Here is a 60,977-nt window from a genome sequence, read left to right as displayed (position 1 = left end):
TCGTGCTTGCTGCAAGCCCACTGAATTCACGTACCAGCTTGTGTGAGTCAACCTGCCCGAAGACACCGGTTCGGCGATCCGTGCAGAAGCGCTGCAGACGCTCAGGGAGCTGTGGAGACTTTTCTGTGAATTTTCATGCCACTCGGTTTAAACAAACATGATTGCAAACAGAGCCTTGTTAATGTTTCCCAGGTGACTAGCTTGGGATAATAAGTATACGCAAAAGCACTTATTTTTTATGTTGATTCTCAGGACAATCCTATCTCTTAGTGAAAATGAAACCATCCTGCTCTCTCTCTAGGGGGATTTCAACAAAATTCGACTCAGGCCTGAGGCACTGATAGGGATACAGCCCAGCTGCTCCAAACAGAGTAAATTGGCATTTTCAGTCACATAATGGGGGTCCATCAGCAGCAAGCACAAGGAAAGAGAGACACTTACATGAAATTTAAAGTAGGGCTTAAAAGCTTTTCTCTTCATGCTTCATGAAGGCAGATGCTGTCATTGCTGGGCCTCACTAATGAATCTGAGGAAACTCAGTTGACAGTCTGCAGCCAAATGTTGGTAATTGCAGATTAAAGATGTCTCTTTCACAAACTCACAAATATATTTTGTTGGATCTAAGGACAGTCTGCCCAGACTCCAAGATGGACTGTATCCTGAGATACACAAGACAAATGATGAGTGCTAGGTCTCCAAGTGCTTTCTGTAAGCACTGTGCCAAGTGATAAACTCAGAACTAAATAAACTAAGGAATGTGGGAGAAAAGCTGTGGGAAAGCTACCAGGGACTAACAGCTCAAAGTGTCCATGTGCTGACCCTCAATTCGACAGCACTTTGAGTAGTCTGGTGCCTCCTATCAAAAAGTAGTGACTTACTTCAACCACTGAGCAAAGGGGAGAAGAATAATTCCTATCCTCTTTATTTCGCTTTAGAGTTATTTTAGCCAACACCATTTATTTCCATTTGTGTAAAGTATGTCTTGCTAATACTGTGCTAATAGCTGTAACAGTAAACGTCTGAAAATGCAGCCAGATGTATACTACCCAGACTCTGGTATCACTGGCAGGTACGGCCAGCTCCAGTTCACACAAATTAGATGGGGCAAAACTAAAATGCTGAAGAAAAGAAGAAAAGCTTTTTGAGAGCAAATGTGACTGGTTGAGGCAAGTGGGAATTTTATTATGCTATCAAGACGACCACAGACAACAAAGGCAAAGACACTGGAAATCTTTGCCAATGAGACCACACTGTATGCAAGCTGCATAAACAAAGCAGCCATCTGAGAGCTGGGTCCATGATTAATGTCCTCCCTCGCTGATTTACCTCAACCAAGCATGTTACTGCCTCTCACTGTTCTCTTGGTGGGAGAGACGGGTTCTTGTTAGATGGTTCTTCTGTCTCTCTTTGGAGGAGATACCTTCTTTTGTAGTGTGAGCACTTGGCTACCTGTGCCCTAGCTCCTTTTAACTTACAGACACATGGTTAAGGCACGATAACTTATCACGGACTGGTATAGCCTGTCACAGCTCAGCAGGATGCATACATTCATCAAGACAGTGAAATCATCCTAGTTTTGGGGCAGCTTATCCTAGTTCCATACCAACAGGAGTTTTATTTCAGCAAACTAATAACATACTTAAAAATCCTATACAATGGCCAAAGACCATCTATAGCTGTCAGCAAAACCTAAGTTTGAAAGTTGATGCGGCCCATGCGTAAGGAATGAAGAGAACTATGCATCACCCTGTGCCTTGGCCTATGGAGTAGGCCTATGGAATTGCCTTGGGAGTGTTACAGCTATTCCAGTGGGACTCAAGGCAGAGGTTTGAATATATCTTTGCTAATATCACTGCAGGACCTATTCTGTTTATTGTCTACTTACCATCATATTCAGACGGCACTGTAATACGGCGCCCTGGATTAGCAGCCTGCAGAGAGATTGCAACTAATCTTCTGATGCCTCCTGGAAAGCCAAGTGAGAAATGGTAGCACCGCTGCCGCTGGGAAATGGGATTTTTCAGGGTGGTGCCTCCTTTTTCAGCATAGAGGAAACTCAGGGAAAACTTTGGGTGGTCAGCAAACCTGAGGGCTAGAGACAGACCCAAAAAGGTTTTGGAAATAGCTTCAGAGGCTGGCAGTAAGACAGATGAACTCATGAGATTAATCCTGCTAAAATCCTGTGTAGCTGATAAGAATTAACCATGCTTGCACCTGTCTGTGCACAGAACAACAAATACTGGCTGATTTGAGGCTAGTCATGGTGAGAGGGAAAGGAATGTTTTGGCAGATTATATTCCTAAAGGTTAGCTCCCCATTCATTGCCTTACATACAGAGAATAGCACTGAAAGACAAGTTTCGTGCCCCTAGAAAATTATATTCCTAAATTTAGGTTCTCCTTAAACCCTTTTCTTGCTAATGGAGATGGGGATTGCTAGAAAGCATGATGTGCCAGATATTCTTATGTAAATATAAGGAGACTGACACCAAGTTTCAAACACTTGTATCATGCTACTGAGAGCTACTGAGAGACTGGGGAGGAGAGCTCAGCAGTTTCTCCTGCCTCTTCCATTGCCATGTAGCTGTCTTTTAAAGAGAAGAACCTAAAAGTCCTTTCGGTTTTAGCACCCGTCTTCCAGTGACAAATAATATTCCATTCCAGAGATATTTCATTTGCCTTGACCTTATCCTTAAAGCATGGGCTGATCAGTCTGACTGCACTATTGCATGAACAGCTCGTGAATGGTGCGTGCCTGTAATTTAGAGGCAGGCAAGCCCAGATGTCTGTGGTAATTTAGAGTCTGATAACTCATTCACATAGATTCTTTAAACACAGGAAAGCAGCATCTTCTCCAAAATCAAAATTTCTGAAATATAAGCAATCACCATTCACGATGAAACTCCATTCAGCTTTCACAACTACATTGAATAAAAATATAGCATAAAAACTGAGAAAATCAACTTCACACACTTCTGATTGCTAAACTAAGGCCCTAACATTCAATAGTATCAAAGTGTGATCAGGCCACTCTTCACACTGCAGGAATCACAGGTATTTTCGAAAGTAAATTCCAAAGTTGTATATTACATCAAAACTATTGAAAAGTGACATTGCTACATGTTATTTTTTCTGAAAGACATATAAACAGATCTGACTAAATCAGATGACTAAATCACTGCTGTGCTGGTTTCAAAAAAATTAAAAAATTATAATTAGGACAGTACTCTAGAAATCACTGTATCACTCAGAAGTTAGTAGTTACTTTAGCCGTGGCTACATTTTGTTTATGCATAATATATAGGAATGAACAGTAGAGGGTGTTAGCTTAAAAGAAAAATGGAGTTCACTGTAAGGAATATGTCCCATTTGCTACAATTCACAACAGAAAAATCAGGTGCTGAGAAGCACAGCTGTGGCTCAGTGTAAATGGCACTGGGGAACCTGTCTGTCATCTTCTTCAAGACCAAAGTAAAGAAATAAAGTAATTGCAAACAAATCCCTCTTCCCACCTCAAATCTTACTCCACAAATTCTTTGTGTCCAAAGAGAGTCCAGCTGGGGTGGTTGGATTTTTCTCATAGAATCATAGAATGGTTTGAGTTGGAAGGGACCTTAAAGATCCCACCTCCCACTAAGCCATGTTGCTTAAAGCCCTGTCCAACCTGGCCTTGATCACTTCCAGGGAGCGGGCATCCACAGCTTCCCTGGGCAACCTGTGCCAGTGTCTCACCACCCTCACAGTAAAGAATTTCTTCCTAATATCCAGTCTAAATCTACCCTCTTCCAGTTTAAAACCATTCCCCTCATCCTATCACTACCTGAGCTTGTAAAAAGTTCCTCCCCACTTTTCCTGTAGGCCCCCTACAGGTACAGGTTTTGTTCCCTCACTTCACAGTCATTCAGCAAGGCAACTCCAGATGTCAGCTGGGCTTGGGCAGACAGTGTGATCCTTGTGGACTCATTGCTGGAAAGGGCTTTGCCCAATGCGGCCTGACCAGCACTCAGGGCTGGATCCTGCCAAGTGCTGGACGCTCCGCACAAGGAGTCAGCACCCTTAAGTCACATACCCTTGTAAGGAGCCCTGGTCCAGGGTTTTAGGGTTACTTGCACCTCTTGTGGGGTTTTCAGGAGTAGCAGCCACTTAAATCAGCAAGAAATAAATATATTTTTAATGTCTCCTTAAGTGCCTGTCTCTTTGGGCATTCAGTGCACCCCAGGGCATGCAATTGCACTGCTCCTGAGCCACATTTTAGGAGTGTTTGGCCCCTGGCAGAGCTGAGCTGGCAAGAAGAGCCACGGGGGCTTCTTTCTACTGCTAGTGAAGTACTGTTTCAATAAACACAAAGTGCAAATATGCCAAGCACAAAAGCAGGCTCACAAGGGAGAATGGCATTTACAGGGCCTGAAACTCCAGGCACAGCTGAACCCTCCTGGAGGTTGCAGCAGTTTAAAAAAGGTGTTGTTTCCTCAGCAAGGAGACCTTTGCATTGTCCAGCTGAAAGACTTGGCTTTGCCATCAGCAAGTTTCCGGATGGTAATTACGTTAATCTGCCTGAGGGCAGACAGGCTTTACATAGGGACCTGGACAGGCTGGAGAGATGGGCTGAGGTCAATTGTATGACGCTCAACAAGGCCAAGTGCGGGGTCTTGCACTTGGGTCACAACAACCCCATGCAACACTATAGGCTTGGGGATGAGTAGCTGGAAAGCTGCCAGGCAGAAAAGGACCTCAGGGTGTGGATTGACAGTGACTGAACATGAGCCAGCAGTGTGCCCAGGTGGCCAAGAAGGCCAATGACATCCTGGCTTGTATCAAAAATAGAGTGGCCAGCAGGACCAAGGAAGTGATTGTGCCTCTGTACTCAGCACTGGTGAGGCTGCACCTCGAATACTGCGTTCAGTTTCGGGCCCCTCAACTACAGGATGCTGGAGCATGTCTAGAAAAGGGCAATGAAGCTGGTGGAGGGTTTAGAGCACAAGTCTTATGAGGAGAGGCTGAGGGAGCTTGGGTTGTTTAGTCTGGAAAAAAGGAGGCTGAGGGGAGACCTTATCACCTCTCCAGCTACCTGAAAGGAGGGTGTAGTGAGGTGGCAGTCGGTCTTTTCTCCCAAGTAGCAAGTGATAGGACAAGGGGAAATGGCTTCAAGATGCACCAGGGGAGGTTTAGGTTGGATATTAGGAGGAATTCTTTTACTGAAAGTTTTGTCAAGCACTGAACAGGCTGCCCAGGGAGGTGATTGAGTCACCATTCCTGGAGGTGTTTAAAAAACAAGTAAATGTCATGCTTAGGGACATGGTCTAATGGGGGACTTAGTAAGGCTGGATAGATGGTTGGGCTCAATGATCTTGAAGGTCTTTTCCAACCAAAATAATTCTATTATTCTAATGGTTTTTTGCCATTTATGACTACTTTTTAGACTTGAAGGGTCTGCCAGTGTATGATGCAGAATGAATAAATGTTCTCTTGATGGCTTTCCAGGCAGCAGCTCAGAAAATGTTTTTAGTGAGATTTTTTTGTGATGTGCCTTGGTATCAGTATGTGTGCCTTTGTTTTCTAAGGCTTTCTAAGAGCAAAATTATTTCTTCCACTCTTCACATAATCGAGCAGATATAAATGCCAATGGATATAAACAGACATACCTAAGCCTCTTCTGCAGTTTTCACCAGAGGGAATGACTTCACTGACAGGGGTCAATGCTATTTTAGGTGCTGTGGATTATCTCACCCAGCATCTAGCGGCCAGACCAAATGAGCCTTCCGTAAGTCTTATATCAGATATGGCAGCCTGAACCAGATGTCTTGAACACCTTCAGGTGTCTTAGGCAGCACTGGACGGACATGTCTAGGCAATGGGACTTCATCTTGTTTGTTTCAATTCTGTGTGTCTGAAGAGAATAAAAATAGAGAGATTTTTAAAATTCCTTGATTTCTTTAGACTGCCTCAGGAAGCATATTTGTAGCTACAGTATTTATGAGCATCACATCTGCAACCTGAATCACTGGATTTTCCTGCAGCTCAGCTCAGTTAGATGCTAAATCTGTATCCTGGACACACACGTACTCCTCACCAAGTGTTTGCATTTACATTTCAGCACTCAGATGAAAATTCTCAAGCGTGGGTCTTACCACTGACTTGGCTAACTTTCTTTTGTACATTTTAGTTCATAAAAACCCATTTAGGTCATGAATGAGACACATTTTTTAAGTATTCTATATTATATATTATAAGAATATTACATACATTACTATATATTATATACTTGAATTATATATTGTAAGTACCAGGTGAATATTATGGGAATTAACTGAAGTCATGCAGATTGGTGTCTAGAGTGCCTGTAACAGCAACTCCTTAAAGTTATCTGAGTCCACTGCTGGAAAGATCAAAACTGCAGCGCTATTGAGCTCAGTGTTATATAGATTGTAAGAAGACCCAAGCCCTTGCAGAAGTACTCGTAGTCTAATTCAAGAAAAAAGGGCAAAACAGGAATATATGTGCAATGTAGATACAACATATAATAAAGGAAAAATTTCTTTTTTATTATCTACCCCACCCAAGCTACTACATAACTATTCTCACATTTGTCTTTGCCAGTTTCTGTGAAGGAGTGGACCTGACCTCTCAGCTTCTGGCTTCTTTGAAGTTAAAAAGTGCTTGTCAAAGCACATATAAACTACATATGCACAAGGTCACATACATACAGGAAGAGAAGTTTCAGTGGGAGATGCAGTTGATGGTCAGAGGTAAGGAATATTGTGGTCGGTGCTTTGGCATGCTACAAACTTTGCAGTCAAATTGTACAGGTTATAGGTAAAACTAGTCAGACCATTATTTGAATGTATTGATCTCTTTTTAACCTATACAGGGTGGGTAGATTTGGAAAATGGACCACAAATTACTAGTCAGCCACCAGCTTGTCACTAGAAAAGTTCTTCTCAGTGGACCAGATTCCACCTTGCACAGTGTCACACATTTATAGGAGGAAGGATGCCCAGAATGCTCACCGACTATGGAAAACTGGGGCTTTGCTCTTTTGTGCCACATTGAAAGCACACCCTCTTAAGCTTTCCCCTTGAGTGTAACCCATTTCTCTGTGGCAGTAAAATCTGCCATCTCCTGCTGCTCTTACAGCCAGAATTAAGCAGAAGATCTATGGTAGAAAAAGGAGAAAGAAGGCAAAGAATATTAATTTTGTCAAGGAAGACATGAAAGAAGTCTATGTGTAGCTTTTGTGCTTGGGATGAAAGCACACAGTGACAGCTCTCTGACCATGAGGGCTGGCAGAGCTGCATGGGAGTAGCAAGCACCGCACCGCTTGTCCCAGGCAATGCTAGCGCTGCTAATAGCCATATATTTAATGAAGAGAACAAACAGACCAACACTCAGCTGCCAGCACTGCAGGCATACTCACAATGTAATTGTCTGAAAACGTATTTTGAATTCATGTGCCAAAAAATATTTAAGCACTCAATACCAAGCTGTTAAGTTGAAGTGCTGCCTCTTGCTTGGCAAGAGAAGGTTTGAGTTTCCTTCATCTGTAAAGCAGCTGCATAAGAGAAGGGTTGATGGTAAACCTTCACAGGAATTTTCCTGTGAAAGATTTTTTTCTCTGGTGATAAACCTCTTATAATATATCTGCAGGCAAATTACATACTGACCCCTATGTCACCCATCTTGATGTGGGTTAAAAACTGGCCAGTATGTGCCAAAATATGTTTCTGCTCAGAGAAAAATTGATACCAAAATAAATACTGAAAGGTATAACACATCCTACCTTTGTGTCTGGTCTGCAACCCTTCTATGAGTTATCTATTCAATCAAATAGCATCTTGCCTCTTCATGGACAACTCAGATTCAGTATCCATGACCTCCTACGAGAGCAATCCCTGCAAAAACTTGCCTAGCACCTATATTTTGTATGCTTATTTTTATACTTATATTTTTTAATACTTTGCACGCCCAGCAAGGGCAAAGCTCTTTCAGTTCAAGGTGACTTTCATGTTAGATCAATGAAAACAACAGGAAGGAATAAACAGGCAGTATCTGTGGGTGGTGAATGAATGCAGTGTGTGTGAAGACTTTCAGAACAAAGCCAGGCTCTGCAGACAGGCAGAGAAGAGGAAAAGCATGAAGAGTAGTAGAAAGGAAACAAAACATTCTCAGCTATATTCCCTATCTGTATTCACTGTGTTGCCTGTGTTCACTCCCCACATGCATTTCCTGGTGCAAGGTTTGGTTTTCTGTTTTAGCCATGAGTAGATTCACAGTGTGTTGTATCAGAAAGAGCACAGGGAGGTGGTAATTCTAGAAATTGCTGGTATGTAAGGAGACTATACCCTGCCAGAAACCACTCCCTCCCTCATGTTCCTAGCAAACACAGTCCCACTTCATCTCAGCAAGCAGGGAAACAGATGCCCCAAAGCCCAAAGAGACCCACACTGCAGAGCCAGACCCTGCAAGTGCAGTACCTGGAGTACAGGTGTGGCAGTGGCAGTGTTGCACCAGCTGCAGCTTCAAGTAGATGCTAAGAGAACAATCCAAGGAGGACATAATATTAGGGATGTAATCTGAGGAGAACACTGAGCCTGAAAACTCAGAGTCTACAAGTATTTATTACTTAGTGCTGGCCTGGATTTTGTTTTCAAGTACAAGCGACCAAGCTCTGCTGTAACTTTGAGCCTATCAGCAGCTGTGTATCTCCAGCAGTGTAGGGTGGATCCCAAACCAATGCAGGCCACTTATCACCTGGGCTGATTATTGCAGGCTCAGTGCTGCAACAGCCACCTTCATGTGGCTTCTGGTTGACTCAGGGCACTGCCAAAGCTGTTTCTGGAAGAAATCTGCCTGGAAACATTATAAAGATAAGGGAGAGAGGCAAAAAAATGTTACCTATATGTGAAGCAGCTCCTGGGAACAAAGCTTGGAGCAGGTTTGAATAAGTCTGGTCTGTATCTTTACAGCAAAACCAGGGAAGATCTGCCAGACTGTCCACATCAGCCTTGAGTTTTAGAGCTCAGCTGGGAAATAAATGTATCAATGAGATCAAAGGTAAGATTTAGGAATTAAAAAAAAAAAAGACCACCTTGTCAATTGAGGCCCAGCAATGCATCGCCATATTTCTTTATATAGTGAGCCATACAATGGTTGCCTGGAAGACCTTTTATACCTGTCTGTAACCATTTCTCTCCAGATGAAAGGCTATTTCCTGAGGAAAAAGCTATGAGCAGTCTTAGGAAAAGTTGCAAAATATCCCCGTCTCAGAAGCTTTCCTGAAAACTGTGGCATCTCCTGTCCTAAATCTCCATCCCACTTTGACCTTCTTTCCTTTCTGCTGGAGACACAACATAAAACAAAGATGAGGTATGCTTTTGGATCTCCAGTCTCCTCGTCACTGTCCGACATAGAGAAAAGTCAGCTTACAACCACAAGACTGGGCTCAAGACCAGTGCATGTAGCTGTGTCCTGAATTTCGCTGCATCCTTTCCACGAAACACTCAAGCAGCTAAAGAGCATATGGAAAACGGAGAGGCAGCTGCACAGATGCTGCAATGCTCAGCTCCCATTTACCTGTGGAGGAAACTGTCTGGAGCCCTGAATGTCACTGAAGGTGGATGATTACCCCTTCTTAACCTGCTAAGGACCGAGATGTGGGGCCACTTTCACTGGCAGGGAACTTTCAGCTGTCAGTGCTGAGGCCCCAACCTCAAGAGCTGGTTGGAGTGGAAAAACTGGGGAAAAAGAGCTGGTATTCAGTTTAGGCCACAGGTGTGTTTGTATTTGTTTGCTGCTAACCTTTTCTTACAATCCTGTAATTAGAAGACTGAGCTTACAATGTGCTGAAATCAGCCCTCACACATTTTTGCCCTTCAGCATGTTTTCTATTAAACAGGAACCTGGGTACTCCTGAGCTGGTTTGAGGTGCATCTCTCCAGAAGCGGCATGGCTTCATCAGCAAACCTCATCTCATGACTTGGTTTGGGACAGCCCTTGCTGAGTGCTGTTGGCCTGGCTCCAGGTCCAGTGTGGGGAGGACCAGCATTGCTAAACATGCAGTTTTGAAAAGCAGTCAGCATAAGCCGGCACCCTTTTCTGCCAAGTGCCCCCTCGTCCCAGGAGAAGCATCTCACAGCTGGGGGAGGAAACCCAGGTTTGATGCTAATACTCTCTATTTATCAACAGGAGGTGGTTACAGGTGGCCCCAGATGCACTTGGAGCAGTGTGAATGTGTGGTTAAGAGCAGCTGTATGGTCTCTCACAGTGTTAATCGAAAGACTGTGCCTTTTGGAGCTCAGTTGTATTTATGCAGCAGTCAAGCTAGCAGTGCTCTCACCAGGTAAGAAAGGAATCACAGAATCATTTAGGTTGGAAAATACCTTTAAGACCATCAAGTCCACCCATAAGGAAATAGCCATGGTGGAAAAGGTCCTTTGCACACCTGTACAGGTTGAGTCAAAGTTTCCTGTACACATTTTTTCCATGAAGCTGCCCTTTTACATGGAAGATAGGACACTGATCTGATTTCATGGTTCCACAACTGAGTAGGATGTTACTCATGACTTTGTAAGGAAATTCAGTCTCAAAAGCTTTTCTACTCCTTCCAGTTCTATCAGCTGGTCTCATAAAAGCCTTTACATTCATTTTTCCCTTTTATCCTTGCTTTTCTTGGACCTCAGGAGTTTCATGGTCACACTACCAATATGACACCTAGCTGGCAGGTGTTCTCTTCCTACGTCTTTCTTTTGCTAAAAGGAATAAAGTATCTTTTTACCTTCTTGTGCAGCACCAATGAATGCAAGTAGTGCTGAATGCCAGGGACCAAGTCCCTAATCCTGGGGTCCAGAGTTTGATCCAGGATGACAAATACAGGTGGGGGTGAATATGATTTTTTTTGTTTTGTGTGTGTGTATGTGTGGGGTTTTTTTGTTTGTTTGGGTTTTTGGTTTGGTTTTGTAGGCCATCTGTCTTTATCAAAAAAACAACAGATATTTGGGGAGAAATGAATAGGGCAACTACCATCTCAGTGGTTGGATAAGAATAACAAAGAAGAAGTCTGAGCATAGCCTGGCCAGTCCCAAAGCCCACCACTGCCAACTTTGTATGAGATTGCAAGGAACCTGCAACCTGGATTTACAGGGACCTGGTTATGCTTTATTTACAGTGATCTACTTACGCTAGTAAGTAAATTCAGTGACCGAACCTGAAATTGGGCCGTTGTGGTCAAACTCACCCATCTGGCAAATCTAATTGGAAAATTCATCATGTTGACAGATCACCATAATAATAGTTGCCTCTTTAAAGCAGACCAGTGGAAAGAAGCAAGGATGTGAAAACATAACCTCCTGTACATCTGCGGCACAGGGTGGAACTCGGGACAGAGCTCATGTTGTACAAACGGACCAACAGGAACATTCGAATGAAAAGAATAAATCATCCTGACAATTCCCAGGCTTAATGCAAAGCAATGCAACAAAATGTTGAACACACTCAGGCAGGAGAAAAGTCTTGTGGGCCTCAGTAGGGAAAATTAATAAATGTTATCCCATGACAGATGTTTCTTGAGGTCAGACTGCACACCCAGAAAGGAACAGTGAAAGGGATCCTTAATAACATGTGAAAAGGGAACTCATTCATCACCATCCACATCTCTATAATAAATCATTCTTTAAATGTAGCTTGTCTAAAGGACCAACAGTGATTGATGATCACCCTGTATGGAGAAGAGGAATTTGCCACTCAGACGACCTGTGCTGCCAGTTTTGACCCTGCACTTGCTTACCATTCCTGTTTATATTTCTCACAAATCTGTATTGCACCCAGCGGAATACTAAGGTGAGTTTTCTTCAGCCATTTTTCAAGGGTATCCCAGTCTTCATTCACTGTGGGGCAGCATACAATCCCTCAGCACATACTTAATAGTATGTACATGCAAAGTTGGCCAACACTCCGTTTAGTTCACGTTATTGCACATGTTCAGCTTCAAATGCACAGCAATCAGAAGAGATGTAAGTGAGATTATTATGTCAATGCTGCATTGGTCTGACTGAGATGCATCTCCTTCTCCTAAAAATGTGAGCTGGTAAATTCCAAAGTCCAAGCGATTGAAAGCTGTTCTTAACGGGAAAGGAGATTTTCTGTTCAGCAAACTTTTCATTGAGATATCTTTTCTACCAAAATTTATAGGGCTTTTCTCTTCATTGGTTGTGCCATTTCCTCCAGAAAATGAGTGCTCATGACCACAGTAGAAATATTTCTTCCTTGCTATCCTGGACTAAAATTTCATGGATGCTGTGGTATAGTGATATCACTTCAATTTTTTTCCTCTGGGTAGAACAGATACCCAGTGACTCCCTATAACTAGGGACTCCGTGTGTGTGCCAGCTCCATTCTCCAAAAGAAAACTTCAGGACATCATGGAGTAAGTGAGGAGCCTGAGCTGCAGAACAAAAAGTAACATGAACTATCCAAACTGCAAATTCCAGGATAGACCACTTCAGAATTATAATTTTTCCCAGGTTGAGTCTTCCCTGAATCAGGGTAGGCATAAATTTCAATAATCTCACATCTTATGGCATGTATCTGGAACACAAAAAAAGGTCTGTGATTAAACTGGCTTCCATAAAAAGCTGGAATTCACCAAATATAAATGTACCACTGGCTTACAGTATCTACATGTGTATACATTAGTTGACGGCCTTCTGTTTCTACTTGGTTAAGCATATCTTTTCAACTCTACTTCAGATGTAAAGATGAATACATACATCTGCCTGGAAATTGTGTAGGTGTCTAAAGTCAAGCTTGTGAGAATATTTAACGTCCGTTCACCTTGATATGCCAAAAAATATTAAGAATCAGTCTTCACCTTCTTAACAGAAAGCCCTAGACAACCATACAATTGTGTCACTACATCCACAAGTCATACTTTTGTTGAGATGAGGATCTTCGGTGCCAAACATACTACATCCCCCCTACTGTGTGCCATTTCAAATGTCACATCTTGGACAATGGAGATGACATTGCATTTGTTAGATAGAGAAAATTAACCTTGATGTGGATTTTTTTTTTTACTGAGTTCAGTCACCTATCCATTATTTGAGAGCTAAAAGTAGAGACACTTCTAAACGTGCCTAGGTACAATTCCTGCTTTCATTTATAATGCTGTAACACCGAAGCAAGAGGACTGCCTTCAGAGTAGAACTGGCTTTATATCAAACATCACAGAGAAGAATTCAGCCCTTGGTCTAAGCCTGTGTTACCAAGAGGTTAGTCTTTGAGGGCAAAGCACCTCAACGGTGTTCTCATGGGACGGCCTCCATCAGTGGAAAAGCTCTAGGGCAGATACATGTAAAATCAGCACCAGTGGAAAACTGGGCAGGCTCCCTGCAGCAGGTCTTCCCAGATGCCTTACAGATTGTGTCTGTGAAAAAGGACTTCTGGAAAAGGCATTTGTAAGAAAGATTCGCAGCTAATAAATCAAACAGGCCTACTACAAACAAAGGATACTCAGACAAATATGATTTTCCATTCTCTCTTCTCATATTAATACTTTTCAGCAACACAGCTGAACCTCCGATGCTGTTTCTATTTCATACCTCCAAAGTAAGTCTGCAAAAACATCAATAATTTAGCATTTATTTCTGAGTCTTGGAATAAAATTTCACAGTTGCAGGTGCTGAAAATATTAATCTGCAGCCTCGTTCACTCCTCACAAGGTCCTCCATCATGCATCCTTAATGTGGCTTCCTTTGCTCTGCGCAGTGGTGCTGAGGCTGTATTGTCAATCCTAGCTTCTCTGTGTTGACTCTAGTAATTCTGGTGATGTGGCTTTTACCAGACTCAAGACTTTTCTCCAGCAGGACTGTGCAAGCGACAAAGATGCTTTGGTGAGCTTGGAGTTGAAGCACTCGGCAACTGAAGAGTTTGACATGTTGATGAGCGCCTGGATGGTGAAGTGGAGAATGAAGATGCTAGGAGAGAACAGGTACTCTGTAGTTAGAGAAAAATATTGAGCCATGAGCTTGGATAGAACAGCTCAACACCCCCCCAACACAACCCCAGGAATTTATCATTGAACAAATGACTCTGTGTAAAGAGCAATAGTCCTGTGTAAAGAAGCTTTTCACTGCTTTCCTTTTTGCTTTCATTTTCTAAGCTTGTAGTTACTGTTATTCACATGCCACCCTATGTTCTTGCTCTTCATCAGTAATAATCTTCTAGGCACAGCTGAGGACAGGATCTGGGCTGCATGAACATTTGTCTGACTCAGTACAATGACATCTATCTTCTCTGGTTTGCTATTAACAATACTGTGTCACTGAAAAGTCACTTTTTACAATGACAGCAAATGAGACCACCAACTACTAGGCACCCTCCTGGCACAAAAGGATGGCAATCATAATGAATGAATGGCAAAAGACCAGAAGCAGGAGTTAAAAATGAGATAATAACATAGGAAGAAACAAAGGAAACAAAATCACATGCTCTATTTCGCTTTGTGTATTTCTTTAGGGGGTGATTTTGGTGTTTTAATTGTTCATATAATAAAAAGTCACGTAGCAGAAAACAAAACTGTGGGAGGCATCTGAAGACTAAAGTTATGATACACAGGGTATATCAGCACATATTGAGTACACAGAGAGTATGAGACATGAGCATGATCAGTTTTAGGAATGCTGATCATCCATAGCTACCAATGAAAACCCTGAAGCCAAAGGTTTAAAAATCGAAAGCATGCCTTTGGAAATTGTCTTATATATGCACAACATCAGCACTGAGATACACAAAGGGAACATTTGGATTCTTCTTGGGCAATCTCAGAGACAGGAATCTGGAGTTGACCTGTGTGAAGTTCAGGAAATTTGTTGGCTATGCTATATCTGGACTGTATCCTGACGGTACCTGTCTGCAGTACAAAAACATTGCCGGACTGAAATAACTGAAAGGTGCACTGTTAAATGAGTGTTCCCCATCACACACAGTTCACAAACTGTTTATCTGCATTACCCAGTACACGTGCTCTCCGTGTACCTTGCCAACACGTTGAAAGAAACTACTCTGGTCTTGCTTCCAGAATCTGGAAGCCCTTCCTCTCCCCTCTCAGACAGCCCAACACATGCCTCCTATGCTAATGGAACTGTGCTTTCTTCCTTTGCACATCTCCATATTTCATTCTTTCTGGGGAAAGAGGTGGCAAATTTAACAAATTTTAAAACTTTCCTCTTTCAATGAGCAAAGAACCCTGACAGAAGAGCGAGGCATTTTGGGCAAGCTGTAACATGCTATCAACATTAAACCAAAAGCTAAATCTGGAGGCTGTTGGGGAGCCCTTCACAACACCCAGCTGCAGTAAGTAACAGATGCAAGCATTGCTGAATCGACAACCACTTACTAAACAAGTCATGACCAACAGATGGGAACACTGCTTTATTATGGTAGCCTTCTCCAAATGCTGAATGAAGTAGCTGGAAAATGAGATTGGAAAACAAGTGGGTGCTACAAATGTGAAATCCTACTGTGGGAAATCCAGCCAATCCACCAGACTGCCAGGTGCCACAGCTTTTATGCTCTTGAACGCAATTCAGAGGAACCAGATTTGCCACAGAAAAGGCTAGAAAATGATCATTTTCAAAGGTCTCCTACCTACCCCATATTGGCAGTTACAGTAATTATCAGTGTAATTGCTTCAAGTCATATCTCATTATAACTTAAATGGAGATTTGGGCTCTGTTAGCTATGATTTGCTAATGCATCAGGCAATGCAGTCTGTTACAGTGTATCATATATGTACTTCACTCTAAATAATTTTCTGATCTCCATTTTGGAATCAACAAGGAATGGGGTTTTGATTCCTCCTAACAATCAGGAATATTTTAGCTGAGCACAAACCAAACAACAAACATTCCAAAATGCTCCAATAATTCATACTGGGCACACAGCTCTCTGGAAATATAAAGCTTCATGAAAACACGAGGCTTCATCAACCACCTATAAAAGAGCCATGTAGCTGAATCCACATTATCTTGGAGAGCACAAATATTCATCTTTATATTGGGCAATGCTCATTCAAGTTCAGGAGAACTTACTTCCTCATGTAACAGATGAATGTACACATGAAATCAGCAGAACTGTAGGAAGAAGTGCCGATTAACACATGGAGCAGTTACAAAACACAGCCCAATCAGATTCTTAAAATACATATATGTATCTGAACAGTTCATAAGAAGTGACATGACAAACTTTTGGAAAGGAAATGTAGGAACTGCTAATGGCATTAAATGCTTTTAACACATTGCACACTTACACACATAGGGAAAACTATTGTCTCTAAACATGAAGAAAAGGCAAACAGATCAGGACTATTGAGCTTTTTTGAAAGTTAAAAGATATCCAGATTATTCAGGTATTTGATATTACAAGGAAAAGAGGGATATGTGGGAGGATTATGCATCTTTCAGATAAACCAGTTCCCAGTTTAACAGACAGCTTTTAGAAAACTTGAAAAAAATAAGTATAACTGAGTTACTGTAAAAGGTATTTAGCTACCAAAGCTATTAGCTTTAACTATTAATGGTATTCACAGGTATTCAAAACATTTCTCTGAGATGCTGACTCTATTTTTAAAAAATCTGCCTTTGTTATAAACAATCAAGAAATAAGAAAGTATTGAAAACACCTACTAGGAAAATCAAGTAAGGGATCACTCTGATGAACATTGGTGTGTCCAGCCTATGAAGGCCAACAACTGAGACTGCAGTGTTATGTAGGTGTCTGTAGAGGAAAACAGTGTTTTTTCAGCTCATAAGTACTTTAATTTAGGTTCCTGACATGAATATCCAGCCTTATTTGAGCTTTTGTAAACTCCATGAAGGAAAGTGCATTGCTAGATACCTGGTATTTTCAATATCCAGCCCACAGAGAGTAACTGAGGAATTCATTAGGACAGTAGAGCTTTCCAACACCTCATCCATGTTATTCAGTACTTACTTATATCAATATAATTAAATATGACTATTTCTGTGAGTAAATGCTAACCTGTGTAGGTGAATCTCACAGATCTGGTGCTCAGCACATATTGGACTGTCAAGCAGTAAGCATAAACTAATAGTTTGTACTAGACCTGAAGCTTGGGCAGAAGGAAACAACAATGCTGGTAAAATTTGTTTTCTTTATTCTCTTCATTCTTTAAAATGAAATCCAGTATTAACACAATTAAAATAGATGTTTATGTCAGGGGTCAAGTAACACAATTGATGCAATTTACAAAATCATATACACAAAATGCTATTAAATCATTAGAATAGTTTGAAAATGGGACAAATATCTACACCCAAAGAGCATAAATACACAATCAAGTACAGAGATGGGATAAAGAGACACCTGATGAAACCCTGTGAGGATGGCCATATAGTCTTATTTAACATCCTCATCAGCTCTCTGATAAAGATGATTTACAACATGATGACAAAAATCATCATTTTTGTTGTAAATCAATTCAACATGATTGACAACATGATGATTGAGTGAATCTATAATCCACTACTTCTGGAAGTAAATGAGGATGTTGAGAATATGTTTAAAATAGTACAAGGAGGTACAACTCGCAGATATGGATAAAAATCCTCTTATCTTTCCACTGACAGTAGGATGTTTAAAATGAAGAGCTGACAGTGGCATGTAACAGAATACCTACACTAGCCCAGGTCTCTGCTGCAGTGTGACAGGGACTATAGATACTGATGTTAGCTTTAACTGCACTAGCTCAGACACTAAAAGCAATTTATCCTCTGAAGCATGGAGTTCCATATGTAATCATTTAATGCCTGCAATATAGATACATCTTTAATATAACAGTAACAAACAGTAGAGGGACTGGAATATATACTCTGCTTACTAGCAGGTACTAAGGTTGGTGGTTTTTGCATCTTCACTGCTAGTACAAATGTTATGGAAATTAAGGTAGCATATGCCAGAATATGCTTCACTCAGTTCTTCACTTTGCTGTGGAAACTCATGCAGAAAATGATCAGTGTGATGAATGTGAAGAACAGTTTCCAAAGGAGCTGAAAGAACCTCAGCACATAGGACATGGGAAAGCAGGCTGGTCTAACACCCAGAAATGCAGAAACCCGGTTCCTTGTGTGGGGGCCCACTAAAGGCCCATCAGATCTGTTTAATCCCTAATATTTATTATTTTCCAGAGCTACTTCTTTACCTTCAAATTCTTCTTCATTTCTAGGCAGTGAATGTCTTTTTTTCTGTTTTACTTCCCTTCTGGAGACAAACAAAAGATTATCAGAGTCCAATATCCTCCCTCTGGGATGTGTTTTGTCTACTTCTCTCCTCTTCTTTTTCTTTTTCCCCCTATCTTCTTTCACAATACTTATCTTTGCTGCTTCTCCTCCATCTTCCACAGGTGAGTGAGTAAAGGTCTTTGTGGTTCCTCTGTTCAGGCTAGAAAATCAGACAAGGAAATGTGCTAAGCTAAAAGCTCATATATCGTATACTATTTTAAATCCTTTTTTACATGACATAGACTTTACCTTTTCCCACATCTCACAGTACTGACAAGAGAAGGACTTATTACACTCTTGCCCTTTTGACAGGGCAATAAATGTCTTAAAATTCAGTTTCACTTTGATTTATAAAATAAGGAAAGAATAGCTTAAACCAATGCTCTGGTCCCTAATTCTGTCTACCTCTTATGGCTCCAAAAAGGATTTGGGCAGTAATTGTCTTCTATGGTTGTGGGCCCAGAGCACATAGTGATTTACTTTGCATACGGAATTTGTTAGTTACAGTTGCAGAGTGCTTGTTCTGCTGTAATTATTTTTTTCCACTGTGATGGCAGGAAAACACCCCACACAGATGTTAGCAACTGATAGTAAAATGACAAGAGTTATATTAGTACCTCTAAAGATTAGTGAATTAAGCATTGACCCTTAGTACACACCACATAAACATATAAAGACAATCCCAAAGAAGCCAGAGTTGAAGAGTCAGCCATGCTATTGTAAGACATCTGTGTGCACTGTGGACTCCCTGTTGACAGGCGAGCTTGCGCTATCCCTTTTACATTTTTTTCCCATACTTCTACAGGACTTGGCACACAAGGGTTGTCTCTTTTTGAGCTTCTAATATCATATTGAATTCAAACTTTTTGTTTCCTTTCTGATTAACTTATGCTTCTCTTTGTTTCTATCAGCAATGTCAGCATGTTCTCGTTAGATCTGTGTGCACCCATGAGCAATGCACTGCACTGTTCCTCCCTGATAAGTATGACATGGGAGGTAGGTATATATTTTAGAATATAATAAATAATAAGTATCAGCAAGAAGCACACTTCCATGCCCTCTACAAGGTAGGGGCTCTAATGGAAACTCCAACTCAATCTGGGTTGAAGTGCTGCCATAGCATTGCTAATATTAATAACTGAGTAATGAGTAACTAATGAAATACAGTTGTTTAATGGCTGTGAAGGTGCAGCCCCTCATAAAAGGAAAGCAATAATTCAACATGGCATGGCAGTTACACAGAGAAACAAATACAAGGTAAAATCATGTTCAGTACCAGCTTTTTATGACACAGCCACTGAGTTAATGTAGCCAGTGCCCAGAAGAGGACATTATGTTTGTCTATATGATAATAAAGTGACATGTTAAGCAGCAAGAAAGGAATGAGGTTTCACTTTATGGGGCTTTCTTTTTATGGAGCTTTACAGAGAACTCAAAACCCAGCTGAGATCATTACAAGCAAAACATGGACTTTCTGAATTAGTAAGTGCATTGTCAGGGACTGTCTACTCAAATCTTACAAAGCAATTTACTCTAGAGAGTTATAGATCCAAGAAGTAGGAAACTTCCTGGATTATATCATAATATATATATATCTTATATATGTATGTATCTCTGAGTCCCACAGCACTCCTTCGTGTATCTGGGCCTCGGTGTCTTTAAAACACTAGCAATCAGATGCAAGTAATACCCCTTGAAATAATGTCTGGAGGCACTTCTCATGTTCCTTTAATGGGGGTAATTGGAGGACAATCTGAATAGTGCTATCCTCAAAAATAGAGACATTTTGCAGTAAAAACACTGTCATTTCAAATACGGTGGTTTGTTTCTAAAATCTACAACTACTATGAGAGAAAACAGAAATGACGTAGTGAAAACTTCAGACCTTCAAACAACTGGAAGACATTTGTGTGCTCAATCATTGTTCTTGCAAAAGTTATGCTCTATTCCAGGCCATGCTAAAAACTGTTTTAGTTTGGTTCAAGGTGGTAAAATGAATCCCTTAACTAAGAGTCCATTATTTTGTGCTGTGGCATCAATATTGTCTGGAATATTTTATTTAGATTTCATTAATCTAATTTCAGTCATCTGCTGTACAAACTGGCCAGTGCATTTACAACCAAACCAGCGTCTACTAGCTGGCAACACTGTATAGAAATTCACAATTAATATGACTTGAATAAACAGTTTAACATACTTTTTTACCCAGAAATCCAGCGTGTTTTATATCACTTCATCTAAAATGTAGATCTAACGAGTACATTTATTTCTTGTTTGCCAAAATTTAGTGCATTCATTTCAGTCAGTTGTCCAAATAATTCCTCTGTTTGCCATTGAACAACTCAATTTTCTCATCATTTGTACATAACAACAGCAAGTCAGCTTGCCAATAAAGTCTGTTTGGAGAATGAATATTAGATTTTATATTAAAGTACTCAGTCATAAAAAAACATGTAGAATAGAAGCTGCTCTTATTGCTTATGCATTTAGTCACATCTTTTCTTAATAAGGTACCTCATTTAGAATACAATCCAACTCAGTGGAAGGAAAAGACTTCCACTGATTTTGCTGGAGCTCAGCTCAGTTATATACATGCCTCTTTTCAATTGATTGTATGCATTAAATACGAAACCATGGTCTTCGGGTTTATTTTCTGGTGAAAAGAGACTACCATTGTGTAGATGATCTGGCCTGGAAAAAGGCATTGATGTATTTCCAGATTTGGAATTCTGCTCAGTAAAGTGGGGGTATTCAGTTGTTTATGTGCTGTGGCTGCAAGCTGGCAGAAGACTGAGTTTCAAACTGTGCTGGAATTAACTTCTAGAAAATGTGTTCAGATTCAGAGCTTGAATCACTGTTGCATTTCTGTTACATCACTCCCAAGGAAACCACAGATCAGCCCACAACTGGTACCCTCACCTATCAGTTTTAGATGTAATCTTTTAACACTTCTCATCATATTAGAATGTTTCAATAAAATCAATAAAATTAAGAACTTCTAAAATTGCCTTTTAGGGTGGGATTTGTCCTCTTCAGGCAACCTCTTGGGAAGAAATCTCCCATTATGGAGATTCTACAATTCTTGGACAGCAATGCCCATACTACACTGACATACATGAAAGAGGAAAACCCTGCAGTCTAGAATGCCTATGAGATATCAAGGCAGATGGAAGATTCAAAACAGAAGTATACGTTTTCTTACACACAGTGTGAAATTGTGCAGCTCCTTCTGGGAAGAAGCTATGGATGGTAAAGGTTTACATGGGTTCAAAAAAACAACCACATAAATTCATGAAAGAAAAAGTCCATCAAGGCTGTTTAATACAGAGACTCCCATTCTCCTTCAGAAAATCCTTAAATCACAGATTGCTGAAGGCTGGGAATGTATTCTGGAGAAATACTGCTAGATTATTTTTCTGATCTTATGCTACTTCCTGAGATCTGTTGTTGCTGGCTGTCAGAGACTGCTGGTGCTCTGAAGGCTATCACTATCCAATGCTATTTCAAATGGATTAAACTAGAACTGAATGCAAGATGAAAAAGCTATCCACAGTCATTTGGAGCCACTGCATGTTCAGCACACTCTTCACACCAGAAAAACATTACCCCTGCTGTACATAAATTTTGCAGAACTTAAGTAGGGGCTCATATTGATCCTACACGCTCTCTCCCCATCATTTCCCAGATTTAAGCCCAGTAGATGATTCAGTATCTTAGAAACAATTTGCGATTTAATGCATAGCTTTACATCACAATAAATATCTTAAGAGAAAAATAAGGTCTACAACAAATAGAAAATCCATCTCACCTTTCAGCAATTGTCTAAGAGCTTCCTAACCATCTAATCATCTTCTAAACAACTCCCTAACCAGCTTCTAAACAACTCCCTAACCAGCTTCTAAACATCATATCCCACCAATGTTTCCAAAAGGAAAATAGGGCAATAAATTGCCAGATAATAAAATGGTAGGACAGACAGTTAACACTCTTCTAATCTACATTCTCTTAGATCAAATCACTTGATTGCGTGTGTAGACCAAGTAAGTTCACAATAACTGTATTTAGGGCACTACATATGGAAATCTGACAGCACAGTTGAACCCAAAGTGCAACATTTAGAATTCACATAAAATAGCTTTTATATTTTTAGGTTCAAGCATACTCACATCATATAATCCACCATCTGCACCATTCTTATGTACCGACAGGAAAAGGCATACTTTGTCTGACTGATTTTAATGAGCCCACTTCTTACACAGTGTTCCTGCAATAACACAATCAACATTCATCTAATTTAAATCTAAGTATCAGAAACAATGAAGATACATATCTATAAAAAGTCAACTGTTTTAATATAACTATAATCAGCCTCTAAATAATGAAATAAAAGTTTCACGTACGAAGTACATTTTCTTAATATGCACTATGAAAAAATGCAGTAAAATTATCATAATGGCTGACAAACAAACAAACATAATGAAATGAGTTGAAGACTATACTGACTGTGATAAAAATCACTGGGTTTCTCATTTTAGCAGCATGGAGCATGTGAAAGCCACCAAATGGATTACAGAGGAAAGAACAGGGAATGATTTAAGAATAAATTATCCTACAGAATTTCTTGGATCATGTCTATCACATAAGCTCTTCATTGAGCCCTGAAATCTGATTTACTTTGGTTAGCTAGAGACAGGGATTGGGACAGTGAGCTCGTCAGCCAGGAAAATGGTATCTGCTTCATCAAAAATAGAACAAGGGTTATACCATTGCCAAATTGGTATCATCTTCTAGGTCTACTTACCTTCCTGCTGTTGAACATATGAACTGTGTAGAGTTTGTCACCCATTTCCATCCTCTTTGGAGTTGCTATGACAATGGCAGGCACGTAATATTCATAACCTGTCTGTGTCCCAGTTCTGGCAAACACACAATCTCCAACCTGCACATCAGGAAAACACTGCTTTACAAGAACTGTCTAACTTGTGAGTTTTACAAGACATAAAAGGTAAATGTTAAGATATTTTTACACGAATAATCATTCTAACATAAATTTTAATATGGATCTTTAAAAAAAAAGAAGAACTTAGCCCTTGCATATACTGATCGCTCACAGTTACCACTGACTCAGGGAGAGAATACAAAGCAAAAATAAAGAACAAAGCCCTAATAAATGTACCAGGGCTTAACTAGCAAGTCAAACTGAATGAGAGAACTGAATGAGGAAACTCCTACAACTCCTCATTCCCTTGGATATTGCACAAATTTCTACAGGTTTATTCTGTTTTTAAATTTAAAATTTTATATTTTAAAATTTACTTTAAATTTTAAAGAATTACATATGGAACTGACTTAAACAAAATAATTTTAAAAATTAACACAGAAGTCACAATTTTCTGTCAAATTCTGCAGATCTTCTCTAGAACTGGATGCTCCCCTTCCAGAATATCAGGAACTACCTGATCAGGATTTGCCTTCATTTCAAAGGGAAAAAAAAAGGTATGTCTAGTTTTAAGTGTAACAAAACATTTATAAAAATGCCCTTTGTATTCAAAACAGCTGTATCCTTTCTGTATCTATCATCACTCTCATGTGCAAAATAAAAATTACCTGAAAAAGCAACTGTGATTACAGTCATCTGATAAATTTGAAATAAAAGCAGATGTGGAATAAGATTTTTTTCATTACTATTATTTGCCTTAGTATAAGGTTATCTGCTGGATTTAAAATATGCTATGATAAACAAATGGTTATAATCTGCTCTACATCACACTGTGTATAAAAGGCTCTCCTTGATTCGTAATCTATGTGCTAGAAAACAATCTTTCTGCTGGTAAATACCTCACTTTTCTTCTACAGATGGACAAATATTCATGTTTTATAAATACAATAATATGGACAAGGACAAACACAGCTGGGCAGAGAATAGATTGAGAGCAGCCCTGAGGAGAAGGACTTGCGGGTACTGGTGGATGAAAAGCTCACTACGAGCCAGTGATGTGCACCTGCAGACTAGAAAGCCAACCGCATCCTGGGCTGCATCAAAAGAGGTGTGACCAGCAGGGCAAGGGAGGTGATTCTGCCCCTCTACTCTGCTCTTGTGAGACCCCATCTGGAGAACTGTGTCCAGCTTTGGAGTCCCCAACACAAGAAGGACATGGAGCTGTTGGAGCGGGTCCATAGGAGGGCACAAAGATGATCAGAGGGCTGGAGCACCTCCCCTATGAGGACCAGCTGAGAGAGTTGGGGCTGTTCAGCCTGGAGAAGAGAAGGCTCTGGGGGGACCTTATAGTGACCTTCCAGTATCTGAAGGGGATCTCTACAGGAAAGATGAGGAGGGACTTTTTACAAGGGCAGGTAGTGATAAAACAAGGGCTAACAGTTTTAAACTGGAAGAGAGTAGACTGAGACTAGATATTAGGAGGAAATTCCTTATTGTGAGGATGGTGAGACACTGGCACAGGTTGCCCAGGGAAGCGGTGGATGCCCCCTCCCTGGAAGTGTTCAAGGCCAGGTTGGACAGGGCTTTGGGCAACCTGGTCTGGTGGGAGGTGTCCCTGGCCATGGCAGGGGGATTGGACCAGATGATCTTTAAGGTCCCTTCCAACCTAAACCATTCTCTGATTCTATGATTTTAATAAACAAAGGAATAGGATTACAACTAAAACAAGCTCAAAACAAATGAAAAATAGCATGTTGAAAATAGCATATTAGTATCACTAAAATCTCTTTTTAAAAATAAATACATGTATTTAAAATATTGAAAAATCTATTCTTTATTCTGTGTGTGACTAAATAAAAAAACTAAAATGCATATTTGCTGTCATAAAAAAATAGTTTTTCACCTGCAGATGTGGGCATGGCATAGCACCTCCCACAGATATAGTGAACTTTACAGGTACAATCCAGGTCTCCCCATTTCTGAAGTCAACAAGTGCAGAGGTAGAACTAATATTCTTTATCACAGTTCCTAAAAAACCAACATAATAAAATATTCAAATTAGTTTTCTTTTACCCCTTGTGGAATTTTTTGTTTAATCCTACAGGCTGTCACATATCACTGAGCTCAAACATGTCTGTACTACACATCCTTCATTTTCATTTAGCTAGCTTAAGCTGTGCTAGGACAGTAGACAAATTTGTACCTAAAAAACCCCACAGTCTTAGTAACCATTCTTAATAATGCTATAAAAATAAAACAATGAATAATGTTAAAGCCTAGGTCTGGAATTTGTAAGCTGATCAGGTGAATGATTGTTGACATAATGAAACTGTTACCACAGTTAAAAATATGTAATTTAAAAGGTAACACAAAAATAAAAACACATACGCACATGATTTTTTTTGTGAAACATCAGAACACAATTTTACCTACTCAATAATTCTTGCTCAAAACTCAAAAAAAATGGCAGAAGCATTTAGTGAATTCTTTGAACACATGCAGAAGCTTGGCTTTTGCCGAATGCTCAACAGAAACACTCAAGAGAGACATCAAAGAGGGATAGGTTGATACTCTTGTACACTCAGTTACTTAAAAGGATTTCCATCCATACTCTTCTTATATAAACGCTTAATTGCTTTCTAACTTTACAAAACTTATTTCTTTTTATGAATGTATATATATGCACACACAAAATATATACTAATTTTTCATGAATATGCACATGTAATATTAAATCTGATTAAGGGGGCAGTAGCTAATTATGACCAAAACTAATGTTTTATCAGTATTAAGAAACTCAAAAAAATATTTAAAATGTGAACAGAAATATCTACCTGGGTAATAAAATCCTGTGATGTCTGATCTTGCAATCACCTTTTGGCTTTTGTGAGTCTCAAATACTTGGCCTTTTTGTCTTTTTTTAGACTTTGACTTCACAGTTTCTTCTTCAAGTCTCTGTAATTTGATACAGTTATTTTTTCCACAACAGCTAAGCCAGTCAGCCTCAAATTATCCTTTGGCATTACTTAAAAATTTAGACAATGTAATGTTATGGCCTCTGCAAATAATTCACAGTAAACTGGAATTATTTTAGACATTCAGAATAGTTATAAACAGAGGAAGTGATGTTACAGGAAGTACTCATGGATAAGATTGTCTAAGAGTTTTCACTATAAAATCCTGTTTTACATGGTCACAACAATACCTATATTTCCAAGTGTTCAGGCAGAAATTTACCTTGATGAATTATGGCTCTGGTTCCTATAAAAAAATTTACAGTGTTTTACAATTCATATTCAAGGATGATGCAAGGAAAAATCAACTGATTTTGCAGAATAAGTGAATGTATTATACACATCCATCTTGTCCGGATAGGTGGGTCTTCTCAATAATCTTATTTTCATTAAAAGTACCTCACTGTATGGAATAACTGATTAGAAAAATCAAATACAGAATCAATTAAAAAAAAATCTTGAAGGGACCAGAAAAAATGTTTATTTACAAACTGTAAATTACAAATTAAAATGTTCAGCAGTTTTAAAGTATTCCAGCTTACCAAAATATTAAACCACATTTTCCAGAGCTGCCACTGTCCGTCATTCTGCCCTGCTAGTTTGGGTTCTTCATACATTAATCCTGCTCTTTAAAGGCATCTCCTCAGACTACAGCTCCTGTAATGTACCTCCACGTCCACACAGAACACCAGCGGTTACTGTTGAATGGCTCATAAGTAAGTCTGGAGGACCACACAACGGATGGTGAGAATCAAAATTTGCTTGAAAGAGTCCAGCGCAGGGCCACAAAGATGATTGCGGGAGTGGAGCATCTGCCTTATAAGGAGCAGCTGAGGGAGCTGGGTCTCTTCAGCTTGGAGGAGACTGAGGGGTGACCTCATCCATGTTTATAAATTTGTAAAGGGCAAGCGTCAGGAGGAAGGAGCCAGGCTCTTCTCAGTGACAGCCAATGACAGGACAAGGGACAATGGGAGCAAGCTGGAGCATAGGAGGTTCAATCTGAACATGAGGAAAAACTTTTTACTGTGAGGGTGACAGAGCACTGGAACAGGCTGCCCAGAGAGGTTGTGGAGTCTCTTTCTCTGGAGACATTCAAGACCCGCCTGGAGGTGTTCCTGTGCAACCTAGTCTAGGTGATCCTGCTCTGGCAGGGGGGTTGGACTGGATGATCTTTCGAGGTCCCTTCCAACTCCTAATATTCTGTGATTCTGTGAAATACCATTGGGGCTGGCTGTATGCAATCCAACTCAACTCCTAGTTGAAGTCAGTGACTACAATTAGTAGTAAGTGAATGAAGAATGCAAAAAGCACGATGGATCTCACACAGCAACTGAGGCAGGGGGCTGTGGGAAACACAGTATGTGAAAAACAGTCAAAGACTCACAAATCACAGGTGGCTCTATGTAAAAATACACTGCTGGGCTTTCCAAGCTTCTGCGCACTTGACTTTGCAGACACCATATTCTTTTACCTTAAAGCCCTTTATATCTCACACTAACATTTTATGGAGTCTCAGTGTTGTTTGCCTTTAAAGTAGATCAAGTTCCTCAATCCCTTTTTTTCTAGAAGAAACAATGTCTTCCCATTCAGGGCACCTCTCTTACAGGAAGTTTTAAGAGGATCAGAGTATTTTGTGTATATTTCAGAATGTGAAAGAACATTTTACATTTTGTTTTCCTGAAAAAGTTAGGAAAACAAATTATATTAAAACATTTTATTTCTAATATAGAAAAGTCTGTAATTCCAGTTTTTTATAAGTACATTTTAATAATCCTTCAGAATAACATTGTAATTTATATTTACCTCAACAATAGCAAATTAATTCTTGAAAAAGTGTATTATTTTCTCCATACTGCTCACAATAATATTTCTAAATATAAATCATAAGCAATTCCAAAGTTAAATAAATCCATTTCCCCATTAATTTTTAAAACACGTTAGCCTACCTCATAAACAATTTGAGAGCATCCATCTCTTATACAGTTCCCTTGAATCATAAAAACACACAGCTTGAAATCTCAAACTTTTCACAGATCTACACTGTTCTGAAAAACAACCAGAACTCACAGATTCCTAAAAACCCCTGCTTGCTAGGGTGTGTATGACCTGCTTCCTTGTCTAGTGACATTTTTCTTCCTAAAAAGATATTTTTTACCTTGATACTTGATTTTCCCTTACAGTCAGTAATGACAGAAAAGATGGAAATAACTTTGACTTAATTGTTTATTCTCAGCTTCACTATAACTATCACAAATTCTTTGTTCCATTATCTCCCACACAAAAATCACAAACAACCCTAGCAAAAGCCCTACAAATAAGAAAAACACACAAAAAAGGGGCAAAGAGATATTTTAAATGGGAGATACATGGGTTTTTTCTAGTTTATTCTTTACCCCTATAGAATATAAATTATATCAACAGTTCTGTTTTTCAGACTGAGTCTACACCAGAGGCTCTTCACAGCGCTTAAGTGACTGTTTGAAGTACAGTCTAACAAAGGCTGATTTGAGTGCAAAGACTTACAGCTCCACAGACACAAAAAGGTATTTGGGGAAACCATTCACTTAATTCCTCGGGCTCCAAAGGGACAGCTGCTGCTGAATATTTATTATCAGCTAATTTGTAATGCTTGACTAATAACTTGGGCAACTTCCACCACTCCGCATTAATCCAAACAGTAAAGACCGCACAGGCATCCACAGTGATTTTTGAATTCAGGTGGCTCAGAAATACTGTCTAAATTCAAATCCATCTCTCCTTCCCCTCAAAGAGCCTTTAGGTCTTCAGCGTGATTGACCCAGATACTGTCAGAGTGCCCACTTCTGGCACATCGTTCTCCAGTATTTTTATTGCAAATGGGCCCCGTCTGATTCTCAGGGATTTCCACCCTCTGCAGCTCTGCTTCTGTTTGAAGGCAATGCATTAAACCACGAGGCGAAGGAGATTTTGTTTCCCCCTGCCAATATCCCCTGCATTTTTAAATTTCCTTTCAAAAAGATCAGTTTTTGTGTTTTCCTACTGTCTGTCCAGCAGGTTATTTCACTTCTGACAATAGAACATTTGAACATTTTTAGGTAGTTATAACTTTTTTATTGTGCTATTTGGGATGCTTGTTTGCTCTTATCTCTCTAGAGAGACACAAGAACAAAGGCAGAGGATGTCAAGCTGTTTAGGAAACATATGAATGCAAACAAGGTATCAACAGACAGCGATTAGCGATCCTTGAAGAATGAGGAGTGTAAGAAATAGGACACCAGGAAATAGAAAAAACTGCCAAGGGAGTTCCTGAATTTCCATTCATGTAAAGAATCATGTCTCAGCTATAAATATTTCATTAGGAATAATTAAATCAATTGCATATGAAACAAATTTTTTCAGAAAGAACAGACTCCATGAGCCACTAGAGGGCCCTTTCCACCCAAATAAACATGCTTTACAAGACACATTAGGCTTATAAACTATTTTAAGCTATTTTTAATCACATGGTGACTATTCGGCAGAGTCACAAACAAGCATAAGCCTTGCATGTCTGTACCCCTCCTAAGGGAAACATAGTAATTTTTGAAGTATATTCTTAATGAGAGTTAACCCTTAGCAATGAATGCAGCTTTATTTGCCTGCAGAATCTGAAGTCCAATCATATGTAGAAACAGAAATGTTTAGTATGAGAGGAAATGTTCTCCATCACACTCAAAGGCCAGGTTATGACACTTATGGAAAGAAATGCTTTACATGAAAATGTTACAGCCATTAACAGAATGGATCAAACTATCCTGGAAAGTACCATGCTTCGAGAATGTGATGCTGTGACCACAGAAGACCTGAGGTGATCTAATGAGAAGTGGGCAGAGGAGGTTGAATAAGTCCTTTTACTAAGTGACATCATGTTGTAAATAGATTTATAATTCTACGAGGAAAAAACCCAACATAATTAAAAAATATGGTTGAAAGTTATGCCTGAAAGTTCAAAACAGAAAACAGATACAATATTTGATGTCAAAGCAGTCACTTATTGAAAAAAAAACCCACAAAAAATAACCCAAAACAAACAAAAAACCCACCTAAAACCAAAGTAAATTATACTTTCCTCATTTTAATATCTTTAGATGAAAGCTGAGTGCCAGCCTGAAGAGGAAGATTTCTGTCAACCCATGCTTTAATCTGTATAGCAAAAGGAACTGAGGAAGCTGAGTAAAATATGGTTTTACAATTAGGTAATCATCAACATTCAGTGTTTTATAACACTGATAATAGCCTGATAATAACTGAATGTGTTTGCTCATTTTCCCAAAGCATTTACTTCTTGCATCAGTAGAGATCTTCAGTCATCTCACAGCCCTGTGCAGATGGGTGTCTACTTCATCCTTCTCCAATAAGTCTCTGGCATACCCTATCGTTCACAGGTATGTGCAGATAGAGCAGCTTGAACACAACTCCCAGAGGTCAGAGCACAGAGGGAAGATAACCAGACCATTAATTCAGTCGTAGGCTTAAACAGAAAGCTCCCATAGCAACGATATCCAAAAGGGATTACTAATTCTTTTAAGAAGTTGTGAAGGTAATTAGGAACCCTTAAAAGCTAAAAATGAAGGGGTTTTACTTTTAATTTAGTAGACAAAAAATAGGAGACATTTTAAAACTCTGCTTTGTTAAGCAGAATTGTGATTTTTCTACCATTTCACAATGACAATTTTCATCCAGTGCCATATAAGCTATTTCCTTGACATAATGTATTTCAGCTGACAGTTATTTTTTTTTATACCTATTTTGTAGACAGACATTACAGTTGGAAAAACCTCCAACAGCATTTTTAAAAGGCTCCTCAGTTTTGTCTGGGGCTTTTTCCCCCACTCTTTTTTCTGCCACATAAACAGAACTCTAATTACATCTGCATTTCTGCCTCTCACTCTTAAAGCTTTTCAGTTGCAGATTAGCAATTACTGAAGATGGTGCTTTGATTAGGCTCCTAAAGCAGGTTGACTCAGGATAAGTGATTGCACAATGTTAATCACATCATGTCTGAGAGCACACATTGGTTGTTTCAAGGCAAATGACAGTCAACATGAACATGTTTCCACTACACTTGTATTGGGTTATTATACGGCAGAAGTAAATCAATAATGAAAATAGCTGCATTATCATAAAAACTATTGTTCATTTCAATGAAAAGGTATATCTCAGTCAAGGAATGGAAAATTAAATTAAAGATTTTTGGTATACTCTGGTAAGCAAAGTATATGGTTACTCGGCATGATTTACAATTGCAAATTCCAAGTGTACTTTCCCATTCATTGCTGAGAACTCATAGTATTGGTTTGTACTGTGCTCATTTGAGTTTCCCTTTGCTTATCTTTGCTATGTATTTTTGTATATGCATAGATATATATACATATTTGTATCCATACACATGCATATGTCAAGGCAAAAAAGAACTATTATGATAATTTGATGATGCTGCTTACATAATACAAAGCATAGGACTTTCATCAGTGTTCACTGCAACTAGGCCAGCCACACCTTCAAGTTCAGTCAGAGTAGTTTCCCTCACTCAGTGATATATCCCAACTACAAACCTTATATCATAATTGCCTTTAATATATCTCTTCTTTCATATATAGATCTCAGCTGTTGTTGCAGAGGAAATAAAGATACTTTGCTCAAATTTGTTTCTAAAAGGCTCCATTTCTGTGTCTCTCAGCATCAGAACTTGTGCTTCCCTGGTACTTTGAAAAAGTCATTGAAAGCTTGCTCTTTTTAACTACCTTCTTTCCTCTATCCCTTTGCACAGCACCATGCTAAATGCTTACTTTGTCAGCTATAACTATAGAACAAAATTATCCCAGAAACAAATACTGAAGAGGTATATCTGGGGTGGTGAGTAGGAAATCCCTTCCAATCTATTACCTTTTTATTGTTGCTTATCTGTGATTCTGAACTTTTCTCAGTTTGTTTTTTGACAGCTTCCTGAAGATCAGAGGCTTGTTGCACATATGTCAATGCTGTCAGTATCTCATCTTCTAACAATATTACATCTTCAGAGGAAATTGGCCATCCCAAATTCTCTAAAGACTCCAGCAAAGCTTCTTTATGCTGCATATACTGAACTGGCCCATCCTCTTCAAATCTAAAAAAAAATAAAAAAATTAGCAATGACAAATAGGAAAAATTTTAATTTTGGCAGTACTTTGCAAATAGAACCACAAAGCATAAAGGCAGAATAAAACATCAGATTCATCCAATCAATCTTCTATATGCCACAAATTCTTACATTTCATCCAGCTCCTGTTGTGTTTAGTCAAACAATCACATCTGGCTTAACCATGACTTAGAAAAACATCTACAGAGTAATTCAAGTGGCTGACATAGATGTCTGGTGCCATTTTGCATGTCCTAGAATATGTGAGGCATCAGTAAAGAACTTGCAGATATGACTGAGAAATTATGGAAATCCCTGGCTCTTCTGGAGCAGCAGCTAGGGTGAAGTGGCAAGCATCCAGACCATCTGAAATGGCACCAGACATCTATTAAGTCCTGATTTGCCACTTCAGTCTTGACTGATCACATGAAAGAGAGACAAACTCCTGCTGTTTATTCGTCTGTCAGTCCTGCATTGCTCAATTGCACTCTGCAGTTAGGAGTTTGCTTTCATCCATGGTTGAGATTATGCCAAGACTAAAGAGGTGAAAAATAGGTAGATTTCTTTATATCTCTAACTGGAAGTAACATATCTATTTTTAGTACTCAAAAATTAGCTCTCTGTGGCTCTTCTCTACAGCTTTGCCAATATTTAAAAAAACTGTTGTCCTACTCTTTGTCACTGCTTATCTCTCTACTCCTCTAGGAACTGCTTTGTGTTGAAATTAACCTGACTGGTATAGTCAGTTAGCTCGATTTCATTCTCTATTAACTGAAACCATTATTAATTTATAACCAATGTCAAGCTAAATCAAATCACTTACCTCCTGAGTTGGATCTCTCAAACATTTGAAACACAAGCACAATATTACCACTTCTCTAGTAAATTTGAATTTCCCTAGTACTCACTAGTAAACCAGAAAGCTCCTCGACCAATTATTTCAGGACTCCTGTGACCAAGTTAGTTGACTTTGTCTCCTACTCTTTCTTTCTAGATTACTAATTTTGAAATGCGTTATCATTCTTTTGTAATATATGAACGTGATCATACAAATTGTAAATTTAGAAGATAAATAGAAATATTTCAATTTCTATGCACCAATAATAACAATTTGAATATGCCCCTCTAGTAATAGACTGTACAACTGTACAACTCCTAGGACTTTTTTTCCCCCTTATATACATAATCTGCCATATGTTACCAACAATTAAATATTTTGTATACCACCCCATCAAATTTATAATCTACAACTCATTGTCTATCAACAGACATCTGTTTCCTTTTTTTTAAAATCATATGCTGTTCTTTTGGTTTTTTACTTCTCTCTGCACCGGAGTGAGGTTTTAGTTCCCCTTATTGATGATAGAAATGTGTATTTTTTGTTCATTAGCTTAAGTCTTCTTAAAAGCATTCTAATATTCACTCCCATTTTTCTGCCTAGGAATATTTCATGACCATTCAGTTTTCATTAATTGATCTTCACTTTATTCTCTGAAGTAAACAGATGCTAACTTGACTGATGTCAGTCCTCTTTACACAGTCACTAGTTTTATATATACACACACACACACACACACATACACACACACACACATATATCTATTCTATATATATCAATATACAGAAACAAGCCAGTTAAAGTAGCAGAAACTTCCAGTGTGATATACAGGTCCAGCACAGGCTGCAGAGGTGCTTATTACATCTTTACAAACCAGCCACTGAAGTGCTTTTTACAGGTTGAGAGATGTACTTTGATGCCAAAGGCAATGTTGTGCTGCCCTCCCAAGTCCCTGCCACTTGACACTAAGAATAGATCAGCACCATACAAATGGAATGAAAGTATTTTCCTTTAAAAATAAGCAGCACTGCAAGAAGGAGGTCCAGAATTTAATATTATTCTATATCACACGTACATTTTTGAAAGTATAGTTATGAAATATTTGAAAATAAAACCAGTCAGTTACAGAAATAGTGATAAAAAAGTAACAAATATTTATGACCAGCCTTTCAGAAGTAAGTTAAAAATCCAAAAGCTGATAGCTTACTTGTCTCTTTCCTCTTGAGACAGTGCTCTCCAAATAACTAGGTTTAGGCGTCTGTAAAGCAAAAAAGTTTTTGAGGAAATGCAGTTCCTTGTGCATCTGATCATCTCAAAACTAGCAAATAAACACAGTTTCTTAAGATATCTGCACTGATTTGTATTCCAAGAGCACTATATCATCAAATTGTATCCTTATCATTCAGCTATGAAATTATCAACTGCAAGAGAAGATGAGAAAACAGCATCTTCCATCAAGTAGCAACATGGCTATTTCAGGGTCATAGAAGGATTAATGGCAAACACTGTTGCTTCCTGCCAGGATTTCTATGGATGATTTTCTTTGGCACCAGCAAGCTAAATCAAATAACAAAACCGATTAAATGCCAGTTAAGCTGAGCACAGTTCTCCCAATTAAACAGTTTCAGAAAACTGTAGTCTGAAGACACATGAAGAGCAATGCTATTTTTTTTTCCTCCTAAGATAACCCCTCGGTTGTGCTATTCAGGTTTCTATTTCATTAAACTTTTGCTATAAAGAAAAACTACTGACAGGAAAACAGTAGTGATTATCCCAAAACAATGCAGTTTTGAGATCTTTTAAAAGCACTACTAAACTTTCTGCTTTTGCTTTTTAGACATAAATTATGAACTGTTATTAGATCATCTAGCTTACAGCTTTTTCTTTTTATTAACTTCTCAAATAATTAAGCCATTCACTCAATTACTTCATTTCATACTGCAGAAATAAACCACTACCAATGATCCTAATTGCTGTAATTATAAAAAAATTTCCAATCTTTCTTTAGAAATAGAAGAACAAATTAATTGTTAAGAAAAATTCAGATTGTAACCATTAGAATTTTAACAGTCTTGCTAGATTTACTGGTGCATGTACAAAAAAGCTCATTAACACCAGATTTTGAACATTAATTTATTGCTGATTCATTTTATCTACTAGAAACCAAACCCCAGCATTTTTAGAATGTAAATTACTTAGTTAATTCACAATCTGCAGTTTCAGCATGCTCCACTGCCTATTTCATATTTCTAAATGTGCACACTGGTAACTAATTCATTTGTAAAAGCCTCTGGCTATACAACATCATACACATTTTGAGGCTTCCAGTGTCTTTCTCCTTCAATACTGGATATTCGCTTTGGCAGAGCACAAAATTTCTGTCCTCATCACTTTTCACCATCTTAATCTGATGCTAAGGTCAATCTATGTATAGAGAAGATATTGTCAGGCTCACTTCCGTTCTTGAAACCTGCATGCCCTGATGTATTACTTCATTTATACATGACAGAATAAATTTGTGACCAATCACTATTCACAAAGCTGAACTGCAGCATTTGCAAATTCAATTACTCGAAAAGTGTTGTGGCATCTACAGCAAAATAAATTTGACTGAGTTGCTATTTCACATATAAAAGATAAGCAGTAAGAAAGTTTTTTTACGTTGCCAATAATAAGGATCTTCAGGCAGATCTCTCTTCTATACATCAGTAGGAAACTCAATCCTACTCTTGTTAAATAAATTGACCTCTATGAGCAAACATAAGCAAACCACACTCCAAATCATCAAAGTTTTAGGGAGACTATGAAAATTATGTCAATAGAAGATCATCAGAGTTTAACCAGAAAACACTTTTCTTTCCCTCAAAATCAAAGACAATAAATGTAAAATATTCAATTGTACACCACAGCAAAGAAAAATTTGAATGTTTTTTTCAGAAGTCATCATCAAAAACATACCACTTGACCCTTCTATCAAAATGAGTGACAAATCCAGATTTGTATGAATTCTTCATCATCCTGTTAATAACACTGTTCTCTCAGTGACAGAGCACACAAAACTAATATTTTTCTTCACTGAATTCCATTAATATTAGACATAGCAAACAGCATTTCCAAAACATAATTCTGTTGTACCACAAAAACATTACATTTAGAAAGAGGAAATGGGAATGAAAAAGAGAGCTACTACATGCTTTAAAAAGAAGTGGTATGATCATAGAGCTACAGAGGAAAAAAACCCAAAACCTTACAGGGCCTCAGTGGAATGCATTAAAAAAAACCAAAGACTTGATCATATAAAATAATTACATCTGTACATATTAACAGAATACAGCTTGAAAAGATACCTTATTTATTAAAACAATTCTAGTCAAAGCTTTCATAAGGTTACTGAATGACCTTAGTAGTCAAAAAAATGCACTACTTAAAAAAAACCATAATAATAAATAATAATAAATTATTTTTGTCATTGAACAAAATAATATGAGCAACACATTATTATCTTCTTGCCTATTATCTGGTTTTTCATTTTGCATGTTTTTTGAAGAAAACAAACATTTTTCCGACAGATTGATGGTGATTAAAATGTGTTGATGTGCAGAGTTACCAGTATTGAGCAAAGCATGTGTAAGCACATATCCAGTACATTTAAAAAAATTGAAATTAGACTGCAAACATGAGAAATTTCTGATGACTAGACTTGCCTTTCATAGGATTTAATTGCTTGTTCCAGCTTCTCTTTATAGGCATCAAGATTCACTGCCTGGGGATTAATTAGTGTGATCTGCTTCTTGTCGTTGCAAACATGGGCCAGCGGTAACATCTATTATACAATAAAAGACAAAGACTTCATTTATCATACAACTTTTCCTCCACCAGAGTAACTAAATGCTCATGAGTTCATGTCCAAGAATCAGAATGGACAGAAAGGACACTAGAAGGCTGCAGAAAGAAAGATCTGAGCACCCTAAAGAAATGTCAGAATTAAGACATAGTTTCCAGCCTGTTAATAAAATCTTCTAAAATTATACAATCCCTTTATGCAGAAGTCGCAAATTAAGATTCCTAACTACTAGTTAATTCTAACTAAATCAGTACTGACAAAAAAGTCACTTTAAGAACGGAAGGGTAGGTCAGAAGGGAGACAAGCATGTCTAGATCATGATCACATTCCAGATTATACTGCTTTAAAACAACATTCTCTATACTCACTAGCATCTAATTCTAGCATACAGTTGTGATAGTTACTGATTTAAGTGTATTTAATACTCTTATTTTGGAGGACAATATTTGCTAAGTAATTAGAGTAGTAAAGGTGGAGAGAGACATTTTTCACCATTACAGTGACCACCAAAGAGTGAACAAGGTGGATATTGCTCATTGAACCGAGTCTTAATTAACCTCAATAACGCTTAGGAACCTAACCAGGTTGGTCAGAATCAGGAACTTCAATACTTTTTAAATCTTACAATACAGTGTCTGTATAAGTCAACTTCATTATAAAATAGAAAGTCATACACTTACAAGTAGATCTTCAAAAGGCAAAGAAAAGGGTAGAAAACGATGACAGAGAGGAAGAAAGATTCCTTCCCATCTCTCAGTCTGAAGTTACACCATCATTCAGCCTTTTAAATTACTCAGCAGTTTGTATAAGAAAAGCTATTTTATATATCACTATCCTGATGATGATTATAAACAGAAAAAATCCAAGAAAGAAACGGAAAAGACAGAGAATGTTACTCCCCCAAAAACTGCCTTCAATACATATGGTTGAGCGGGAAGCTTCTCCAAGTGTCTGTCTGAGATCAGGATATAGATGACAAAAAGATGGATGAGGTTCAATTTAAATAAAACTAAAACCTTTCTTGGGAGAATAAGGCAAGCAAGCAGAAAGTAAAACAATTAAAAGAGTAGTTTAATTGATAATATTTTCCAGTGATGTTTTATTTGTGTCTGAATCATCACAGACTAGCTGGATTCCAAATTGCTGCTGTATGACCATTTTTTCAGGAGCAGTGCTCTGACTTTATATTCTCCTCTCTTTCTGAGGACATCTGCTTAATAAATCTGTATCACATCAGTGCCAGACAACATCAAAGCTCCTCATATTAAATTAATCTTAAGATTGCTTGGAAGCTAACGTTAATGGGAACATGTCCATGAAGGATCTTGCCAGAGACAGACGAGGTAAATCTCTGCCCAGAAGTGCAAGCCATGGAATCTGGCAACCTGCCATTTCCAGGTGGAGCTTGAAAGCTGAAAGGCAAGGAACTGAGAGTAACCCTCTTCCAGTTCCACACTGCCATGGTTGTTCTGTGCTGCATTACTCAAATCATGTACACTCAGCAGGGATTCGCCACGTAGAAGCTCTCTCCTACGTTCTCTTACTAATTTGCAGAGTAACTGGGAACAGCATAATTTTAAAAATGAATATTTAATACAGTTTATAAAATACTTTTCATAGAATATGAGGGGCAGACAAACATAAACACATTGTTACAATACTGAAGAATAAAACCAGAGTGGAACGTGTTCTTAGCAAATAGTAAACTTGGAATATTATTCATACTTTGAGAGCAATGAAAACTGCTCATGAAGTCAAGTGAAATTTGACAGATTCAGCTAAAAGAAATCACATGGAAGATTTTTTAGTGCCAAAATGTTTTGTCATTTTTCTAAATTAAATACCTAAACTTATACATCAAAAAATTCACTTATTTCAAAATGGCTTTTCTTTCAAAGTGAAAATTTCAAAATTTTAAAGACAAAACCAAAGAACAATAGCGCTAGAAAAATCCTTCTTATTTTAGACTGAACAAGATGTTTTGGTTGGCTGAATCTGAGCTTGATCTTTTTGAGCAAAGCATTGAGTCAAAACTCATGACTTGCAAAGCTGTACTTAAGATGCCACAATCTGCAACAGATACTCAGTTGGTTCTATAGGGAAGGCGTACTCCAGATCTGTCAGAGTGTAATTTAGACAAGCCCCCAAACCATTTTTAATTTTTTGGGGTATTAATCTGATAGGTCATTTAATGAATTAACTTCTTTGAAATAACTCCCATAAAAATGACAGGTCACAGAGAACTAAAAACAAAGGTCACCCTCCTGTTAATGAACAGTTGTCATAGAAACGTTTTTCTTGCTGCATCTCCAAGGTGAGAAAACTGTTCACAGTTACTCCATCACCACTGCTAGCAAAGATCAAAAAGAATAATTATACTATACTCAGAAAAGCAAACAAGGATGTCTGCATTCTACACTAAGAAAACTAAGAAGAAAGAATGCAAAAGTGTCTATACATTTATTATCTTCAATGAAGTCTTCTGAAGTACTGGAATAATTAAGATTCTTAATCAGTTTGTTAATATCTCCTATTCAAGCTCTATGTCTAGTCCTACAACCTATTTTCTGCTTTTTCAGACTTTATTTTACAGACTGCCATTTTTGTAAATAGCAGTTCAAATGCAGCTCAGGATTGTCTGGAAAGGATTCAGAGGAGTATTCATTTAGAAACGTGGGAGAAAGAGCTCTGGTTAGTAGATATATTCAGAAGAAGATGGGAAAAGAAGTGACTGCTCAGGAATCAGACATGGGAGTTATGTGAAAGTCACACTGTCTTTTGTTAGACATTTCTCTTACAGTAGATTGTTTTGTACAGTATTGAAATCATTGAATATCTGTGGGGTTTTTAAATGGCTATTTTACATCTGAAATATTAAAATGTACATTTTTAAAAAGTTTTTGATACAAAAAGCCATCTTTTTATTGCATACAAAAAAAAATCTCACACTTCAAAAAAATCCTTAAAGATCTTGGTTTTGACTTGGTTTTACTAAAACAGAGGATCTAGTTTTGCTTCCACAATGTGTGTGCTATAGCAAAAATTCCCATTCTAAAATTTAAAAAACAAACATGAAAACTTTAAAATGTACAAATGTGTACATTTGTTATAAGTACTTTCACTTAGCTCTGTTACCACATCCCATTCTAAACCCCTTGCACACCCCTTATCATTTAAACAGATGCTGTTTTGCTTTTTCTTTGACTATTGTTTAAATAGTTTCTATTAGTTTTTAACTAATGTTAAAAAAAGCTGCAACACATTCACAGGACTTCCTTTGGATGCATCACAAAAGAAGAATTAGAGTAACTTGCCACAAAATAGATTTCCTTTAAATGAAATGGCAATTAGAGCTTCATGATACACAATTCATTGTGAATTTTGCACAATTTTGCACAATCTCACAATTGTCTAGAATTAATTTTAATTACTGAATTCCAGTACTTTTCAAAAGGTCTTAGTAGACACATGTAAAACTTGAGAATGCACAAATTCACAAGTTGTGCACCTGCACAGTTTTAAAAATGACTTTATGAACCTAGAATACATACTCCAGTGAATTAATATGTATCAGTATAGAAAATTGCTGAATACCTGATGGGGGCACACTGCCATCAACTGGTAACTGTGAAAGAAAAATATATAGCTCTAAAACTTAAGGGTAAAGTCTACAAGAGATACTATTAATACTATCAGTTTTATCTTCTTACTGATGCATGAATGAACATTCAGATATGCATTATACATTTAGTGCACATCAACAAGGAAGACTGGAGAATGCAATGATAACATTTAAAGAAATGAATTAAAAAATCCTTTTGAAAACAGTATGGAGTTTTATGTTTGCTTTGAAGCAGCACAAGGGTTTTACCTCATCAAATACTTTAGAAACCACACGCTTGTCCAGAACTGGGATGTATTTTGTACCACGAGGGACAGCTGTAGGAGCTAAGGCATCCATGATGGTGAGTCGCCTAGCAACCAAGCCGTGAGTCTTTAACCAAAGAGCCGAAGAGATATCTAGAGAACTAGAAAAAAGAGACTGTAAGATGTAGCACAAGGTAGAATTATATTTGAGAAGTTTGAAATGACTGAAGAAAAATATAAACTATAATTTTTGTCATGTATCTATGTACGCCCACACATACCTTTTAGATGTCCTTTTCACAGCTTTCTGCATTTTCAGATCTAAGAGAAAACATTTGCATTTCATTATCTCACAGTTTTTGTGCACACAAAAGTATACAAAAATAAGCTGACATATAATAGCATCATTTTTTTATTTGAGCCTACTAGCAGTGTCACAGAGACTACAGAATGTCTATTTCAGTTGCTAAATTAATCTAAGAGAATTATGTTTCCTGTGTTCCCTGATGCTTGATCAATAGTAACAGTGTTACTATATGCCTAATTAATCAATGAGAAAATTTATAAAATAGGTGAGGAATAATTTATTTTTTTTAATTGAACTTTCTATTTATTTCTTATAACCCAAAAAGAAAGATTAAACAGCTCATTCCCCAATTTAAGATGTGATACCAAGTACTATCACTAATGAGATGGCCAGGAGTGGCTAATTAAAGGTTTAACACTATGAAAATCTGTATAAAAGGTATATAAAGAACTAAAAATAAGATGCTGAAATGCAGAAAAGTCAAACATCTCTAAGTATCATGGGTGGGGTTTTGGAACAACTTAGAGGACCTATCATAAAGTTCAGAGCTGCATGAATTACTGAGAGAAATTAAAACTAGCTGGATGTATATCATCCAAGCCCCATTGGAAATACTTTTGTCTCTGTGTATGCATCTCTCCCAGGGAACATGTTTTTTGCTAGTCTAAGCATTTAATAAAGTGCAACCTCCTTTTACATTGGCACCACAGAATTAGAACCACTACTCTCAGCTTTAGCCTCAAAACTGAACATAACTACAAATTACTATATCACAACAACAATCTATTACTGTATAGCAAGAGTCTCAAGATCTATTTATCCTGTTGCTAAGAAGAAACTGTGGTATCTTTACAGCGGTCCAAGGCATAGCTGTATCACAGCTGCCGCATACTGTGGATGTAACTAAGCTGTTGTAAACCAAATAGTTTGGGCACTGGCAGGAGTCTGGCCGTAGCTGTAAAGGCCTTGTTCCAATACCCTACTGCATGTCCAGCTCTCTGCATCTCTGCTGCATTCTGATCTGTTGTACTGCAGATCTGCACAGTTTTGCCTCAAATGAGATGCTATTAGCTATAAAAACAGCAGGAGAAATGTTATCAACTGCCTCACCCAGAGCTTCCTGTTCTGTCAACTTGCCTTTGAAAATGGCTGTACATTTTATGCCCTTTTTGACAGGAAAACACTTTTTTACAGGAGCTATTCCTTCCGCCAGGCTTTCTTCCCCAGATTTCACACTGTGGCTCAGGACTCGCAGCAGACTCGTCTTTGTTTGCTCTGTAGGTGTTGAAAGGGAGAGAAAGGAAGAACTAACTTACTGCTCAAATACGTGCCTGGGATTTTTGAGTTCCTCGTTGGTATTTAGTCCCAGTTTTTAAGGGACTGCCTACACAGGACCTCAAAGATTAAATTACTTCAGCACTAATTTGTACTTTGTACTTTCTGAAGGATGAAGACTTCTTTCACATCAGCCAGGAAAACTTGGTTTCAGACTGCATGCATAGGATACTTCAAAGAGAAACATTGTGTTAGAGGTGCAGTTAGGAGAAATATTAGTTTAAGTAATGCTGTAACTAGGGAAACATAGATCAGCTTTTCATTCTTGCCAGTGATGAACTTATTCAGAATAAAATAAAACAAAGGTTTAATATCTACTATTAAAAAACTGCTCGCAGAGTTTTTGAAAGATTCTGTGAAAATGGTTAATCTCTCATCAGAGGGCATGTGATGAAGTATAAATGAGCAGATGAGTCTGGGTCAAATGAGTAAGACGGCTGAAAAGTAAAAATGAAGAGAAGTCGGTTGGAATTTCAGAAAGATGGTTATTTACATCATCAAAGGCTTCATTTGTTCCTACAACGAAAATGTTTTTTGCTGTTTTCAACAGAATCTTTTCAAGTTAGTGTATAAATTCTGCTCACAACTAGAGGTCATTTTAGTTTTACCTGCATGTAATGCTTTTTTCCTTCGAGCTGGACTGTCGGCAGTGGTTTGCCAGGTTTGCTGATGTGGCGCTGGTGCTGGCTCCTCCGAAGCAAAACATGGCCTACTGCTAAGGGAAGTACTCTGCTCTTCAACATGTTTGATTACAGAAGGCACAGTATCTGGCTGCTTGTGATTACTGCTTGTAAGTGACAAAAAGAAGAAATGAGCAAGAAATTACTTCAAAGATATATCATGGGTTTAAAAATTCTGCAGTCTTCTGGTAATTTAAATAATAATTTCAAATGCAGTGCAAAAACAGTGCAAAATAATTTCTCTGTTATTCTAGTCTGCATTTCAAAGGGGAGTTCAAAGGAGGTTAAAATATTATTAGTTTTTAAAACTATTTAAAAGTAATTTCTTAGTCTACTTAAAAGATGTTCATTACTTGTAAGGCAACACCCTCGTATATTTTTAATAAGGTCAGAATTTTCTGCAATAGCCACCTTGCATCTTGGGCACAAGAGTAAACCTACCATCAGCAGTGAAAATAACTCACACACACACACATATATATATGTACATATATTTATACACACATGTATACATATGTTCCAAAATTAATTAAAAATGTAAATTGGGAAATAAACATTTATCTACATTTTTATAGTGGACATCCTATCTGCCCTTCCACACATATGAAATCGTCCCACAGGACTCTTCACTTCTAATTTATTTTACTTTATTTTTAATAACTTTATTTTAACTTACTGTTTTTAATAGATTTCTGTCTTAAAAATCTGGGGTTTTTTAGTGCACTTTTTTGCTTTTGTACTATTACTGCACAGATAAATGAGACACCAGGCAAGCTATTTCTTTATTAGGGCTATGCTCCTGGTTACAAGTAATTTCATGTTTGGAGCTAGGTCTGTGTCTATTCTCCAATCTGAAACTCAGTTTAATCAGACATACAGGAAACTTTTCCACAGTGGCTCGGGGTGTGCTTTCAGTATGCTGGTGAAGGATCTCTTTTTGATTAGTCATTCTTGGCACCATTACATTTTCAACATGCTTTTCAACTGACGCTGAATGTGGAACTATTTTTAATTATGAGATTACTTATCTTTTGATAGAACAAGGATAAATATGGCATGAACATGCAGATACACATTGTAAAATCAGAAATGTGAAAAGAAGTAAGCTGAATTTCATTCATGGTGTTTGCGAACTTTTAAACAAATACATTTGTATGTAATTTACGTTTCAGTCAGCATATCCCAGTGAGTGGCAATTTAGTCATGAAGTACCAAGCCAGCTCTGCCAACAGGACAATAATTTTTGGTGAACTCTCTAGGTCAGAGGGAACAACTTCACCATGTGCTGGAAACAGGAAAACATTTTCACTTCTTCGTTTTCACTATTCCTAGTAATTTGAGACTAGTGAGATATTTAAGATCGTTTTGTTTCAGGCATCAGAGTATTGGTGTATTTTTCCAAATTTTTCTATTCCGTTCCAACAAAACAAATAACAACCTCTCTTTTTAAAAGAGGAGAATGTCAGAAGTTAAAAATGCAACACAGTGAAAAAGGAGAAATGTAACAGCTCCTATCTCTTATTAACATAATAGCAGTATGAGGACGTACTTATTCTCTGGATCATTTTCTCCATTGTAACCATCCATCATCAGACATTCAGCATGAAAGGTCTTCATTTTCTCTAAGTCTCTTTCTCCTTGTACAATTTCTTTTTTCAAAAGACATATGTCTTCACTCTAACAAAAAGAAAATGAAGTGTTTTATTACAATTACTCCTAAACATGTTTCATTTCTGAACTGAAACTCCGCACACTCTGATAATAATTTTAAATAATGACTCAAGACAGCTGCATAATTTTGCATACCTTTTCAGGGAGTCTCTCTGTTTCCTAAATCAAAGTTCTTTGTGTTTGCTTTCTATATGCATGAACAAGCTTATAGAAAACAAGATTAAAATGTGCTTGGCAATTCAGCCTTTCAAATCATTCTTGCACTTTAGGAAAAGGACAAACATTCCCTAACAAGCCAGCTACTCCCAGATACAAACAGCCATGTTTCTGAATAATGTAATGAGGTCAGTAGCACCTCTCATTCCAAGCAAGCAAGCAAATAAATAAGTAAATAAATAGGATACAATACAATATACATATATTAGAACTGTTGTCCTGTCATTATACAGACCACAGACGTATCATATACTGTCCCAGAAAAATGGGAAGTAAAAACCATACTCTTCAAGTAAACATTGAAACTGTCTGGAAATTGTTTGGACTACAAGAAGAAACAGGAAGGAAATTCCAATGATGATCCTTCTACAACTCCCACAGGGCCAGAAGTCTGGAGATGGACGACATGGACTCTGGCTCTCATCTTTCCAACATGCGCAGTGTCACCCAGTCCACATCAACAGAATCACCAAAAATTCCCAGTATGCTGGTTGAAAGAGTCCAGCGCAGGGCCACAAAGATCATTGAGGAAATGGAGCATCTCCCTTATGAGGAGCAGCTGAGGGAGCTGGGTCTCTTTAGCTTGGAGAAGAGGAGACTGAGGGGTGACCTCATCCGTGTTTATAAATTTGTAAAGGGCGAGTGTCAAGAGGAAGGAGCCAGGCTCTTCTCAGTGATAACCAATGACAGGACAAGTGGCAATGGGTGCAAGCTGGAGCATAGGAGGTTCAATCTGAACATGAAGAAAAACTTTTTTACTGTAAGGGTGACAGAGCACTGGACCAGGCTGCCCAGAGAGGTTGTGGAGTCTCCTTCTCTGGAGACATTCAAAACCTGCCTGGATGTGTTCCTGTGTGACCTAGTCTAGGTGATCCTGCTCTGGCAGGGGGGTTGGACTGGATGATCTTTCGAGGTCTCTTCCAACTCCTAACATTCTGTGATTCTGTGATACTCTGATATCTTTGAAGGGCTGGAATATTTTCACATCTTCCTTCTAATCAGTGTCTGCAAAGTTCTATATTTCCTGCTACTGTCTTGTTCTTTGTTGTTCTCATTGTTCCACTACCACCATTTCTAACATTTGTGGAACTAATTAACTGAGTGTTAAGTTTAATTAAAAACAAGGCTATGCTTTAAATGGGTGCTTCTGTTACTCTATTAAGAAATTTCCTACTGGGTGTAGTTATATTGAGCTGTTAAGTCAAACCTAATAGGCCACTGTTATTTTAGTCATTTTACTCATTGTAAATCTCTCCCCAGCGACTATTATAGAGCAAACTTTTAGCAAAATTCATAGATTGATTCATTCATCATCATTCAAATTCAGCTCTGCATTTTCTTAATTAACAGAATACAAACTATAGTTTCATTTTAAACAGTAACTTATTTCTCAGACAGCAGAGATCACGTGTGTATCTTTCAGAGCTGAATTTGGCCTATATGTTTTTTGGGTTTGGCCTTTCAAGTTTGGTTGTTTGGGTTTTTTTCGTGGTATGTTTTGGTTTGGTTTTGGGTTTTTGGTTTTGTTGGTGTTTTGGGTTTTATTTTTGCAACTGCACTATAACATTTGGGCTTTTTTGTTGTGTTCTAATAAAATTTCAGAAGCAAAAGATGTCACACATTGCTTTCACATCACTTCACATCTGACTAGTATTAGCCCTTTTTTTAGTAATCTATTGTAATATGAAATCACAATAATGCAGATCTTGTGGTTCCTTCAATAGGATGAAGAAACAAACGTATTTATTTTCAGATACTCACAACAATAAAATCTGGAGCATCAGGATGAGTCAAATAAATGTTGTATTTATGAAACCTTCCCTCCGTTTCAGTAGATAGTTCATACAAAAATTTATTAGCTTCTATATCATCACAGTTGAAGGATATAGTATGGATGGGAATTTTGCGATAAAACTGGACTTGAGCCAAAATTATTGAGGGCGGCTGAAAAACAAATGATGTATATTAAACATGTGGCATCTAGCAATGTATCAAAATATGGGGAATTTGTAAGAATTTAATTAATCATAGTGTTGCTTAGAGACAGCTATAGGTCAGTTCAAAGCTTGTATTTTATATGGCTTGCTGTTCTGTAATTACATAAAATGAGCTAATTTAAAAATGAATTTGAAACACTGATAATGCATTAAGGCACAGGATACTCTAATAAAATAGAATATAAATTATAAACAGTACACTTCATTTCTCAAGTCTTAAAGGAAATTACTAAAGTTTAGGAAAACAAACTACTACATTGGTGTTTAGTATCACTGGATGTATATGACTGAGTGTTTTTTGATGTATATAATCGTTGATTTTTTTATTAAGCTAAATTAGTTCAATGACAAGTTGATTCAATACTAGGAAACAAAATAGAGGTTGAGAAAATAGGAAAGCTAATGTTCTCCTCAAATAAAGAAATAAAAATTAGGTAAGTAAAAGATCTGTCATGTCTAAAAATGTTGAAGCATCTGGTAGAAAGACATTATTGACTCAGTTCTCCAATTTCTGATAACACTTCAGTTGTTCAGAATACTGTCATAAATCTCGACAAATTTAGCTCTCTCCTGATATTTGCAATATAGTTGTTTGTTGTACTTTAATGGTTAAAAGCAATCTTGGTCATTTCTCCCATCTAAAAAGTACAATAGAAATCATAAAAGCCATTATTAACTAAGTAAAAAGAAATGAAGTATTCATTAATTTCTACCTTAATAAAATATTAAAATGAAGAATCTAAATAAGTGTATGTTAAGCCAAAAAATTCTTTAATCGAATATATGCTAATAGCTAGCAAAAGTGTGAAACAATGCCAAGATTTTAATCAGTTGTAAATTGAGTTTTAATGAGTGATATCCAATAACGATTAACTTGTCTTTAGAAAAATAGTAAAGATTAAAACTAAAATTTAAAACAACATTAAAAGATGCCTACAGGCTAGTTTCCACCATTACAGCTTGACAGTGGGGTTTTTTCAGTTTTTAGTTGGTGTTATATAATGTGATTTTACATGAATTAGCATAATTTTAAGTCACGGTAACAACACATTCAAAAATAAAAGCATACTTTTGATTTCATTATCTACTTAAAACTAGACATATAGCAACTCCAGACTGCTGCTACTCCAGATTTTCACCTTCATGAGATCAAATTTGATTCAGTAGAATAAAATCAGAATCATACAGAGACCTAATTGAATAATAATAATTATAATATCTTTATATGAAATAATGTAAATTAATAATTAGGGCCTTACTCCCCAGACATGGCATAGCCTTTGTGTAAGTTCTGCAACAGAATGTAAGAAGGTATCTACTCATATGTATGATGTATTCTTTGGGGGAAAATGTCGAACACAAACTTGGTGTTTTTTTTACTTTGCTACCAGTTATTTTCTTTTTATGTTTTCAAGCAATCACACAGAATTCCAGGGTTTTGTATTTAAATCCAACCATATCATGGGACCATCATTATTTTTAAATTTTTAATTCATGAGATATGAGTACTAAGTTAGGGAGACATTTTATTTAACAAAAATCCTAACTTTGCTACTAATATAAAGCTTTATTGTTTAATCCATTGCCAGATCCTTAAAACAACTCATGAGAAATTTCAAGAGTTATGCACCAAAGACTGAACTGTAGGTGGAGAGTTCTAATCAAAACCCTTTCACAAACAGCACATTGCTCAGATACAATGTTTCACTATTATGGCAACCTCCAAGAGGCTCAGCTCTGCAGGTATCATATTCATCTCATACATTTGCCTTCTGACACCATCACTGTAGCACCACACTACCACATTTTCTGTTTTCTCATTTCAGAAATACCTGGTCAGGTCTCCCATCAGTCAAGAGGTAAATAGCCTGAGTGCCAGTATCGGCAAGAGCAATCTGGAGAGCTTTGAGTGTATTTGTGGAGCTTCCAACCTAAGAAACCAAAAAGACAGAGAAACAGCTATAAATACTAACAATTCTTTGCCTCTGTTCTTAAATTAATAATGACAGTGTACTGATTCAAGGGATATTACAGAACCAAAATCAGTAATTAAACAGTGAAAATATTTATGTCAAATAGCTAGAAAATTTAAAGCAGCTGTCAAAGTAGCATAAATTGGTACTAAAATGGTATTCAGTGCTTATGCATAAGTAGAATGTTGGCAACATAAATATGAGCTGTAGAAGCAAAGGCAATCACTACAAGACTATAAGCAGATAGGAAGATGTAAGATAAAAGATACATTCTATTATATTTTCCCACTGCTGCTGCTGATTGCCAACTCATCACGCTCTCTTGAAATAGACATTTTACTTAATCAAATAATTCAGGAAGTCCACTAAAGAGTTGCACAAATTTATTTCTCAAAATAGGTAAAGAATTTCCTGGCTTTCTGAACAATTTTTTTTCCAGACTATCTCACATCTACCCCCTCAGAACATCAATGTAAATATGACTTATTTTTTAGCAAAAAAGCTAGCTATAACAACAAGTTTACACAGTAAAACAAAACTGTGCCCCTTAAAAAATCATATTTGAGTAATAGTAACACTTCTATGTCATTCACACACTTAGTGATCATTATCTGTCTTCTTTGGTTTTAGACTAAATGCAAATCTAAACTCACTGAAATGCATTTCATGGCTTATAGGAACCTAAAAACTACAGTTTACATCTTGAGATTTCCACCTTTCAAAATTTCAGTGTACAAAACCTTCCAAATTTTAGGGAAATGTCAGGTTTTATCATTACGGAAAAGTGTTTTGTCAAGTCTTGGTCTTAGTCTTTTAATGGAGCTAAAGCAAAATCCCAGAAAAGATATGAGTCTGGTTTATACTAGTATAATGCCTGAGTACTGCTCAGGAAGGCAGTGAGGACTGCAGTGGTGTAAGCAAGAAAAGGCTCAGGATCCACATATATAATGCATTAGAGAAGATAAATATAAATCACTAACTTTGGCCCACACATGCAAAATTACATTAAGAGACAGTGTTATTTCTTCAGTCTTTTTAATCGTGTTAAAATTTCTTCCAGTCCATCAAATAGTTCTATTAGAAAGGGCAGAGTGAGTAAATCAGGTGAAATGGAAGAGGAGGTGCACACTGAGAGTGACTCTGTATGGCTGTGTAAGAATATATGGGCCAGGCAACAAGATAGCTCAGATGCTTTACCAGTACTCACTCATAAGAAATAACTAGCCTGAGACATTTTCTTTGTGTTAAATATATCTAATATTCCTAATGTTTTAATAAGCATTATGAAGTTTTAGGCATACCTCACTCATTATTATGTGTAAATTGGCCATTTTCAATAATGGTATGTGGATTTGAAACAAAACAACTTCTTCCAGTGTTTCATGGGAACATACTGAGGATGCTGATGATGTCAGCGAAATAACTATGTACCTTACAGTAAAAACTGTTATCTTTAGATTTCTCAGTTGCTACTGTTACAAATAAACACTGTTATTATCAGTGTTTAAACAAAGTTGACGTGCTTCAACCATGTGGCATAATCACCCCCAAAATTCTAAATGTTATCACCTCTAAAGGATTTTTAAGGAACTGTTGCTGTTTATAGCTCAGCTCTCTTATTTAACATCCTGGGACCAAAGTGTATAAAATGAGATCAAAGGATCTACTCTGATTAATATTCCAGAGCAATCTTCTGTTCATTTCAGCTTCACTGTAAAGCCAGCTTTCTGATCTCAGACTTACGCCTGCACTGCTTTAAACAGTTCAAAAGGTCAGCAGCAGATGTCATCCCCGAAAAAAAGTAGACTGTTATTGTACAATTCCCTGTAACATTTCAAAGATCTAGATCTGAACATAGAAGGAAATTGAGAATCAACAATTCACAGCTTCATGAATAATGATGAAAATGGCTATTCCCAAAAGTATTTACAAGAGGGTATCAAATTATAGTAGGTCAAATTATTATCAAATTTACATGATGCTGTACCAATATATACCTTAAACAGAGCCAACTTTTCAAGCCTCAAGGAAAACAGTAATATTAAATTTATCAACCTCAATTGTAAGTATTCACCGATTACTCAGTTGGTGAACATTTTCACATTAATATTTTCTTTTTCTCCATGTGTTTGTCTGTTAGTATTTTATGAGAATACCAAGTTATTTATCTTGCTTTGTCATCCCAGAGGTATTGTGTAGCTTCCCAAACTCCCCCAGGAATTTAATGATTAAGTCTGAGGAAGAGCTGTCATAATGCTGAGGAGTTTTAGTATATAAACATGGTTTTTACATTAGAAAACAACATAACATGTATCTGTACACAGGCTCTGAGGACAGTCATGGTTCCTACAGAAATCAGATTGGCCAATGTTTGCATTGTGGCTACTAAACATAGCAGGTTGCAACTTGAATTAATATGATCTTATAAACAGGTCCACTATTAAAATATTATTGTACCTGACACAGATAATACATTGTACTCAGATCTACTAAAATCTATACTTCATCTATATTTTCAGCTTACTCAAGTCAAATACTTAGTCAATCCAAAAATACCCCAGCCATCCAGAATGAGAAGACACAAATATAACTTTGTACAAACACGCTTTGTGATGATTAGTTGTCATGTTACCTCAAGCCCTTTTATCCAAAGCCAAGCATCTTGCAAATTTTCCTCATTAACTTCAGCAAGTCTCTCTTGCCACGCAACTGCTTGGGCACTGAATTTCACAAAGTTAACTCTCTTTTTGTGTCTTAATTGTTCCTGCAAGAGACAGAATCTGAATTTTACTCATTGTTAAAAGAAAGAATACTTGTATCCTGAAATACTGACTAGTAGTTGTTTTAATTAATATATAGTTTATTACATGGTTACAATAAATTATAATAATATTCAGTTATGGTATACAGAAAGACATACAAAGACAGACACTACTGTTGCCTGAAATTATTAGGATTATGTGAACTTCCCAATGTAAGTCTCCTTTTACTCATATTTCTCAAACTACCTGAACAGCAAATGTCTAAGAGGGCAAGAAAAAGAGAGATGAAACTGGGTATGAGCAGTGCTTAAAAATGAGCACACACACCAAGGAAAAAAAATATTTTTATAAAGCTATTTAAAAAAAAAAAAGAGTAACAACCATCAAGAAAAGATCAGTCTACTGAAAAATGCTCCTTAGTCTTCAGAATCATCACTTTATCATACCTGTATGAGCTGAAATATTTTCTCTTTCACCAGTGGGAGCTTTTCCTTCATAGACTGGGATGTATCAATAAGAATATAGACATCATCTTCAAACACATTCCCAAAAAGCCCTCTGCTTCCTTGTTGAAGCCACTTAATCCTGAGGAAGAAAAAAATCAAAACCTGCTTTGTAAGATCTTTGGAGCTTTGCATATAAGAATATATCAGGAAGGATGTTTTTATCACTGCTGTACTTCTTACTCTCATCCCCTAAGCAACTGTTACCAGTCACTGTCAGAAGTGGTATATTGGCCTTAATGAACCAGTTGAACCAGTCCTCTGTCACTAAATAACAACAAAAGGCATTTTCATTTTCTAATTTCAGTAGGAATCTGGAGACAGACAAAACAGACAAAGCAATACAGCGCCTTTATAAAGTCAATTATCAGGTAGTCTGAGCTGGGAATTCCCATGAGGAAATAACTATTACTACTGCCCCTGTAACTGTTCTCCAGCCTGAACTCAGGAAATCATTTCAGCATTTGCTAATATGTCTCCCTGTATAGGACACCACCTGAGAACCTGTTCTGCAAGGAACTTGAACACTTTGAAAAGTCTTCACATAACACAGATGCTTCAATACTTTGCTGACCTTGAGCCTTAAATACAGATGTAGTTTTACCTTGCAAACAATATTTAAACATGCCTGCCAGTTAAATATATGCATACATACTGCCATGTACAAGAACATTTCCTCAGTAATGGCTGCAGCAAGTCCAAATCTGATTTCCCCTGAAAGTCATAAACCACTTGTCTACTCTGAAACAGAGATATTTAACAGACGGAATATAATGGCCCTGGGAAAAGTACAACTTATCTCCACCGGGGTTTAAAAAAATGATACCATGGAAACTTAAAGGATCCTATTACATTTGCTACTGATAGCTATTTTGCCATTAGTTATTTCCCCCAGAGTGTTTGATTAGGTCTACCAAGACTTTTTAACAATGACATGAACCATTCAAAACAGTAAACCCATAATCTGAGCTAGGATTTCAAAAATATACACTCTCAAAACCCTTTACCTCAAATTTTCCTTTCACAGTATGCAAATGTTATCCTAAAGATAAAGATGAACTAAAAAGCATAACAAAACTCTCTTTGACTTTACTAAATATGTTCACGCTGTTATACTTTTGGTAGAGAAGCAGCAACAAAAATAAAATTCACATCCTGCTTTTTCCAGTGAGACATCTCATTGTCCTAATATATAAAACAGAGGGCAACGTTTATTCTTTCTTTCAGCTCTACAATATTCATTGTGAAAGTTTCCTCCTCCTAACTTAGATACCAGAGTCAATTTACTTTACGACTTCTTTAGGACAGATGAATCAGACCCTCAGATTGCTTAATTTTTTTAGTCTGTCCTACAAAATCTAACAATGTATCTATTCAGCCACAGAAAAGTAAACTAGGGAGATCTCTTGAGCACTGAACTTCTGATCATGTGCATTAATCAATAGCTCATGCTCTGACTGTGATCTAAACTGTCCGAATTTGTCTTCAACACGGCTGCAAAAAGGGCAGATAACCATTATCAGTATGGGCACAAGCCAAGCAGTGCTCCTAGTGTCAGAAGTATCACAAGGGATCCCAGGTACACAGGATGAATGTTGACCAAGTTTTATTGATGAGCCTAGAAGTTCCCTGCCACTTTATGTCCCAATGCTTTCTGTCACTTTCAGCAGAACTTCAGTAATGTGCAGGCTGACTTTCACATTTGTGCACCAGAAGGAGAACAAAAGATAAAACCGTTCATCAGTTTGCTTACATGGCCACTAAGAAATCCCACACACAAGATTCTGATCTAAAAAGGATTTCTGGCTTAGTGCTGCTATTGGCAGTTTACCAACCACTTCAGATTATTGTGACAGTAAATGTCAAACATTTCAACACTAATGTAAAATAGCACAAACTAATTTTATGTGACAGAACACTAACCTTCCTTCCACTTGTCTGAGAGCCATCCTCATTTTCTCTTCATACTGCTTATACTTTTCTGTGCTAACATATACATGAACTACAGATCCATCTTTCCAGAGGGTATGTACAAACTTGTCACAGTATTTTGCATTAATTACTTTCTTCCTTGACTCCTAAAGCCAAGAAAAACACATTTCATGTTCCACAACACATTATTTTGCAGTGCCTTTAATATTTGGCGAACAAACTTCAAAGGTACATGCTTGTTGCACATGAGCAGGTGCAGAATGGTTGCAGAATTTGCTCCTGGCAAAAGTCAATAGAAAGTGTTCTTAATATCATAGCTAGCAAGAACAGAAGCTTACCAAACAGTGTAATGGTAGATCTTGAGAAAAACAAATGGAAGACAAATTAATCCAAATTCATTTAAGGACCTGAAACACTGGAGCAACAGAGACTGATACTTCCTCTGAGGAAAAATAAAGATAACAAGCAACTTTTGCCCTATCCCACAGAAATACATCGAAAACCAAGGCACTGCTTAAGCCAGTCCTGATTCTTCTTTGTAGATTATATGCAAATCAGGAGGGAGTCCTTGAAACAGTCATTTTCAAATGGCCTTTTGAAATAATTTTATTTATGACCACCTTTGTCTCATTTCACTAATAAGCTGATTTTAACAAAAAACTATGAAAGAATGGAACATCCACTTCCTCATAAATTCAGCTATCAGTTGAGTTTCCCAGCCTTAAAAGGTAAACCAAACAACTCATAAGACATGAGGGAAAATTAACAATACTAACAGCATCAGTTTGTGAAGATTCATCCTCTGGTTTCGTTTTTATGTCAACAATCCCATCCACATGGCGAAAAGTGCAATCAGCAAGTGCATCGTACAGTGTGAGCTTCTGAGCTTTCAAGCCGTACTTCTGCAACCACTTCTCAGAAGTCAGGTATTTGTCAGATGAATGCTTCTGTAATGGATTATCAGCTTTGGTTGATAGTAAGGAAAACAAAACAAACAAAACCTCCTGAATAACATGGTTCATTTTGGACAAGGTATTTTCAAAAACAGACTATGATGCTGTGGTTAAAATTTTCAAACATGTTCTGCTTCACTGACAGCACTGGAGTGAGCAGATATTTCTGACTAATTTCTAATATTCTCTACTTTGGTTGTGCATGATTTTTTTTCTTATCAGGCATTTCTTCACAACAAATTCCTTTGTAAATGGAATAAACCCATCAGAAGGCAGAGAGTAAAGAAAATAAATAGCTACAGGATCAAAATACAACGAGAATATTCTTAGGAGTATGAGAGTTGACTTAACCTCCATACCAAAGGCTGAATTACAAAATGCCAGAAAATATTCTTGTATAAGATGCCTAACTTCAAGGAGAATCATTTGAGAAAATGAAACAACAGAAGATATAATTGAAAATACAGTTGAGAACATCAGCTAAGATTGCCTTTGGTCTTTTTCAGAGAAGGACATTTAAAGTAAAAGGCAAATTACAATGTCTTTGGAAGATATTTTACTGTGTTTCTCTGCAATATTGCCTTTTTATAGGCTGAATATTGCACCATGTATCCTAAGCCACAAATCACTTGTGTACCATCTTAACATTTTCTCTTGTTCTACACTCTCCTTCTAGAATTTTTAATTGATACTGAAAGAAATAGCATTTTTTTGTCTGATCTGTTATGAATGTTCTCATATTTATCCTTTCATGTGATATTATATTGGAAATTTTCTAAGGACCATCTTAAGGTTGGGTACTGCACATCTCTGGGTACTGGTAATAGGATACAGGGCTCTATGCTCACTCATCACTAGCTCAATAAACCACACCTAAACCAAATGACCCAGTAGTGGGTCTTATAGCAGGGTCACTTTATTTTGTCACACTTTCATTTCAGTGGGTCTAGGTGGTTCAGATGTCTACTCTGTTTAGATGCAGCTACAGTGGCAACAGTATGGAGATCCTGAGCCTGTAAACAAACATATACAAACACAGGGGTCAGCCAGCATCAGAGCAGGTGCAGGGTCAAACCCTTTTCATGTGGAAACATTTGCTTTCTGATTGCCTGTGGTCCTCAGGACAGCCAGTGTGGCAGATGTCACAAATACACTATCATAACTTTCAAAAGAAAATTACAGTTTTCTTTCTTCCACATGCTTTAGGTAAAGAGTCACATCTCAGTTCAGGTAACTACTGCATTATCTGGAGAGTCAGCAGAAAAATTGCCTCTTTTTCTGTTTCTTTTCCTGCAGAACATTGCAATCTTCAGAACAAACTACATTTTGCAGCAGAGCATTTTAAAGAGATCAGGAAGGTAAAATTAGGAAGAAATGCAGGCAAACAGAAAGACTGCAGTTATGTGGACCCATGGACAGGAGCCAAATAATCATAGAATCATTTGGTTGGAAAAGACCTTTAAGATCATCGAGTCCAACCATAACTTGTCCAATAATGCTGAAGATCTGACAAAATAAAACACACTGTAATTTCATTTCTTTTGATTTATTTATGAAGTGATTATATATATGAAGGCATACACTAAAAGAACATTAAAGCTGCATAGTCAGGCATACATAAATAAGCACTGAAATTAAGACCGTCCTTGCAGCTTTATTGTGGTTGTTTTGTTCATATGCATTATGGTATAGCTGTTTAACTTCATATAGGAAGTCCTGCTATTTCAGAAGATGCTATTATCATTATAAAGAACTGTATTAGGCCTTTACAGAAGAAAAAAGTCAAGCTTAAGTCCTGCAGAGTTATGTTATTGACAAATGTTCAAAACCAGTGAAAGAAGAGAAAGTCTCCAGCTTCAAATCTTCACCATCACCACTCTAGTCACACATCTCAACACACCGCTAAGAGTTCAAGTGACTGACCAACTGACTGTGTGAAGTGTTCCTCAGCAAGGGGTCCAGAAAAGGGCATCTGGCCCCAGCCTCTATCTAGCCAAAGTAAAAGAAATTGCTCTGCAAAAACTGGAGCTACATAATAGCACTGACAACTTGTGCTAACTCAACCTGAATCTTTTATCTGTAACTCTGCTCTGGTGAGACCTCACCTGAAGTACTGCATCCAGCTTTGGAGTCCCTCAACACAAAAAGAACATTGAAGTGCTGGAGAGGGTCCATGGGAGGGCCACAAAGATGATCAAAGGCCTGGAGCACCTCTCCTACAAAGACAGGCTGAGAGAGTTGGGGTTGTTCAGCCTGGAGAAGAGAAGGCTCCAGGGGGACCTTACAGCGACCTTCCAATACGTGAAAGGTGCCTATAAGAAATATGGGGAAGAGCCGTTCAGTGGGTCATGTAGCAATAGGACAAAGGGTAATGATTTCAAACTAGAAAAGGGTAGATTGAGGTTGGATATTAGGAAAAAGTTCTTCAATAGGAGGGTGGTAGATCACTGGAACAGGTTGCCCAGAGAGGTGGTGGAGGCCTCATCCCCCTCCCATATTGAAGGTCAAGCTTGACAGGGCTCTGAGCAACCTGATCTGGTAACATTGTTCCTGCTTACTGCAGGGGGGTTGGACTGGATGGTCTTTAAAGGTCCCTTCCAACCCAATACATTCTATGATTCTGTGATTCTATGATACTGATTCTATGATCAACTTGTTCAAAAAATACCACCAGACACCATGTAAGTATTTTAAAACCAGAGACTATCATAGAATGTAGGCACTGAAAATCACAGCTGTGTTTCTGAAAATCCACCCTCAGTTGCAGTCCAGCACTGAAGCTGTCTAGACTCTACGGATTCCTAAGTTTTCAGCATATAAGTCTTGTCAGTGTGATCATTCTGCTCCAGAACATCTTCAAAGCATTTCCATCTTAGCAAGGCTGAGTAGCTTCTCACCATACCCTGTTTAACATTCCAGAGATTCAGAAACCAGCTATGCTTCTGTCTCCAGTAGAGCTTTAGCCAATCAATATGCACAGAACAACAAATTAATTGTGTTCTAGGCCAAACATAATGGTAGAGACTATTAGTTTAATGAACAAATGTGGGTGTTTCTCTCTGTTTCTTAACACAGGAGTCATCAGAGCACTCATCCAGAAACAGTTTCAGTCCTCTACCTTTGACTAAGAGAATTCAACCCCATATTTCTTCCCTTTCAATGGAATGAACTAGCTACCAGGTTGGAGGCTATCCCAACAAGACCATGATGGAAGAGAGATTATGTAATTCCTCAGCACTGTGTAGAATAAAATTAAAGATTTAGTGGCCCACGTAGAGAAGAAGGGACCAGAAAGAATGAATTTCAGTATCTTGAAATTTAGGCAATTTCTAAAACTAGTCACTGGTGAACTAAAAATGGTGTGTTACAGCCTGAGCTGTTAAAGTTCAGCAAATTTAAGCAGTAGTAAGCAGGGATTTGTAATGGAAAGTTTTGAGTTTACGTGCCAAGTATAGCTGTTATCTGTATATAGACATTTCTGAGAAAATAAGTTGACATGTAATCAAAACTGTTCACAAATAAGAAATTAACCATGAATATTATGGTAACTCTCTTCAAAGAAACATAAATGATACCATCTCAAGAAGCAGGCTGGTCAGATTCTGATAAAATTTTCTGAACTTGTCTCACTGTACTCCTGGCTTCCTCCAACTCTTTCCAGATCAAAAAGACATCTTCACGAACACCAGCTACTGCAAAAGAAACCAGAAATAGAACTTGATATTTTGAGACAATTTCTGCTTTTTGTAGCTCCTCAACTATCACAAAGTCACTGGGTTCGTTCAGATGTTGCCATACAACCTTGTTTTCTTGAGGTCCCACTGCAGTGACAAATGCTGTTCTTTGACAGACTTTAAAAAAGGGCTCAAAGCTCACACCAGGACATGAGAGGTGCTTAACCGGGTGGAAGTAACCTCCAGACTTGGCCACAGATTGTTCCCACAATGAAAGCAAATCCTTCTTACCACTCTTGTGTAATAATATGGAAACTTGACAAAGAAATTCACACATTGTCCCCTGCACTTCACTGCAAAAGCTGGCTCCAATATAAGACCCGAAATTGAAACTAAATAGGAAGATACTTTCAACTCTTTCAATTCCCTTAAAGTAAATAAATACCTTTATTTAAAATTAAATATTTGTCTCCTGAAGAGTATGTGATGAAATTTTGCTAAGGTAAGTTTATTTTCATCTTAACAATTCTCACAACAATCTTTATGACAACAGTCATAAAGAAATGCTAAAAAAAATAAAATGTTTTACTATATTCTCAGAAAAAAAATCAAAATCTGGAATCGATACAAGGTTTTCTTAGTCTCAATAGATATGTTTGTCTTGATTAAAAAAATAAACTATGTATTTATTTAGTAGAGCACAAGTATTAAAATTGAGGCATGATATATACCTAAGTAGAATAAACTAAATTATGTGTTGAATTATGTTAGTCTCAAAGTTTAAATTGCAATATAGGACAATACAGAAAACCTGTCTTTAGTGTTACAGTAAAAATATAAAAGAAACTGAACCATGAGCTATCCTAACCACAAATGTAGACTACAACATATTGCAGATTACAACTTATTACTGAATTGCATATAAAGATGCTGAACAAGGCAAACTATATCTTATCATCTAGTGGTCCAGTTAGCATGCAGTGATGGTTCACTGTGTAAAAGATAAGACATGCAAACTTGTATACTAAAGTAGGCTCTCCATAAACAAACAAACCTGATCATTTTGTTCTTCGATAAACTGTCCTGAAATAATAATATGAACATTTTACAAACTAGCAACTCAATTTTAATTGTGAAATGCTTTTAGTTTCCAAGAAATATTTTGAAATGTGTTATTGTACACTGCCATCTCCTGGGACATTCCAGCATTTCAAAACCATCTGTTTCAGCCATTAGGACAAAGATCAACATTTCCTAAATCACAAAAAGCTTAAGTAAAACAGATCATTCCAAAATATAAAACACAAAAGGGAGAAAAAAAACCTGTCTGTTATCATTACCTTTTAAGTTTAAGAAAAGTGTTCTGTTCAAATACTTCATAAAGAGGTCAACTTTTCTTTTATAAACAATTCCTCCCCAGGAATGCAAAACTTACAAAATCCGAGCGCTGGCAAAATTCCAGCAAGTAGGGCGCTAGAGATTTTCTGATGAGAAGTCAGCCATTGTGTATATATATATATATATTTATACACACGCACATGCACACACGTCACAATTAGAACCACAAAACACATGCATTCACACCACACATACACTTATTTCCAAGTTGAAGGGAGAATGTAATTCCAGTGGAGCTGTCTCCAGCTAAATCTGGATACCCTCCATAAGCTATCAAATGCTGGGATCCAGATTTAATTTTAGGAACGGTTTTAATGATATGTTTGGAAATACTGAAAGAAGTAGGTATAGTTCAACTATCTTTAAAACGATACTGATTATATCATTGTGTTGCTTCGTTTCCCCTTAAATTGATGCTATGGACTCATCAATTTTACAGGATTATTATGACTGTCCCTACTAAGAATGCGTATTGAATTGGTATTACACAAGAAGGTATTTTCCCTTATTTACACTGCAGCACAACAAAGTAAAAGTGCATGCACTTTCAAAGGAAGTGTGTTTGATGACACATATTATACAGGACAAATGATTGTGAAGGTCAAGTTGCTTAGAAAACCTTTTCACAGAATCACAGAATATTAGGAGT

The 60,977-nt window shown here is 37.5% G+C and overlaps 1 protein-coding gene across 1 annotated transcript; it reads right to left on the bottom strand.

Moving 5' to 3' along the window:
- Window positions 1-13,835: 13,835 nt before the first annotated feature.
- Window positions 13,836-59,267, bottom strand: VWA3B (von Willebrand factor A domain containing 3B). Its single transcript, XM_010182663.1, is given in 21 exon segments — window positions 13,836-13,966; window positions 18,211-18,449; window positions 22,456-22,553; window positions 23,091-23,228; window positions 25,132-25,256; window positions 26,063-26,183; window positions 32,147-32,366; window positions 34,424-34,474; window positions 36,921-37,039; window positions 40,932-41,088; window positions 41,209-41,248; window positions 42,345-42,509; window positions 43,178-43,353; window positions 44,799-44,926; window positions 46,898-47,080; window positions 48,966-49,064; window positions 51,739-51,870; window positions 52,315-52,453; window positions 54,295-54,449; window positions 55,080-55,267; window positions 58,832-59,267. Coding segments are annotated over 21 exon segments (3,240 nt in total).
- Between the last annotated feature and the right edge of the window lie 1,710 nt (window positions 59,268-60,977).

Source organism: Mesitornis unicolor, unplaced genomic scaffold (assembly GCF_000695765.1).
Source record: "Mesitornis unicolor isolate BGI_N332 unplaced genomic scaffold, ASM69576v1 scaffold574, whole genome shotgun sequence".
NCBI classification, from domain to species: domain Eukaryota; kingdom Metazoa; phylum Chordata; class Aves; order Mesitornithiformes; family Mesitornithidae; genus Mesitornis; species Mesitornis unicolor.
Note: the sequence above shows the minus strand (reverse complement) of the source record. Positions and strands in the feature narration are given on the sequence as shown.